Source organism: Epinephelus lanceolatus, chromosome 9, assembly GCF_041903045.1.
Source record: "Epinephelus lanceolatus isolate andai-2023 chromosome 9, ASM4190304v1, whole genome shotgun sequence".
Classification (NCBI taxonomy): Eukaryota; Metazoa; Chordata; class Actinopteri; order Perciformes; family Serranidae; genus Epinephelus; species Epinephelus lanceolatus.
In genome coordinates, this window is record NC_135742.1 from 3,793,944 (window position 1) to 3,854,891 (window position 60,948).

Genomic DNA, 60,948 nt, shown 5'->3' on the forward strand with positions numbered 1-60,948 from the left:
GTCTTTTTTTTTTAAACTATTCTTCAACCAATCTTATAAAACTGTAGAGATGTTGACTGAGACTGTTTAGAGACTTGAAAAAATGTTAACTTCTCCTGTTAGGACTAACTAATGTGTTTTGCCAACATAAAGCTTTCTTGAGTAATGTTGGATGGGTTGCTGGAGTGTGAACATCCCCAAAATCAAAATTGTCATGAATGGGATTGTTTTTAGGTTACTTGTAACTCCACAAGTCAGCTAATGATATGCCCTTAAGTAACACTATTAATTAGCTTGGCACGCTAACCATTGCAGCTTATTTTACAGCAGTTAAACATGCAATCAAGTTCATTTGTTGTTGGATTTTTGGATATAGAAAGGCTGGAAAAAGTGTTTGCACTGTGCTTAAACACAAGAAATACGGAGCTCAACCAAGACAGAGACCAACGTACTCTCATAGAACGGTTCACAGGATATCCTACGAATTTGCACCCCATGAATGACGTTACGTCCTTAAGGTACAGTTACATAATTTACGTAAAGTTAGGGGTAGGTTTAGGCAAGTAAAGTTACTGAGGTTAGGGTTAGGAAAAGAGACATGGTGAGGATGTACCTTAAAATAACTCAAAATTCACTCAAAGTTCACAGGGGTCTGAACATGCAACTCCAGGGTAAAATCCTGAGCGAAAGTCCGTTTGTTTTTTTCATCCACCACCCCAAGCTGCCATCTTACAAGTGCTCGGGACTGCTTCATTGTCTACTGCCGTCAGTGCATTGGTCACGTGATCGCAGCCTTTCAAAATGTGTGGGATATGTACGAAGTTGGGTGCATTGCTTTTCGTTGGAGAACATATATGAAATTTGTGAGAACAGCCTGAACAGACCTCTTTGTACAACCATATTAAGCTATGGTTGTACAATGGCTGTTTTTCAAGGGGTTTAGCAGACACAGTCAGACCTCCAACACAGTCCTCATTTATCACAAGGGAGCAAGAAAATGTAATAAGTGATGTAAAAATTATTTAATGGTAAAGGTTTTGCTTTTCACTCTCCTTTTTCCAGTTTTCGTTTTGCCCTATGACACAGTTATTTCAAATTTAGCCTAAAAAGCATTTGGAGTACATCTCTTGGTGACTGAAATGTCATTTGGTTTACACTTAAACATTGTTCCCTTCTGTGCCCTTTTTCTTTCTTTTATACAGTCCGGTCATTGAACCCAGATCTTGAGGACAAGGTTCCTAATATTACTGCGATAGAACCGACAGATCAACTTATTACTGGGATTCAGAACAACCTGAACCAGTCTTCCTCCAAGATTGATCAAACCAACCTGGAGTGGCAGACTTTTGACGGCACTATTCCCAAAGGAGCAGTTTCAATCTACAACGGATATGTTGGACGCACCGACTATGTTGCCAAATATAAGTGCGCCGCTGGCTTCTACAACCCTGACAAGGGTCCTTACTGCCTCTACCCCTGTGAAGGCAAAGAGTATCAAGCCTCCACATTTGAGATCCTGGTGAACAAAGACAACTTTGAGTTTCTGGAATGGAAGGATGGCTCCTACGGTTCAGTCCCTCAGAATTCAGTTAAGACCGGACCTGAAGACATATATGTTGCGAAGAACATGTATGGTCTCGGGAATGTAAATGTTAAACATAAGGTCTTCTTCCTTCCCTGGGAAGGTGATGAGTATTGGTACAGGACCTATCACCCTATCGAAGAAATTTCAAGTTGAGCAAAGGTGGGACCACAGCTTTTCCCTCACAGTGGGAGTCCGGGCTACCATCACTGCTGGAATCCCCCTAATTGGCTCTACAGAAATCGAGTTTAGTGCATCGACAACCTATCAGTTGACCAAGGGGACCACTTATGTGGAGGCAACCGACTACACTGTCTCTATTCAGCATACTGTCCCACCAAAGCACCAGAGCACTGTCAGAATGGTGGCATATAAGTACGGGGCAGCCATCCCTTACACGGCACGCATCTGCCGCACCTACAGAAACGGTGAGACCTCATGGACGTCCATCTCTGGGACCTATAAAAGCGTCCAAATTGGAAAGGTCTGTGGTGTGGTGGATCCCTGTGAACCTCTACCCTAAAGTCCCTGTCAATGAAAGAATAATAAAGAAGTCATATTGAGATGACTTCTTTATTCCGCAGTGGTGTTTGTGTGAGCGTTTGCTGTGGCCTCAGTTTTCACCATGAATTACTTTGAGTTGCCTTTAAGAATTAATCTTTTGATTTGGTCATCTCCAATTGTTACACTGTTAAACAAGAATCTACAGACCTGACCTGCACAACAAAAGTTGTAGTAACAAGTTGTTGACAAAAGTCTCGTCCTTTGCCATGGACCAAGTTCTGGTCTCTAATCAAACCATCTGGAACTCCACACAGCAAATTGAAGTCTGATATGCCTTCCCACTTTGACTCAAAAATGGATCTTAATTAAAGGAACTTAAATTCAGTTCACAAATCACAGTCCACACTTTGTGATCAAGCCCCAAAACTTGCTCTCTGCGTCAGCTCTAATATCAGATTTGCAAAAACGTGTCAGAACCCTGAAGAAAGAAAACTCCTGCGTGAAGGAAAAGGTTGAAGAAGAATTGAAGTCTGCCCTATAATCCTTGCTTCCTGCATGTTTCTGAACAAGCTGAGGGCCAGGATATTCTTGGTGTTACAAACCAGCTGATACCACTTTTTCTTGGTAAAGAGAACCTCCTAACTTTGGAAATCATCAAGCTGGCTCACCGTTCTGCCACTGCACGTTGACAGGATTATGTAGCCAGTCAAAGGCCAATCCTGTTCAACTTCATCAAGATCCAGAATAAAATGAGGATCCTTCAACCCTACTAAAATAAAAGGAACTCATCTTCAAAGGTGTGCGCGTTGACATGTTTCCAGATTTTCAGTGCAGGGTTACCTTAGAAACATCGACTGTTCGATCCCATAAAAAAGAAGCTCTGCAATATAAGTTACTGTGTACTCTACTCTGCCATGCTATAAGTTCTCTGCCCTGATAATGCTGAGGTATTTCCTCGTGACATGAAATCTCCATTATTCCACGGGTGATAAAACTTCTTTCTTCCTCTCTAAGTACTGTTTGTCTTGTTTCTATCATTAATTTGTTATGATGGTACGGCATACCTTCGATTTGCTGGAACCTGCATCAGACTTTTGGGAAGGAACTTTGTCACAACTGCGGCATGTTGTTAAACCAAGCCATGCCATGTTAATTCACTTTCTGTTTGCCGCAAATCATACCACAAAGCATCCACGGAGTGGATATAAAGATGGACAAAACGTCTCAACTTACCTCCACAATAGAAAAATGAAGCTAAAATCCTCCAGATATTATTATGCTGCTGACGTCATTTGGACCCAGAGTCTGCACAGTTGCGATCTCCGTGGTGTCGAGTTCCCGGCCATACACCCGTCTCAACATCCCAATTAGCAATCATGACCTCAGTCCCCTTTTTTTAACATCAAATAACCAATTAAAACCAAACTTCTTCGGAAAAATGAACACTTGAACAAATATCTGAGCGACAAGAACTACCTAAAATGTATTTGACATGTACTTTGATCTTTTAGTTTGACCCATGTTCCATCTGCTAACATGGAGGGGGCGGGGTTTATAAACAATACTGCAGCCAGCCATCAGGGGGCGATTGAGATGTTTTGGTTTTACTTGTGTTGTTCATCTTTATTTTACAGTATATGTATGTGATTGACAGATGATATCCTTGATTACATTTTAGAAGGCTTAGCCTATTTGATGGGAAGTGACTGATTATATATCTATATTTGTCTTTTTCCTCTTAATCTACATAATATTTCTGTCTTCATTGTGGTTTTTCGTACTATGGGCCTTTGGGTGATCATGACCTCTGAGGGCTAATTTTTACATGTGACACAGTATATATTATTACCAATTATTCAGAGTAATTTACATTTACCATGCCATCACACTGCATCCTGCTAAACCTATTTACTGAGCTCTGCTTTGCCTTTATGTTTTTGTTCAGTTAATTTGTTATAACATCTGTGTGCATACCTAATCACCTGTTGATGTACCAAAGTAAATATTTTGTTTCCTTATTGCTGCCTCTGTATAATTAACACTGCAAAAGGTCTACATGTTGTTCATGTGAATATAAAGAGCTTACCTTCTAAAACTGATCTCTTGGCGTATTTACAATAAACCCAGTGTAATTACACTTTCTGAGACATAACTGAAAATTAGTATCTCTGATAATGAAATTAACTCTTTGAGCTCTGCAGTACAACTGGTCAGCCAGTGCCTGCATTGCTATTTTTGCTTATTGTAATGCCATTACAGTATCTTCAAATGCTTCATACTAAAAATCTGTACAACTTATGCTAAAGGGTTAATGAATAAATGTTTCAACTTACGGTTTTTTATCAAAGATCAGTATATACAGAATTATGCAAATAGCATTTCCTACGGCCATGACGGAGAAATCCCTGGGGAAATTACTGCAAAATACTACATTTGCACCACATGTAAGGTGAGATAAAAGGTAATGCCATAATGATGGAAAACCTTGGCGTTCTGCTGCTGCTGCAAAAAAGAATGTTCTAGCTTTTATGGTTTTTATTTTAGATTGATTTATACACAGGATAAGGCAAATGATGCAACATTACCAGGAAATACCCGCGTAATTACAACAAAGTTTGCACAACATGTAAGGCAAGGCAACGTACGATCATGACTTGATGAGAGGGAAGACAGAAGCTAGATTTTTCCTGCAAAAAGAAAGCACTTTGGCTACTATGCCTTTTATATCTGTTAAAACCGCATCATGCAAACAACAGTCTAACACGTCCATCTGTGGGATGTACGTTTTTAAAGGATTAAATTCGGCAACTATGTTTTGTACAGAACTGAGAGGAGTGCTAGACAAGCAGTGGCTACTCTTTAAACCTGTCTTAAGAGACCTAACAGAACCCGGTGTATTTTGAATGTCTGTTGAAACATTTTTTCACAGAACCAAACAATTGGCTATGACATATAATTGTTATATTGACTTCAACAAAACTTGGCGAGATTGTTCATCTCTCATATATCAAAACCTGTTCAGTGTGTGTGTGTGTGTGTGTGTGAGTACTTGTACATGCTACACAGTGAGGACCAACAAACAAGTGAGGACATTTTGTCCGGTCCTCACTTTTTCAAAGGCCTGTTTGAGGGTTGAGACTTGGTTTAGAATTAGGTCTAGGGTTAGGTTAGGGACATGATATTGTGTGATCCCCATCAGGGACACAATATGCACTGGCACAGGCTGTCACTTGTACAAACGATGAAATTGAGGTAATGAGAAGCCTAGTGCATGATGTTACACTCTGACTGATGCCATAGAAAAATGGGGGGAACAAAGAAAAAGAAAACACAACAAGTGAACCAATCCACACACTAGATCAAATCGATCCAAAGCAAATGTGGGTGGGCCCCCGGGAAGAGGCCAAAAGGTCACTCCAGGTAGAGGATAACTCAAACCAATTAGGAGAAATCACTGGTAAAGGCTAGGCATGAGATATTCAAAGTGTAGCTACTATCACAAGGATGTCAGTTCATTCACCATGGTCAGGGTTGGACACCAATATATTTATATTTAGGTTGAGTATGGGTTTAATAATTGGTTAGGTTTATGTATGGGTTTAATAATTGGTTAGGTTTATGTACGGGTTTAATAACTGGTTAGGTTTAGGTATGGGTTTAATAATGGTTAAGGTTAGAATAACTAATTAGGCTGGGTTGTAGAAGAGGGTGTGGCCTCAGATTAGGTTCAGGCAAGAAGCCTGGAACAATAAAACGAGGTCACCCCAAGAGGGTTATATTTGAAAACAGCATTTATAAAGGGTTATAAAATTAATTCTTTCCACTTTGCACATCAGCAGCTGTGATAAAAATCAAGGAAAATAAACAACAACAATAATAATGATAAACATGCAAATCACGTTACTGACTCCAACCAGAGTTTTTTTTATATATATATATAAGTTGCCACTTAATTAAAAACAGGATAAACAGCAGGGGCGATTGCTCTGAGACAACAAGGGAGGCTGAACTTCCCCTAACATTTCATAGAAGAATGGTCAAATACGCACTATTGAATGTACATTACAATAAGAATTTACGTTGCATTAAACGTGCGCTAGGATGTGTTTAACATCACGACTATGATGTTCAAACGTCAGCTGTTTATCACCAGTTTTCAAACGCGACCTCCCTGTCATACATTCTCGTGTCAGCACAGTGGACGCGGAGCCTCCAAGCATTCCTATGAGACAGCGCTGAGCAGGTGTTTTTCATGCAGTAAAGCGAGACGGCACTGTTTGTTACCTGGGCCAGTGTTAAGGTGCTGCTCCTTTCAGGGAAACTTATTTTGAGAGAAAATCAGTTCTGGTGGTAGACACAGTTCAGGTGTTTAAACCCATGTGAAAATCTTTGAGGTGTGTTTTGCTGTGGTTCTATGGCATGAGTGTGGTTGAAAAACGGCTTCAATAATAATGATAAACATGACATCTATTGCACGTCTGTCCGTCCTGGAAGAGGGATCCCTCCTCAGTTGCTCTTCCTGAGGTTTCTACCGTTTTTTTTTTCCCCGTTAAAGGGGTTTTTTGGGGGAGTTTTTCCTTATCCGCTGTGAGGGTCATAAGGACAGAGGGATGTCGTATGCTGTAAAGCCCTGTGAGGCAAATTGTGATTTGTGATATTGGGCTTTATAAATAAAATTGATTGATTGATTGACTTGCACACAACTAAACAATCTCTGCACTAATCCAGACCGTTTGCAACACACGTCACATTGACATAGGCTCATTAACAAATAGGCTTTCAACAGAGCTACACCCAAACAGGCATCTCAAAGCAGAGTCCTGCACGGGTCCAGTTTTCAAGATCCGCCCCGACCCGACCCGGCGACATACAAACCTGCACCCGAACCGCAAACCCAAGCATCAGGCCAATTAGTACCGCAACCCGGTCCGACCCGTTGAAACACGACCTGCAGCCCGACCCGTAACCCGGATTTAAAGTAATCATTTTGGGTCATATTGGCTGAATATTGAACAGCATATCGCCACAGTTAAGGTGCCAGTAAGTAAACAACGACCTGAATGAAGCAGTTCTCACAATAAAAACCTGACTTCAGCTCCATCATCAACCCTCTGTGTTCTTCTCCCATGCGAGTGTAAAAGCACTCGTTTGTTACGTTTAATGCTTTTAAACTTTTAACCTATTTAAAGGAACTTTACATGTGTAATAATAGTCTTACTTTCTGTCCAGAGCGACATTCAGCAGTTTCGAGCCGTCACGTGTTTTTAGAATCCATCGAGGAGAGAAGTAATCCATCAGGGAAACACTTCAGAAACATTATAAAGTGATACTTGTACGTTTTATCCACTTATTTCTCAAATACCTAAATAATTATTTACTGTTCTGGAAGCGGCGCTTGTTAGACGGTGGCAGCCATGTTGATTCTGTCGTCCAATCACAAATTGTGTTATTAGATGGTGAAACGTGTGTAAACAGCTGAACCAATGACCATTGTGAAATAGCAGAGGCGATCCTCAGAGAGTAAATAATGACCAAGATAGTTATCTGTAGTTTACCAAACTAATAACTGATGTGTTTATCTAAAACCCGCGATCCAACCTGCATGTTATTTTTTCCACCCAGATCCGAACCCGGGAAAAAATGTTTTTTTAAAAACCACCCATACCCAATGGGTACCCGCGGGTACCCGACCCAGTGCAGGACTCTGTCTCAAAGTTCCCGCTTCTTTTCCTTGGTCTTTGTCCTGACCACACGGTCAGACAAACACCTCCCCCTGAAGCCAGCCTTGATTCAGCCATTTTGGTAGTTCTCTGTTGTCAGCCATTTTGTTTTGTAGGCCAAACGGCCCCTTGATTGCCACACCGGCCTTTGTCTTTCTCTTTTTATCTCTCGCGTGCACACATACACACACACACACACACACACACACACACACATATACACACCAAGCTTGTATATAGTTAGTTAGAATTTGTGTGTTTTGGTTTGCTAGTTTGTGAATAAATATAATTCTTTGGAATCATGTCTGCTGTCTGTTTAATGTTGCACAAGAGTGAATGAATAGTCAACCTCTGCTGCGTCAAGAACTCCAAAATCCTTCAGGCGTTACTGTTAATTTTGGTTGTTGTTATTAATTTAATTATTAATCAAAACTCCAAATTAATAGTTTAGCCTATTTGACTGATATCTTTAACTGGCTATCATTTTTCCCTTTACGGGAATGGTGCCCCACAAGGTGATTTAATGTTAATTAAGTCACATTATTTAACATGATTATTAATTATTAATAATAATTATTAATTATTTCCAATAGCCAATTAAATCCCAACATATTTGGTGCCTCTTGATGAGACCTAATATATTGATCCCAGCTAATTTGGTGCCGCTGTGTGAAGCCCGAATTTATGTTCCCAACAGTAATATATTACATTTTTAGAGTAACAAGCCCAACACTGCTTTGGTCATAACAGGAAGATATAATCTGCTTGAAATAATCATTTGTGTCTGGTATTATTTCCTCAACAAAAGATCTTGTTCAAAATTCAAGACATCTCCTCCTTCTCCTTCTCTATTATCACCAAATGTTTCCAACAATGCTGTAACCCATTGAAATCCCTAATTCTATGCACAGAATGGTGCATTTCATTTGGTCATAGTCAATGACATCTTCTCCCTTTTACCATGTCAGGTTGCTCTTACTTCTGGGGAAAACACCAGATGATATGTAAGAGCGAGAGGGAAGAAGTTAAGTGTTCACAAACGTTACTTTTCATTCAGCTATTTCATTAGAATGAAATGACATAACGTGAGTAAATGTAACATGAATATAACTTTAAGAAAATATTTATTGTGACAACATTTTTTCTTTTCAGAGTTTAAACTTATAGTCACAAGATGTCTCCAGCCTCAGCAGCTGTGACGTCACAAGACAAAGCTAATGTTAAACCAAGGTTTAAGGTGAGTTCCCTCTTCACCTCTGCACAGTGAAGCTGAAATGTTCAAATGAAATAACAATAACAAAAACGCACAACGTGCCACATTATTATTTTTTGAGTACAAAACAATTTATTAAGGAGCAAATCTTTAATCTTTTATATTTGTATTTTATTAACAGCATTACTTTTTCCAAAGTGGCTTAAAACGAGTGCACTCACATTCAACTAGCTAGATGTGATTTAAAAAAAAAAGTGAAAAGCATCAGACATACAGATATGTCCAACATCATGTGGAGCTTTGTGCATTTCATGAGCAAGGCTTGGAGTTTTCTAGAGGTTCACATCGGTCCACCTCGGTCCGGACTTCTCCAGTCTGAACGCCGTCATACAGCCCAGTGATGGATATTGTGCGGATCTCCCCGTTAGCGTATGTGCGTCTGAGTTGTGCCGTGAACGGGATTTGAACTCTGTACTTGTACTGCACCATGTTAACCACGCAGGAGTGGTTTGGCGGGGCTGTGATCTCCACAGAAACAGTATCAGTGATGGTATTGACCACTGTGTTCCCCCTGGAATACTGAAACGTAACCGCGGAGCTGAACTGAATACCTTCAGAGGCGATGAAGGGGATGCTGACATCAAAGGTCACTGTCACACCAACTTGGATAGAAAAGGTAAAGTCCCACCTGTGCTTCGTCTCATATGTCTTTGAGAGGGTATCTGTTTTCAGCACTGAGTGGCATTCGTAGTTGCTGATGGCTGATTTCTGCATGATCTCTGGAGGATAGTGGAAGATTTCCAGCTCATCAGTGCTATACCTGACATCATAAATCAGCTGGCTGATTATATTCTCATCAGTGGTCAGGACCTGGTAGTCGTGGTACCAATATTCATCATCCTTCCAGGGAAGATAGAAAACTTTATGTTTAGTATCAACCTTGCCAAGTCCATATTCGTTCATCCCTACATATATGTCCTCCCCAGGGCATGTTCTGACTGCATTCTGGGGCACTGAACCATATGAATCCCTCTTCCACTCCAGGACCTCAAACATGTTTTTGTTCACCAGGATCTCAAACGGGAAACCAGAAAGTGCTTTTTTTGTGTTGGCATAGTGGCAATAAGGACCCTTGCTGGGGGTATAAAAGCCAGCCTCACACTTGTATTTACAGACATAATCGATGCGATCAGTGTAATCATTGTAAATTGAAACTGAATTATTTGGGAGGGAGTTGTTCCAGGTCACCCACTCCAGGGTAGAGCCATAGTCAGATCCAAAGGAGGGTGACTGAGCCTGCTTTGTCTGCCTTGACGTAGCAACAGTCAGAAGAGGTCTCTTAGTGCTGATTTCAGCACTGCCATTCAGACGTGAGTTCTTGAAGGAGACTGGATAATGAAAAGAGAAAAGGCACAGGCAAGAACAATGTTTGCTTTAACACAAGACAGAGAAAAACAGAGTGAAACCAAAGCTCAAGTAAGGGATAAGACTGCTAGACATGAAGGCATTTATCTGATTGATGCTGCTCCGTTTGCTGTTCAGTCTGATTGTGTTCTTGGGGTTTCAATTGACTTTAATCAAGTCAAATCTCTCTCGTTAATGAATCTGCTCTAGCTCTCTCTGTTTTATTGTATTTTAACCACTGGTGTTAGTAAGTTCCTCTGTTGTGGACGAGGTTTGTGCAAGCTAGACCTACCTTCACTTACAGTAGGGTTATGGTGAACTAATTCGGAAAACCTTTGGTTCTGGTATTCATGCGGGTGCCACTTGACACGCTCCATCCACCCAAACACTGTTGCTGACCAAACATGCCCAGTCATGGCAGTGGCCCTCTCAACAGGACAATGCTCCATATCACACCACAGAAATGCTCAGGGATGGCCTGAGAAACGTGACAAAGAGCTCAAGGCGCCAACCTGGCCCCCAAATTCCCTAGATCCTAATCTATCAATCTGACTGAGGATTTGTGGGATGTGCTGGTACCCCAGAAGTGACCCTGACCAGTAGTTGGACCTTCTTGAATCAGACTTGGCTCTGACCTGTCGAGAAAAGGATGCAGGACCTCTGTGGGTGTCCTGTGGTGTCTGGCACCATGGAGATTGTGGCGGATCCTTTGAGTCCTGTGGGTTGCAAGGTGGGGTACCAGTATGTCCCACAGATGCTTGATCAAATTTGGAGGCCAGGTCGATGCCATGAGCTCTTGTCATGTTACTTGGGTCAATCCGTAACAGTTTTTGTGGTGTTGAATTGTGCGCTCTCCTGCTGAAGGGGGCCGCTGCTATTGGGAGGTGGTATTGCCATGAAAGGATATACTTGGTTTGGCAACAGTGTATGGGTGGGTGGTTCATGTCAGGTGTCATCTATATGATTGTCTGGGCCCAAGGTTTCCCAGCAGAACACTGTAACAAAATGATCAATGTTATTCACTTCAACCACCGTTGGTTTTTAAGTTGTGGCTGATCAGCCTATGTTCTGTATTTTAAGCAGAAACATATTTAGTTTGTGACTTAGATTAGGTAATAATAATGATGATAATAATAACTAGTCCATAGCCATTTAGAAGAAAAAAAACACCAACATTGGTCCACAGGGGGAGCCACAGCGATTGGTTGCATTTTAGCCATTTTGAAGCATTTTTCTGTTGTTATAGCGCCACCCAGTTGCCAATTAGAGTTAAATTTCTCCAGTCACCTTGAGGCGTCCTGTTCTACATATCTACCAAGTTTAGTAATAATCCATATGGCGGTTAGGCCTAGATAAGAAATGAGCTCTCTAGCGCCCCCATTTTGTTTGATGGGGTCAATAATGGAGGGGTCCCCTCAGATTATGTGTGGTCATATGCCTACAAAGTTGCGTGGTGATGGCTGAAACCCTTGAGATGTTATACACCTTTATGTGATGAGCCACGCCCTCCGCAATATTCATTGCCTTATAGAAGCTCAGTTTTAGTAAGTTTTCCAACTTTTGCCAAGAGGGAACTTTAGATATTGGTCCCTAGATTGTGTTCACCCAGTTTCATGCAGATCGCTCAAACTTCCTAGGAAGAGATCCATTTGAAGTGTTTTTCAAACAATTCAAAATGGCGGAAAATCTATATAAGCGGAAGTTATGGGTTCTTGAGGCAAATGTGTTCCTCATGAGGAGAGGCATCTCTGTGCAAAGTTTCATGTCTCTACGACATACGGGGCATGAGATATGTCCATTCAAAGTTTGACATTTCAATGGGTTGCTATAGCGCCCCCCTTTGGCCAATTGATGTAATATTGCTTCATTGGCATCCTCCCATGACCCTCTACCACTGTGCCAAATTTCACATGGATTGACCAAGTCAGTGAGGAGAAAAACATGGAACACACACACACACACAGAGTTTTCGTTATAGTAAGATAATAATAATTATTATTATAGACTTTTTATACAGGAATTTTCAAAACAAGTTACAAAATGCTTTATAGGGTAGAACCTGGATTAAAACATTTCCACAATGAGTCAAATAAAATCAGACAATTAAAATAATAAAATTAAAGCAATAAATCACCAACAATACATAGTGAATCTTTTAAAAAAAACAAGGGCAGAACTGCAGAACCAGCACTCTACAGGGTTTTTGGTCTCATAGTATTTGTTGTTCTATGAGCCATTTTATGATGAACATATCCCAAAATTTTTTTTGTTTTGTTTTACCATTTCCCAAATTCATAAAGCCAGTTTGTGTTTACCATTTCTCTGCTCAGTGTTGTCCCTGATGTCCAGAGGACCGGCTGAGGACAGAGCTGACAAGACCAGCAGCAGCAACACTGACAGCTTCATCTGGAGATTAAAACCACAGAACAAAATCACTGTTCGTTTATAAAACAGCTTTAAACCGACACAAGTTTGAAGACTTCAGCACCTCAGTGTTAACCCATCAAGACACCGAGTCCAGACTGTCTGCACATGATAGATTTGTTTTTGCAATTTTAATCCAATATTTATCAAATCAAATCAACTTTATTTATATGGCACTTTTCATACGACAGTAACACAAAGTGCCTCACAGAGGTTAAAAACAACAAAGATCCAAAACAGAAAACAAAAAGAAAAGAGAAAACCCAACCCTCCCACCCCACATGGAGATACATAAATATACACATACGCACACACACACACACACACACACACACACACACACACACACACACACACACTAGCTATCACTAAAGAGACATGGCCGAGCACCGAGACCTAAGGCAAGGAAAAAGCCACCTCTGGGGGCCATCCACACTGAGAGGGCCCACGGTCCACGGCCACAGGGAGCGCCGCCATAGAGACACCCCGACCTGGGCAGACATGAGGCTCCACCCCAAGGTGCAGTGCCCTTCAGCCACCCAGGTCAGAGCGGTCTCCCGACGGCACCCCCATCGGGAGACCAGGAACAACTCTCAGTGTGGTAGGCCCCCATGAGGAAACACTGGAGCTAAAAGCTGAGGAACTAAAACAGTAAGATAGGATAAAAGGTATAAAAAGAACCAAATAAACAAAAAGCTTTTTAGCTCATAAAACTGAGTTAGTAGCTAGGTAAGAATGATGCATAAAATGCATCAAAACTAAAACCTATAACTAAAATAACAAAAGATAAAGGTTAAGTGAGATAAGAATGTAAAAAGAGGAAGGGTAAGAACATAAAAAATGAATAAATAAATAAAATAGATAGATAAATCGGTTATAAAATGAATTTAAAATAGATAAATAAAGAGATCAGTGAAGAGTCTGATTAAAGAGATGAGTCTTGAGCCTCTTTTTAAAAACAACAATCAACAGTCTCTGCAGCTCTGACGCACAACAAAAAGTACTCACCATCGCAGTGTCCATCACTTGATGCACCTCCAGTCTCCTTCAGGTTTATATACTGTAGCTGCTTCATGTGCTGAGTCACAGAACAAACACTCAACACACTTTCACTTTGTCTTGGCTCTGATGTTGAAGAGTAAAAAGTAATCTGGTCCAGTGGTGTGAGAGTAGATGTTTTAGGATGGAAAATGACAGAGCAGTTCAGTTTCTATTATATCAGCCCTGCCTGGCCTCCTTGGCCAGAAGCATTATGTTTTTGGGATGTCCATCCATCCTTTTGTCCGTTTGATTCTCATGAACGCAATATCTTAAGAACACCTTGAGGGAATTTCTTCAAATTTGGCACAAATGTCCTGTTGGGCTTAACAAAGGTCAGCGTCACTAGGACCTCGTCTGTCATTCTTTTGAACGTGATATCTCAAGAACTTTATAAGGGAATCTTTTTTATCATTATAATTTGGCCCAAACGTCCACTTGGACTTAAGGATGTACTGATTAGAATTTGTTGGTCAAAGGTCACTGTGACCTTGCATCTGTCTCATCATCATATCTCAATATCTCAAGAACGCCTTGAGGGAATTTCTCCAACTTTGTCACAAACGTCCACCTGGACTCAAACATGAATGGATTAGAATTTGGTGGTCAAAGGTCACTGTGACCTCACAAAACATGCTTTCGGCCATAGTTCAAGAATCCATACCATCTCAAAAAATGTTTTGTAGCATAAAATGATGAAGTGATGACATTTTATTTCCAAAAGGTCAAAGGTCAACTTCACTGTGACATCATATCGCTCTGCAAAAACAATTCTCTGGCCATTATTCAGTGTCTTATCCAAGGAACATTTGGTCAGACACTGAATTGGTGACTCTAATCTTGGGTGTCCACCTTAAAAATGTGCTGATTTGTAGATCTTCTCTGCTGCTGGGGGAAAGATGTGTGTGAAGCATCCATGTTTTCATAGATATGAATGTAAACTGTAAGAGAAACGTGACTGGTGGGCAGAAGCATTCAACTGCTGGGCAGTAATTCTTGTCATATACTCCTGGGAAGTACTGAAAAACTGTTGATAATGTGTACAGGACTCTGCAGATTTGTATTCAGAATCTGTGTGTGCATGATCACATTTAAAAAATGTTGTTAATAGAGATCAGTAAATGTGTAGACAAATCTGTAAATGCATTTTTGCATTTGTTTTTTTGGCTGTATTTTTTATGTTTTACTCTACGTAGTTGTCACTTTATGTTCTTGTCCGTGCTCAGTGTTATAAAGGATTAAATCCAAATGTAAATAAGTTCTGTACTTCCCAGTAACCACAACCTATAAATAATAATGAATGGAAATATTGCCCGTTCTGTTTAATCACACGAGGTCAGGAAGAATAAACATTACAAAATGTTACCTTATCAAAGAAATAGGAGGAAGTAACAGGGATAAATACATTTAGAGCAGTGGGGCACCGCCTTTGGTAGTCAGATCATTGCATTTTGAAACCAGTTCACCCTCTTTATCAACAGGTGTGTTTAATCAGTCCTCAAACGTTTGTCTGACAGTGGCTTGTTTTCATCTGGTGGATGTCTGGTGAGACCATTTGAGGTAACAGGATTCACTTTGTCGGTCTAACTGGGATTTGATCGCTGTTAGATCCATCAGTGTTACACCATTAAAATTGTTGGGAGCTTTTAATGCAGTGTGCAGATCTTCTGTTTGATTCAATCTAAACTGTAACAAGACTGAAGGCGCTATTTAAATGATCTACAGCTCATGGTCTAAAGTGCATGGTGCAAGTATATTTAAGGCATGTCATGACTGCCCACAGCAATAATGTCAAGCTGTTTAAATATGCAGATGATGTGGCTCTGGTTGGTCTTCTCCTGGGAGAGAATGCCATGTATGAAGAGGTTTACTGTAGCCAGGCCACTGCTCTTCAGAACTAGTGTCAGGTGAGTAAACTGGAGATGAATGTGGCTGAAACAAATGAACTTCTAATTCAAACAAAACCGAATGGAACCAGTCATATCTGTATCCATATACCAACAGAAGCGTTCCTTAGCGTCCCCATGTCTGGTCCCCCCTCTGTTGGGGTACCTAGCACACAGATGTGGTACTAAAAGGTGGAGCTGTGAACACTGCAGTCTGATTGGTCAGTAGAGGACGGTCACTCTGCTCAGGGCTGAGTTGTGTCTGGTTTTGAGGCTCATGTAACCACTGTTCATACTGTGGAGAGTTTTATTAGTAAACTGTAACTATAAAATGAAAGGATGTTTTGCTGCCTCTCACAGCAGCTGGAGTCTGAGAAAAAATAACTTCATTCACTGGGCCGACTGCCGGCGACTTTTAAGGTGGAACGTTAACTTGTAATGTTACTCAATGCATGAGTTGATGACGTGAATCCATCAGCACACCTTAAATTTCACTGTGACAACTTTGACCATCACTTTAGTTTTTAATGTCTCTTTTGGATCACACACACACACACACACACACACACACACACACACACAAGCATATATACTGTATATTTATGTGTGTGTAATTTGTCCTGCTGGTGGTGTTAGAGGAAACATCAGGGAATCAGCTTAGTCATTTGAACTCATCCCCTGGAAATCATTTATATCTACACTGAACACAAATTTAAACACAACACTTTGTTCTTGCTCTCATTTCTTTTACAGGTTTAAGATCCAAGATTTATTAATGCACCCAGCAGATATATTTCTCTCAAATTTTGGTTACAAATTAGGCTTTAAAGTGAGCACTCCTTTCCAAAGATATCCCATCCACCTGACAGGTGTGGCATATCAACATGCTGATTAAACAGCATGATCACTACACAGGTGTGCCTTGAGGTGATGGCAATAAAAGGCCATTCTGAAATGTGCAGGTTTCAGTTCTGCTTACTGACACAGATTTTAACAAACAAACCAAAATGTGAGAGAAATCACTCTTTTGTCTGCATTGAAAAGGTCTTACATTTTTCACTTACACCTGTGAAAACATCAATGTCCGTTTTGTCAAAACAGTTTGAGGGAAGTGTTTATTCAACAGTAACAGTCATTATGGAGGCTGGTGTTGGATTTTATCAGTATTTTGTCCATCTCATTTATATCAATGAAGGTAAATAAAATTAAAAACACCCAGCCTCACTGATACTGACTCAAGATTCCCTGCATGGGTAAAAATATACATTTATCAATGGTCCTTATCATCATCTCATCATAACTTGGACAGACAGATGAAGCCTACACACAGATGGTTTATTTGTGGGATAGTAGTGAGTCTTATTATTGGCTGTCTTATCAGCTTATTTCTTTTATGAGGTTAATAATCAGTGATCTTTATTTTGTCTGACTTTGCTTTCATATGCTGCATTATGACCTTTGGGGTCAGGGTAAGTGTGGAGCTTGCAAAAACATCTTTAGCCATGCTAAAGGCGTACTGTTGCATCGCCTCTCAGGATAGCAGGATGGATTCAAAATGCTAGCAAAGAGCATGGCTACCAAGAGGCGAAGCTCAATAGAACGCCCCATAGCAACAGACTTGCCCATGGTTTCATCCTACCGCCGCCATTTTGGACTGTCAGCAGACCGCAGCAGACCCGCTTGCATACAAAAACACACAGACAAACTGAAGTATATGGCTATTAATTATGATTACAATGCTACTCACCTCGTGATAGCTTGGTCACAGCTGCTTTTTCACGTTTTTGTAAAGCAAAATATAGACTTTAAAAAAAACAAAATGAAGAAAAAAAAAAACTAGATGGCATCTCTACATATTACATCCACTTATGAGAACATTAATTTAATTACTCCTTCAAAATCACCCCATAAGCCAATCTACCAAAAAATAAAAAAAAATCAATATTTTAACTAGAAACACATTAATAGCGACGTCACATAGTCAGGAATAAATATTTATTTACAGTTTGTACAATAAGGGGACAGTAATAATAATAATAATAATAATATATAGGCTATTTTAATATGATATATTTTAATGCTAAAGCAGTAATCACTTCTGATATAAATGGTCCAAGAGGCCATATATGTATGTATATTATTAATACAGAGATGGGGACTTGAGTCATTGTGACTTGTGACTTGACTTGACAAAAAATAAAGACTTGAGACTTGACTCGGACTTGGAAGTTAAAGACTCCGGACCTGACTTGACTTGAGACACAATGACTTGAATGACTTGAGTGTTATTCACATCATGTTTTCAGTTAGAATATAAAATTAATAAAATAATTTAAAAAATATACAATATAAAATTACCTGGTAGGAGCGCAGGCTGAGAATGGCGTTGTCATGATTAGATCACTACCCTGTCAATCAGTCATGCCCTCTCTACGTACCTTACGTGTTTATTGGAGAAACAGGCCCTCTTATATCAGAGAGGCATCAACATGTCAGCGGAAGAAGTACCGAGAGTCATCGTCTTCGTCTTTTGGAATTACCATTATTACGACAAAAGACGAACAGCACAGTGCAAGACATGCGGCATAAACACGTCGGACAGCCAGACGACAACTTCAAACTTTGTTCGTCATTTGAAGAGCCATTCTGCCCAGTAAGTGCTTGTCAGTTAGCTAATATTATCTGGTTAGTCGGTAGTTAGCTAACTTTAGCTTGATGCGATACGGGGGTGGGGGGGTGGGTCGGTTTGGTGGAACTTGTTTTTTAATTTATTTGCTAACATTAACCCCAGAAAACGTGAGCGAACATTCCGACCGGTTCATCACAAGACCGGTCGGAATGGCCGCTGCCTTGTGTGTGTGTGTGTGTGTGTGTGTGTGTGTGTGTGCGCACGCACGTATGGGGGTCGTCCCTGCATAGTAAACATTGCAGCAATGAAGTCAATGTTTACTGACAGTTACTTATATCTTGTCTTTTCACTTTATTAAGATCAGATTCTGCAGGTAAAATTACAATAATAAGGTGACTTGACTTGACTTGACTTGACATAACCTGTGACTTGACTTGACTTGCCCAAGAAAAAATGACTTGGGACTTACTTGAGACTTGAAGGTTAAGACTTGAGACTTACTTGAGACTTGCACATGTGTGACTTGGTCCCATCTATATATAATATACTCTATCATTCCACTCTAGGAAAAAAGAAAAACATATCACAAATATGCACATTCAGAACAAATTATATATATATATATATATATATATATATATATATATATATATATATATATATATATATGTGTGTATGTATGTATGTATATGTATATATATGTATGTATGTGTGTGTGTGTATATATATATATATATATATATGTATGTATGTATATGTATATATATACAGTACTATGTACAGTATGTAAAAAGCTTATTGTTCTTTCATAGGGGACAGAAATAATAAAATAATAACATATATATTTTAATGATAAACTCTTTTTCATCCGTTGCTTTCTCTTCTAACATTTTATATTAAAAAAAGCATTATAACAAATAAAAGCTCATCCATGTGAATAAAAATAATGTGATTACTATAACTCCCGTTTCAGTGCATTGGCAAGTGCAGTTTTGTAAGTGTTATCTTCCCTCCAAAACTGGCATATTAAATTGATATTAAAATACTTTAAAACTTACACCTCAGGAGTTCCTACCTGTCGGGATCCTTCGGGAAACGGTGGAAGGCCAGGTGCAGGGTGTTCCACTGATAGTTATCGCAATTAATTGCACTACACTGTTTTCTTTTACTTTTTTCATCCTCTCTCCTTGACATCTTGCATGTTGTCTGGGCGCAACAGTCCAAGCTCAACAGTCTAAAATGGCGGCAGCGCTACCGCAGCCCCCCTAGTGGCTGTTGGCAAAAATTCAACGGAGCTTCGCCTCTTGGTATCCATGCTCTTTGATGCTAGTTAGGCTGTTGTGGCAGTATGATACCCTGTCGGACGCGTCAGTTTCAAACTGCCAGTAACGGCGTAATATAAGGAGCTGGCAAGTCCCTATAGAGTGGCTGGGAGGGGTCCATCAAATCCCTGACCTTCATCCAAGAGCCTGGTGTTTTTCAAAAATCGTTCTTCCCATTTTGTAGTTCGGACACAAAAACATGTGGAAAAAAGGTTTCAGGTTGAAAAATACCAAAGTCACTCTTTAACCAAGTCGTTTCACACCTTCCAATAAATCCTTAGCGGCCTGATGTACGTGTTGTGTATATAACGTGTTAATATACAAAATGAAACGTCGTAGCTTCAGAGGCAGTTTGCACGTGTGTAACAAAGTTCACACGTGCAAGAATGCACGCCAGACCAACTTAATTATTAAGCTTAATTTACCGTTATTGTCGAGTGACACGTGAGTTAATTTGAAGGCACAAATGCCAACTGAGGAAGCCAGGAGACAACAGCCCTGATTACAGATTGATTACTGCAGGTCTAATATACCTGTAACTTTCTGTTTTCTTTAATAGGTGAATCATTTACAGTCTTTACTGGACTATAATTTATAAAGGGAAAGGGCAACTTCTTTCTCTTCAGGAAGAGGAGAGGTTTGTTTACATGTAGATCATTTATGATCATATTGTTCAGCCCCTCTCTGAACATCTGAAAATTTGAAGAGCAACTTTTTTCTTTCATGAGTCATGCAACATTTTTCATGAGACATTTGTGGATTTCTTTCTTTTTTCCTCAGCCCTTTTATGCTTCCCATGAACACATTTAATGTGATGGAGAATAAGCAATCACAGGTGTTTTCTCTGTTTGTCTTTTTGCCCAGATATTCCACTGCTCAGTTATTTCAGTCAGAAACCTCTACTGCCAAACGTAAATGCAGTTTGGCAGCATTAAAAGGAACAGTCCAACATTTGGTCTGCTGTTTCCAGTTTGGTGATTTCATCTGTCCATCTTGTACAGAGCCATGTTGCACCGCCATGTTTCCACAATAGCCCAGAACGTACAAACCAAAGGCTCCAGAGAGGGATATTCACATTCGTCACACTGGTCCATTTGTTGTGGAGAGGTAGAGACCTCTGTGGATAATTCAGCTCCCGGTAAAAACCTCCTGAACAATAGACACTGAGGGAATTCTAACCAGGAGCTGGTTGCAATCTGCAATCCTCACCGCTACAGTAGATGCCACTAAATCCCCTTAAATCTTACACACTGTTCCTTTAAACAGTATATCAGATCTCTCGCTCTAACCTGTAATCTGGTTTCTTGTGTGTATGTCGCATAATCGCCAAAGAAAAGTTTATACGGCCAAGTTAAAGGGATAGTGCACCCAAAAATGAAAATTCAGCCATTATCTACTCACCTATATACTGATGGAGGCCCTGGTGAAGTTTTAGAGTCCTCACATCCCTTGTAGAGATCGGCGGGGGGAGCGGCTAGCACACCTAATGGCAGACAGCGCTCCAGACTAACGTCCAAGAACACAAAATTGAATCCACAAAATATCTCCATACTGCTCATCCGTAGTGATCCAAGTGTGCTGCAGCCCCGACATAAAAAGTTGTTTGGAAAAACGTCATTTGAACTCTGTTTTTAGCCTCACTGTAGCCTGTAGCTCTGACTGCTTTTCTGTGCTCCGCGTTTTTTCATTTTCATTTCTGGGTGCACTATCCCTTTAATCTTCAACAGAAACGAGACAGGAAACCATGTTTACCATTTACACAACAGTTCAAAATACAGGCTGCAATTTTTTTTTTCAGCATTTTCCTTTTTCCTCTGTGTTTGGTAACACCAAGACACGTTTGAACAAACGATAAGAGGAATAACTGTGAAAACAACATCCTTGATGAAGGAAAATTGGAGGAAAACTGGAAAATCCAACCTGAAAATGACAGTGACACTCAAGCACACACACACAAAAACACTTACAGATTTTCTCTCTCATCTTATTGGACCAGTTGTTGTTGTTGTTTGGTGGTAAAGTTCAGGGCTGTGTCAAAGTGAAACTGCGTGGTTTGTTTTATGCAGCTATATAAACCTGGATTCAGCAGGAGGTGATCAAAGTTAAGACGACTGTAACGGTGAGTACTTTCGCTGTACTTCTACCTCAGTGCATTTGATTTAGTATGTTTTCCATTTGGTTTAAAAAACTTTGAACATTTACATTGTTAAATATTATTTTAATGGCAGCAAGAAAATGTTTAACTCAATAATGCAACTTGAAGCTAATGTGAATGCATTCACTTTTTTACTTTATTGACTCGCCTCTATTTGTTTTTATCAGCTATTATTTTATTATTTACTTGTTTTGTTTTGTCATGTTTCATCCCTGCATCCACTTTTCCTAAATTTCCTAACTGTAGATGAGGAAGTTAAACCTGCTGACATTCAAGAAGCCTTGCTACATCATTTTATATCTCTGTAATCTTTCCTTAATGCCTATGTGCCTCCTTTTTCTTTTCAGTTTTGCTTCCTATGTACTTCTCCATAAGACATGCAACATGCTCAGCAGTTAAATTTCTCACCAGTGCTGGTTAAATGGCATGTGATAAACATATGGTAACCCACAGTGATTTTGTTTTGTGTTTTATCTCCAGATGAAGTCAGTGTTGTTGCTGCTGACCCTGCTGACTCTGTCCTCAGCCAGTTTTCTTGACACTGTGACCAGCGCAGCGTACATCAATGGTAATTATGGGTTATTAATTTTCTGTTGTTTATGTCTTCAAAAGTTATGTATTTTATTTGTTTGTTTGTAGACCAGTCGCCAAAAGAAAATGTTGGCATTGTATGTTTCTGCAAATCAAGGATATGTTACATTTGTATGCAACCTGTTGCCACGTTTCCAGCAACATTTGCAGGCTGTTCTCACAAATCTTTCATACGTTTTCCTAATGAAAAGCAATGCACCCAAATTCGTACATAGCCCACGTATTTTGAAATGCTGTGATCACCAGTGATGACCAATGCACTGACAGCAGTAAACAAGGAAGCCGTTCCAAGCACTTATAAGGATGCAGGGGGTGGATGGTTGACAGAAAGCCAGACTGTAACCAAGTGCTCTCCCCTGGACTCACATGTTGGGCTCAGTGTAAATTTTGAGTGATTTTAAGATATGTCCTCACCATGTTTCTTTCCTAAACCTAACCACAGTACGTTTTATTGCCTAAACCTAACCTCCGTGACTTTACTTTATTACATAACTTTACGTTAAGGACGTAACGTCATTTGTGGGGTGCTGCTAGTTTGTAGGATATCATACAAATCATTCTATGAGAATACAATGGTATTTGTGTGACCAAATGTGGGTATTTTAAGCCAAAACATCTTTTCCTAACCATAAGTGAGTGGTTTTTGTGCCTGGACATTAGCCAGACATTCACCATAGCAATGCTAAAGCGTGAAGAAATGTGAAGTTTCGCTGTATCCTAAAACTTAAAGTATTTGTAGTTTGGAGAAACGTACAATGTGAAAGAAATTTTGTTTGTGTTTGTCATGTCACCTAAAAGGCAAATTTTCATCATTCATTTGATCTAGCTTCAACAGGCTGCACTAGAGACACAGTTATGCTAGGACTCATTTATAACTCCCTTTACATAATAAAAATAGATACGTCTGTTTCAGATGTTGTAAACGTCACTGCCCTCATACTTCCATGTGTCCAATAAACCAGGTGACGATGAAGGAGGTCATAATGATGTAGAAAAGCACTTCTGATTCTTTTGATCAGTGGACCTTTACAGACTAAAGGGATATAAATAATCAAGGAATGGACACAGGACGGACGAATTATGGTCTTCTCTGGTGCTCATGGTTTCAACAAATTGACAACTGAATTGTGGAGCATCTAATGAAGCTGACAATGTGCAGCACTCGACAGTGCGAGCATTTCACTCGCATTTGCGACTAAAAATAGGTGTGTGCGAACTGTAAAAAATATTTAGGGGCACATGTGCGCATAAAAAAATCAGCCGAAGCAGCCTATATTTTTGTCAATAAAAAAATATGATAATCTGACCGCAAATGTTGGAGGAACTCCAGCAGCCTTCCCTCTTCCCTCTTCCCCGTGTGACATGGTTATGGGCGGTTTTCCAAGCCACTGTCCGCACAATGAATATAAGTCCCACTGTCGGCACAATGAATATAAGTCCCACTGTCGGCAGGGTGGAAATAAGTCAAAGTGTGGAGGAGACGGACCGGGAAAAGCGGTGGACCTCCGGGGAAGCCTGCTCCGTTCTCCCCGCAGTTAGGGACCGTTCTCCACGGTAGCGCTGCTGGGCAGGGTGGAAATAAGTCCTGCAGAGTTTCAGAGGACCTGGAGAATGTTTTAGGATAGTAATAACATTATATACGATAATCATATTGCAAAGATAATATATATATATAACATAATAACATTAAAGACAAAATTTAATTGCAATACTTGATGATTTTACCTTTCTGTGCATTTTGTATACAAATTCATTAAATAATTTTGCTTGTAAATGTCTATTTGCATCACGTTTATTACGGAAAACACATTATTTGATCAATTTACATTGTGCCCCTAAAGTTCTTTGTGCGCTCCTTACTTTTTCAACTTAGGAGCACATGTGCTCCTTGGGAAAAAAGTCAGCGTCAATCCCTGATGTGTGTAGCACAATCATATTCATGGTCTAAGCAGCTTAGCACTAGCTCAAGCGTGTAGCCAGAAACCTGGTGGCCTTTAAGAGGTTTTATTCATCCAGAGAACTTGAAAAAATGACCTGCTTTGCAGCCTCATTGGCAACCAGACCCGGTGAGCGTAGCCACACTGGATAGTAAAAAGCATTCAGTGTTTAATGGTAGTTAAAGTGTCTTGAGTTGAGTCGTAATAATAGATATGTTGCACAAGATTGTACACTGTAAAACACATGGGAGTTTGCCAGAATCCAAGTTGAAGGACAAATGATAAGACGGAAAAAACATCATAAAAACACAACAAAGAAATGAATAACAAGACTGATCAAGTTACAGTTGGCAAGACAAGACTGTAAGATTACAAGATGGCGGCAGAAAAGAGTTACTGTTTCTGTGTCCTTTTTTTTTCCACACACAGACTCATTACTGGATCCGGAGCTAGGAGAAAGGATTCCTGAAATCAGCGCCAATGACTCGATGCTAACAGATGAAGCCTTTCTCTTTCCTCCCCCTGAGCTCGAGAACAGGCAAAGTCAGCCTCAGCCCTTCAGAATCGGCAACCTGGAATGGCAGACCTGGCGTGGCTTTCTTCCAAATGGAGCTGTTTCAATATACAATAGTTATACCCGCCGCTACGACTACGTCTGCAAATACAAGTGTGAGGCCGGTTTCTACAACCCCAAAATGGGTCCTTACTGCAACTACCCCTTCTCGAGACGAGCACACCGTTCTGCTCCATTTGAGATCCTTGTTAACAGGGATAACATTGAGTTTCTGGAGTGGAAGGCTAGTTCTTTTGGTAAACTGCCCCAGAATTCAGTTGGGACCTGCTCTCGGGGGGGCATTTATGTCGGAAAGAACAAGTTTGGGCTTGGGAAGGTGCATCCTAAATCCAAGGCCTTCTTCCTTCCCTGGAAACGTAAAGCGTATTGGTACAAGAGGAGGTACCAGGTCCTGACCGTCAGTAGCGGCATAGTCAGTGAGCATATCTCTGATGTCAGGTACAAGACTGATAGAGCCAAAGTCTTCCAGTATGCCCCAGAGACCATGCGTCTGTCTGCCATCTCCAACAGGGCATGCCGTAATGTTGTGAAAACAGTCATGCTTTCAGAGAAAAGCCAGACAGAGCACAGTTGGGAAACCAGTTTTACCTTCACTGTCGGTGTCACAAGTTCCATCAAGACCCGCATCCCCTTTCGCAGAGACGGAGAATTTGGGTTTAGTGCTGAGACAACATTCCAGACCTCAAAGGGGAAGTCTGTCACCAAGGAAAACACTCACTCTGTGTCTGTGGAGTTTGATGTTCCACCCAACCACTACTGCAGAACCCGTATGGTGGGATATAAGTACAAAGCAGACATCCCATACACAGCCCAACTGACACGCAAATACCGCAACGGGCAAACCCGCTGGACCACCATCACTGGGACTTACCACGGTGTCCAAATGGGAGAAGTCTGGGCCGAAGTGGACCGCTGTCCACCTGTACCCAACGCCAGCCCTTGTCACTGAAAGTGTGTCTGTCTCAAGGCTATTCAAAGATGGCAGGTACGCAGTCTGGTTATGACACGTGTGTAATGTAACCGGAGCTGCGATGTTTAAAAGCAGATGGCGCTAGAAATAAAGCCTGACAGAACTTTATGGGTAAACTCAATTGGATAGTGGACATTTTCATATAAAAAGCATTTGTTTATGATCTTTTATTGAAGACATTTCATTGTAATTTTCACTCATGTCTTTATTTTTGGCATAAAATTTATTCCAACTCAAGGCCGACTGCAGATATCTCCGTGAAACAAATCAGTCATCCCCATGTTCCATGACAGTGCGCCATCCATCCACTAGATGTCCTCAGACTTTCCTCCACTTCCCCTCTACCTGACTGCCCCACTCATCTACACACCTGCTCCCAGACATGTTTTCTACACAAAATGATGTCTGTTTTTTCAGACTTTCTTCTAATCTTTGTCATTTTTACTTGTTGGATTCCATATTGCAGCCACTTTTAAGTGGTCAAGAATACATTGCTTTGTTTTAAAGGGTTGGATTGGGAACCACTGGAAATGCAGCATGAGATCATTGAGCACGAGCCATACTTACTTACATACTAGAGTAGTTCAAAGTTCTTTGTAAATTGGACCCTTATTGAATACTGCTTTTGTTGTGGTCTGTCACTCTCTCCACTGTTTATCAGTGCTATCATTAACGGCTTAAAATTCATGTACTGTAAAACTGCTGCCAGATCCTGGATGACAAAATCATTTATTTTACTGTGTATTAAAACATTTCAAATATGTATTGGTTTAAGTGTTCAAAAGATCAGTTTATTCTGTGTTTTTATGATTCAGTGTGCCTCAATAAATGTTGTCAGACAAAACTAATTCATTTTAATTTTCTTCCATTAGTTTCTGTTTTGACTCACCAACTATTAGATGGATTACTGAAAATTATCATCATTATCATGTTAGAAATTCTGTCTGCCGAAGAAATAGTCCCCAGAGGAAGTTCAGAGACACATCCCCCATTAACATGCCAACATACTGAGTCCAGTGAAATGAGCCTGGAGCTGAGCTGAGACATCCAGAAGGTGGCAGTGACAGATCACTAACTGCTCAACCCACAGTGTAACTGGCCCACCAGTCCACAGCTCATTCTCCCATACAGCAGTGCAGAAATGATCGAACATGATCGTAGATTTCACACATCACGTAACCAAAGCTTCACGCAGATCATAAACTTGTGGTATTTGTGTATCGTGTAATCCTCGTGGATCGCATGATGGGTGTTAGTATCATAATTTACTTAACCCAATGAAATGAGTAAATTGGCTTGATTTTTTTACATGGGAAGACGGCAATGAGCAATGAAAAAGAAATGCAAGAAATTAGTAACAAAAAAAAAAGTGAAAGAGAGAGAGAGAAAATGATAATTTTGTAAAATCATTTTTAAATGTAATTATGATAAAAACATAGTTTTCCCTATTTGTTTTTCCCCAGGTTTATTTTTATATTTTTCAAAATCTTTTTATTTGTTTTTTGCAATTTGTGGGTCCAAGTTGACCAAGTTGCTCTTTGCCTTTTTTCCCCATGTTTTTGAAAGAAAACGTCTGAAAACAGCACAAGAAAAGTGATGTCACTCCACAAAAAAAAAAAAAAAACCAACAACAAAATACTAAGTAGTTGTGGATTATTTTGGAAAGACAGTGTTTTGGAAGACGACAATTATTGAGCATTTTGTAATAAATTATTGTTGACTGTAAAATAAATCTCCACTGACTGCAGTAACGTTTGATGTGCTGTAGCCGTGCTCTGTGCCATCATTTTGTTTTTACTGTATGTTAGTTTGTGCTCCACACCATATTATCATGGTCTTGATTCACATAAATAAATGAAAAGAAAAGAAATGAAATGAAACCACAGGATACCCAAAATGCTTTTTGTATTCCTTTAAGGTCTGGGTCGATGTTAAGAGCATGATGATGAAGATGATGGTGAAGAAGAGGTAGCACACTTAGGTTTACATGGGTGATTTAAAGATTACTGTGTTTGTGAAGAGATTTGGATTTCATAAGGTTTATTAGATGTCAGTCAGAGGGACAGATGACTTTTGACAAGCACTGTAATGAATGCCTGATAGACTAAAGGTCACTGATACAGTATGATCGTTTGGAGGACAGAGCTAACTGATAAGTTATCGCCTTATCAGTGTGTTTTTCTTTACTCGTTAATAATCCCAAATCTTATCCGGCAATCATTTCATAATGTGTCGTGAGATGAGCACGAACACAACAGCACGCTTGTTGTAAATGATAGAGAAAAGTGCAAATAGACGTCTTCAGATTTGTCTGTCTTCACCTTTATTTTGTTAAAGTCCAGATGAAATGAGAAGAATGCCTTTTAAACCCTTTGAGATCATGTCCGCAGACATTTTGTGCACTTATTTAACATGATGCAAGAAAAGAAAATGGTATTCTAATATCAAAATCCAATCATCACAAAATATGCAGCACTTTCTCATCCTTGTCAAATATTGACATGTTTGCAATGGGGGATGTAATCGATTCTTAGATGCACTGTGATGCAGATGTAAACAATTCGTCTTCGATTCACAAATGTCAATAATCAGTTATCTAAATGTTTAGTAATAATGTGATGTTGACGGAACTCAACTGTAAGATCAGTGCAGTCAGTACAGTCTACAGCGTGGACATGCTAGAGTTTACTTGTAGTTCATCTTTACAAAAGGCAGCAGTTGAAAGCATGTTTTAATTATATACCTACATAATTATATTTTAGGGACAAACATTAAGTATATTGTGAATACTTAAACACGTCACCACCCAGACACTGGGCCAGCAATCAGCAGTAACTTTAACAAATGAGAGCAGCTGACCAACTTAACCAACTTAAAACACCTCTGTGAAGAGGAATATAACTCTGCTCAGTCCATTTGTCCTTGAAAACGCTTTCAGGTGCAGCAGAGAAGCTGCTCCCCACTGCTGGAAACATTAAAACAACTCAGCGGAGCACGTTATGTTGTTATTGGCATACAGGCAGGAGACTGTAAGGTGCTTTCAAATTAAGTTATCAATGAATGCAGTTACTTTTACAATAAAAAGGCTGTAAACCATTATCATTCAACAGTATGCAAATTCCATACTGTTTCTAGGGAAATATTACAGTATGTGAACACTTGCCACTACAGCAGCATAAATATCCCACAATGGGTTAGCATGAGCAACCACAGATGGATGCAATCCGACTGGTTTGAGAGCTCAGGTATGGAAGCATTTTGGCTGTAAGGCTAAATAGGAAAGGAGCTGGACAAGATTCAGATAGCGTGCAAGTAAATTCATCTGTAAATTTAATCAAGCAGTCACACAGTAAGAAAATAAATCATGCCTAAATCTTAAGTTTTGATGCATCGTTATAAAGGGTCCATGTCATTGGTCCGACAGCCCATTGGTCCGACGGTCTGCGGTGCTTAACGGCTCCCGGCGGGCGTATTTCTGCCTTGATGGTGCGCCGCGACCGGCTCTGGGTCAGCTGGGAAAGGCTTGAGGCGGAGCAGGCTCACAGCTTATGTGTTTGTCACTTTGTTTTTCATTTTAACCCACACCATGATCTTTTCCTGACCCTAACCAAGTGGTTTTTGTGCCTAAACCTAACCAGACCTTAACCACAGGGCATCATGATGATTTCGGAACGGACTTCGGAACAATGGGTTTAATATGGTCGGAACAATGGGCTGTTGGACCAATGGGCAGTTCCCGTTATAAATCGATAACATCCTAAGGGTGCCTGTGTGTGTCGGTGTCTGCTGCCAAAGTCCACTGTCCAGGCATCAATATTTGAGTTGGGTTGACAATGGGCTGAAATGTGACGTGTGCTTACGGGAACTAGCACCAACCAACTTCAACCCATAATATCATCACATAACTTTTGGCAAACTAGCTAGCTAATTAGCTAGCTAGCAACAACATGGTTTGCTACTGTGTCTTCCTTTCCTTGAAATGCCATGGGATGTAGTAACTATGACAGCTCCAGATTATGTGCAAGGCATTTTACAGTGGATTGCTTCAGCGGCTAATGTTGCAGGAAGCAGCTGATGGGCTTCATCTGTCTCTCCTTGCCAGGTACTACTATGCCATCAATATCAACAACGAGCTTCACTATTGTATGCTGTACATATTGTATGCTGTTGCTGTTTTTAAAGTATCAAGCAGTCACACAGTGAAAATAATGCATCAATATTATTTTATCATTGAATCGTAGCCCTCTGAGTCTAGCATGGTAACATACCTTTAGTGCCAAGTTTCCCGCTTCTCTGTGCAAATGAGTGTGAGAAGGTCAGTGCTGACAGCCACACACGGTTACAGTGACATTATCACCATCTTCAGAGGGTTGGTGCCACTTAGGTGTAAAACTGATGCTGATGTTTTATCAGTGGCCACAATCCATTCTTTGTGAATTCTCCCCTCAGCATCACCATTTTCCAAAAGTCTGTTACTGTTTACTTCGGATCGGCTAACAAAACAGGTTAAGTTTTTGTTTCACACATAGGAAGAGGCTGTTTTCGTAGTACAAAACATTTTTAACATTAAAAAATCCCAAACCTCCACTAATGTGTAACAGTTATACAAATTACTGTTACAGCTAAACGTGTCACTCCTTCATTTTAAATTTGAATTTAACATATTTTCATGGCCACAGAAACAAATATCCTTACATTTAGATTTCTCCCTCCACGGCTACGCTGACGACATCCAACCATTCTTTTTATTTTTTCATCTGAAACTTTAACACGTTCTCATCCCAACTCGTGAAATATTGTCGTTTGGTCAGTGGACTTTCACGTCTACATATGACGTGCTTGGTGTCCTCCTGCTGTGCCCCTGTTGAAGCTCCAGGAAACTGCATCAGTTTACAATTTACACCTGTTACATGCATTGTAAGTCTGCTTGGACTGAAGCGTCCACAGCATTAGATAATCATTAGTAACAGTAATTGTCTACTGATAGAAATCATGACTACATCTACCAAAGTTTCATTGTCATAACTGGCCAGAGTTCAGTCCACTAAATATAACAGAAATCCATTAATACACTTTTGCAGAGAAAGGAGCAGACAAGCTAACAGGGATGAAAAATTGCATTTTTAGGGAAACTGAATCTCATCTTATTCTGAGAGAGACACTGACAGCTGCTCACAAACCCACTGCACCGCTTTGTGTTTATTGGTCAATGTCTGTCAGAGTGAAAGTGCACAGTGTGCTTTATGGTTCAGCCATAAACCAGCACATATAAACCTGGAGGTGACCGACTGTATGGGTCTCAGCGGGGAGCGACTGTAAGGGTGAGTGCTGTTCAGTCTCTTTTCACCTTCAGTCAGACTCAGGACAATCATTGATTATCACAGTCAATTTGTATAAATTGGTTATAGTGCTATTCTTATGACAGTATAAAGTATATAAACTTATAAAGTATAAACTTTTGGCGTACCACTATTGTCTAGTATTGTGTAGTTTGACACTGATGTGTGCTGATGTGTTGTAACAGGATATAGGTTGTAGATAAAATGTGTTATGGTGAAAAACAAGAGATCATACGGGCGGCTTTTGAAGGGTGAAATATTCTGATCAGAACTTATTTCACATGTTGAGTTTGCCTGAAAACATTTTGTATTTCATTTCCAGATGAAGCTGTCAGTGTTGTTGCTGCCGGCCCTGCTGGCTCTGTGCTCAGCCAGTTTGCAGGACATCGTGAAGAAGAGCGCACTGCACAGAAAAGGTCCATATTTCATGTATTTTCATATTTTTATGATTCAAACCAATAGCCTAAAGATATTAGCCTTGTGTTACAGCTGCAGTGTAAGCCAGAGGAATACAGAGATGTCACTTTCTCCCACTCTCTCATTTGTTCTTTTTAACAAGTCCAAGATTTAGAAACTGTCTGAAACCCACCACTATGGAATGCCATTTATGTCAATATTAAATACATAAATAAATAAATGTGCCAGTGAAATAAGCGACAATGAAAAAAATCCTAAAATCAATAAAGGACAAAATCAATATTTACATAAACGTAAATAAAAAAAAAAGATGAGTCAATATAGTTCAATAAATATTAAATAAAAAGGTTTTTATTTCTAAAAAGGGACACTTCCCAAAGCAGTACTTCTATTTATTTCAGGGAACTTTTATTTTCAAACACCACATTTATTTCCATCTCTTTAAATAACATGAAACACTTGATGGGGTGTTAATGGAAGTCAAGATTCCATTATATCTGCAGCATGTTTCATCTCAAATGCAGGAATATTGATTGTAATAAAAGGTAAAACATGTGCTTTTTTTAAAAAAATATTTCGACAGGGTTTTTTAATTGGAGGACATTCCCACATAAAGCTAAACACTGCAGGTTCTGTGCTTCATTTTGATGTATAATTTGGGGGAGTTTAAAAGAAATCCAGCTGCCACACCTGGCTTTGATTCGCATCCCCCGAGCAAGACCTCGCCTTCTCCTCAGTAGTGATAGCCAACCAGATCCGCTGCCTGCTGAGGCAACTTCAGAATCTTGGATCACTTTTTAATATTTTGTGGTAAATAAAATGAGAAGTCAGTAAAATCAGAGTCCTATGATACCAACAGGATGGGCACCTTCTTGTGGCCATCTGAAGACACAGGCATGTCAGTCATGGTCCCACCCCAAATAATAATAACTTAGAATAAATATCTGTAATGCGATGGTGACAGATACTTATTGGTGTGGGATCGATGGTGTGGGACACATCACAAAAATTAAAGGAACAGATGCTCATCTGTGGCCCAACACTGATCGACAGCCAAACGTCACCTTGGTGTGTCAGGGCCTTTATACTCAGTTCAGACCAAAGATTCGGATAGGGTATTCAGATTTGGGTACACCCATAGTGTATACCTAACCATGCAGGCTAAATCATTTCTGAGGCAGATGTTTTTCCAGACAGTCTGGTCTCTGGTGTTGAGTCCTCTGACTCTTGCTAAGCTCATATCAGTTTCCTTAATCCTTAATAAAATAGCATTGGACAATGCATCCTCATATAACAGTTCATACATTGCACGAATTAGCGCCCCATAAATGTTACGTACTTAACTTTAAGGGACAGAGGTAAGGTTGACGCAAGTAAAGTGACTGTGGTTAGGTTCAGGAAAAGAAGCATGGTGAGGTCATACCCTAAAATGACTCAAAGTTCACATGGTTCCAAACATCTCCTGGGAAAAGTCCTTTGTTTCGTGACCGATCCACGATCTCATCCTCGGACTTTACATAGCTGCTTCTTTCTTTATTCCCGTCAGCGCATTGGTCACATGATCACAGCCTTCCCTGGTTTATACATGAATTACTGGCTCATAATTACGTAGGATATGTACAAATTTTGGTACATTAATTTTCATAGGAAAACCTATGAACAGTGCACAAGATGAGTCTGCATTGCATGAAAAGTGCCTTGTGGGTAAACTTTCTGTCTCTTTCACACAGCTTCCCTGCTGAACCCAGAGCTGGAGGGTCTGGTGCCTGAACCAACTGGTAAGAACGTGGTGTCAGGTCCTCTGACTCCTGCCGACCTGGAGCAGCAGCAGGATCTACCCTCCTCCTACATGTTCGCTGATAACGTTAACCTGGAGTGGCTGACCTGGGATGGCGCTTTGCCCAATGGCGCTGTTGCAATCTACAACGGCTACACAGAGCGCACTGACTATGTCTGCAAGTACAAGTGTGAGGCCGGTTTCTACAACCCCAGCCTGGGCCCTTACTGCCGCTACCCTTACGGAGACAGAGAGTACTACGCCCCTGAGTTTGAGATCCTCTCCAACAAAGATAACTTTGAGTTCTTGGAGTGGAAGGAAGGTTCCTACGGCTCAGTGCCCCAGCATTCAGTCAGAACCTGCCCAGGTGTTGGCATCTATGTTGGAAAGAACAAGTACGGTCTTGGGAAGGTTGTTCCTCAGTTTGAAGCCTTCTTCCTTCCGTGGGAGGGCGATGAGTACTGGTACAAGAGTTACCAGGTTCTGACCATCAACAGGGATGCCTACACCCAGCACATCACCGATGTCAAGTACGCCATTGATGATGTCGCCATCTTCCAGTATCCTCCAGAGACCATGCGCATCTCTGGGGTCACCAACAACGAGTGCCAGACAGTGGTGAAGACAGTCACCATCTCAAAGACCTCAGAGGTGGAGACCACCTGGAACATCGGCCGGGCCACCATGCTGGGCATCACTGGCAGCATCACAGCTAAAATCCCCCTCATTGGCTCCGGGGGCATTGAGCTGAGTGGTGAGAAGACGCTGCAGTTCTCCAGAGGAACCACCGTGGTGGAGGCGCTCAGCCACTCGGTGTCCGTGGAGCTCACCGTCCCCCCGAACCACACCTGCAGAGTCCGTATGGAGGGACGCAAGATCAAAGCTGACATCCCTTACACAGCTCGCCTCAGCCGCACCTACCGCAACGGAGAGACCCAATGGACGTCCATCGCTGGGACATACGACGGAGTCCAGATCGGAGAAGTCCGGGCCGTGGTGGACCGCTGTGAACCTGTACCTGACGCCCAGCCCTGCCCCTGAAAGACTCATGAGAACACACCACAATATATTATTTACACAACATCTGATGTTTGTGATTTTGAAAGCAAATGATGTGTCACAATAAAGATAACGCCATGCACACACTGTGCGGTAAATAGAAATTATTGTTTGTGTCAGCTGGTTTCTAAAATAAAACTTAACATGACGCAAACACATTTCAGAATAAAATCATTAAGCACACAAACATTTTCCTCACTTCCATTCTCTTCACAATAAGAATGATGAAATGTTATCAAATATTGTTTGACATTCACAACACACAACATATGCAAACATCAGACCAGTACAGTATCGTACATTTACTCTGTGCTGAATTTAAGTACAGTTTTAACTTGAGCACTTCTAGTTTGGAACACAACTTTTTCTAAACTACAGTTCAGAGGAGGAAAAAATATTTTTGATTACAGGGATAAAATAAAAATATAAGGAAAGGGCAGATATAGAGAGTAAAAAGTAAATTATATCATAGTAATAAAGTGGGGTGAATAAATAAGAAATTAGGGTTGGGTTATGACTTAAAATACAAATGTCATTATTCAGTTTTACCTCATTTATTAATGAATAATCTATATTTGGAATAAGTCTGTAGGTATTTTTATGCACTTCTTTGTGTACTCTGCTTGTATACTCTCACGTGGAAGACATATCCTCGCAAAGCCAACGTGCAGTTGTGCATTTACTCACCAAAAAGTTTTTATAAACCAAAAGAATATTCTGCAAGTTTGACTGTCTACAGCCTTCAGGGATTGCTCAAACTGTTGCACACTTTGGATTCATTTGCAATGAAACCTCCAAAACATTTATGAGAGGAAAAATGACCAAGAAAAAAAACATGTTAATAGTTTATAAATTGTTTTCCACTGTTTCTGTTGGATTTGGAAAATATGTATTCATAATTTTGCTTTGGTATTCTTTCCAAGAGTGAGCATAACTGATAATGGCATAATATAAATAGTAGTGAAATAACTTCTTCTGTCTTTCAGAGACTGTAGCAAGCAGAGTTTTAAAGTTGGTGTCATATGAAACAAGATGACCTGAGGAATCCATTGGTTCCAATCATATCAGACTGGCTCAGGAAGGTTCAGTAAAAGTTAGGCTAAATTTTGGCTAGAGAAAAACTGGAATGGTCATTTTCACAGGTCACACCCTTGACTGTTCACCAAAAGATATCTGAATGAAAGTGGGTTCCGTGAGTGCCCATGAGTCTCCCCTTTACAGACGTGCCTACTTTATGCTAGTCACGTGTGGTTTGGGCAAAAACTGTGCAGTCTTTCTCATGCAGTATGAATTTTTTGCCTGATGCATCTGAACATTTCTGCACACTGGAGTCACTAAACATTGCTTAAACAAACAATTGCTTAAATTGGGTATGACTGGTAGATGAGACTCTTAGAGATTCAATGAGCTCATATAGCTTCATCTATGATTGTTTTAGCCCCCACAGTAGCCATTTCACTGTCACTGTATTAAAACATTTTTTTAACCTCACTGTATAAAATGACCTATTGTAACCTCTAGGATAATCACGGCCTAATGAAACTTTACAACCACAGATTAGAGACCGTGATCATTCAGAGGATTTATGGCCTTCATAGGTGTGTTAACATTGATCTCCCAATGCTTGAAGATTTTGATACCACAGCATTGATTTTTCTGTGGTGTTCCTCAAGGCCTTGGTGTCTTAAAGGGAAATTTCGGTTTATTTCACCCTGTCTCCTATCGTCCTAAATTTGTTTCAAGTGACTAGTGACATAAAAATAATAGTTAGCATGTTAGCCGTTAGCCGAGATACAGCCGGGGCGCATAGTAGCGTCAGACCTGTTAAAACGTAAGTGAACGGGCAACCTTCAAGTGCAAAGTTAGTCCACTAAACAAGCTTTTTTTCCACAAAGACCGCCTCATATCGTTAGGATAAATGTCAGAGAACATATAGAAAACAACATGTAAACGTGTTGTCTTACCTTACCGGTGTGCTGCCATGTTTGTTTACCATTTAGCTCTGCTTTCCAAAGCGCGGTAGTGGTTTTAATCCATCCATTTTCATCCATTTATCTGGGGTCAGGTCACGGAGGCAACAGGCCAAGCAAAGCACCCCAGACATCCCTCTCCCCAGCAACAATTTCCAGCTCCTCCTGGGGCACCCCAAGGCGTTCCCAGGCCAGATGAGATATGTAATCCCTCCAACGTGTTCTGGGTCTGCCCCAGGGCCTCCTACCAGTTGAAAACCTCTAACAGGAGGCGCCCAGGAGGATCCTGATCAGATGCCCAAACCACCTCAACTGATCCCTTTCAACATGAAGGTGCAGCGGCTCTACTCCATGCTCCCTCCAGATGTCTGAGCTCCTCATCTTGTCTCTAAAGGCCCTGACACACCAAGCCGACGGTCGGCTGTCAACCAAAGTCGGGCCGTCGGTGAGCGTCTTTTGCCCTAGTTTTTGCAGTGTGTCACGCACCGTCGGCCCTTCGGCGTCTGCGGCTTTTCGGCCGATTGAGCATGTTGAATCGGCGGCGGAGCTTGTCGGAGAGAGAGATCACTCTGATTGGCTGTTCAGGTTTTATTCCCTCGCCTCTGTAGCGAGTGAATCTGCCTGTAGTGAAACCGGGGCTAACCGGTGCTTCCTCCTCAGGCTCCACTTCACTCAGCTGCCCCACAGACCCGCTGCTTCTTCACACTTTAACCTGAATAAGAGCTAGCTGGGCGGAGCGGCTAGTGGAGCGTTAGCTGCAGCATGACTGGAGGGAAGCACAGCCAGTTAGCCTCCGCTAGTCTCTGAGCTAGCCCCGGCTCTCCGTTTGGATCCAACCGGAGCACCGAGCCCTGGTTTGTTATTCAGGTTAAAGTGGGAAGAAGCAGCGGGTTTATCGGGCAGCTGAGTGAAGTGGAGCCTGCGGAGGAAACACCGGGACCGTCTGGATGTAATAGTCCGTGGAGGTGCTGCGGTGCTCGGCTGCACAGATAGGAAACCCCTCGGCTGACAGGATGTACCACTCTGTCACTCCGCTCTCTCTCACACAGGCGCAGAACGTACGTGCTACTTGGCCGTCGGATGTAGTCCGTGTAGTGTGTTCAAATGCAACTGACACAGGGCAACGTGAGGCAACGTAGACGATGCAACAGTTGGCTTTCGTCGCCGCTAGTTCTTTGATGTCGGTTTGGTGTGTCCGCACCTTAAGGCTGAGCCCAGACACCTCATGAAGGAAGCTAGTATCTGCAAACTAATTCTTTCGGTCACTTCCTAAACCTCATGAACATATGTGAGCTTTGGGACGTAGATGGACCGGTAAATCGAACACTTCGCCTTCCAGCTCACCTCCCTGTTCACCATGACAGTCCAGCGCTGCGCCCGCATCACTGCAGACACTGCGCCAAACCACCGATCCATCTCATGCTCCATTTTACCTTTATTCATGAACAAGACCCCGAGATACTTGAACTCTTGAGCTCTCTCCAAACCCAGGTGGTTTTAATAACAAAGGGGAATATTGTTTTCTTTCAGCTTCACATTCGGCTTTGACACTGAAAACAGTCAATAATTCTTTGACACAAATTAAGACTTTCCTCTGTCAGACATTTCTGCCTTGTCTCACGTGTCCAATCAGCCTCCGCTGTGTGAAAATGATGTTCAGAGACAGTAACCTATATAAACTTGATCAGACTGAATCACTGCTGGCCTCACTCACTGTGCAGCTGATCTGAATAACATATAATTCTCTCATTGCATGAATACCAAGGCAGTGACAGTGCAGTTTTGTCAGTGTAAATGACCTTTACGCAGCCTTGTTTCACACAGAGCCTTCTGTCAGACTTAAATAAATAAATAGATAATAACTTTCTGTTTCAAGGACACACACAGATGGCCATGACATCAGTGATTCTCAATGATAGGGCTGTGCGTGCAGAACAATGTCCGTGTTGAGCGGCTTCTCCTCTGTTTTAATCTTGGCAGCCGGCGACATTACGTAACAAGGGCCTTCTTAATCAGTGACCTACTATTACAGGGGATCTAATCACCGTGTTCCCAGCCTGAGCTTATCTAAACATACAGTATCTTGTCATCAATGGAGAAAGAGCGCCACAGCACTTTGGACATCATGCAATCGTCTATCACCCAGGAGATACGGGACATTAAATCCAGGCAAATTTATTTATGAAGCACTTTTAACAGTGTCATCAAAGAGTAAATTCACAGCAGGAGGAGGGAGGAGTGCTGTTTTCGCAGCACGGATCAATAAAGAATCCTGTTATCATCATCATCAGCACGAATACTCTCTTTACACACTTGGACAGAGCTGCAGGTAGATGTTTTCTAGCCAAGGACGAAGTAGGTCACTTACCTAAATATCTGTAGCTGGTTCTGGCTCTGCAGGAAACCAAGACAACCGGCCATCACACACACAAAAACAGTAAAACAATAATCTAGATACCCACTAATCGATTTTTTTATGTTCAGTTAACCTACCTTGTATAAATAAAGGTAAAAGACATCACACATGGCCGACAGATTGGCAGGTAGAACCCAAAAACTGTATAAATTAATGGACGTAGCCACCGTGGCCTCACCTTTCGTGGACTCCCATTCTGAAGCCTCAAGTCTGGCATTTTGGCAGTCACCATCTTGGATTTTTGGAGCCAGAAGTGACCATATATGGACAACAGGGCTGAGCTAACCCTAGCGCTAGCTGCTACCCTGGTTAGCACAGTGCATTTACAGCTATGGTTAACTGTGATAACACTAATGCGAATTTCCGTTAGCGAAAAACAGACTTAAAGCCATTAAAACAAAATGTACTTACAGATAAACTGAACATCCAGTTCCTTAGAGCACTGGTTCCCAACCTGGGGGTCCTGACCCCAACTAGTGGCTGCCAAATCTTCACTGGGGTCACAAGGTGGCCCTGACACACCAAGTCGACAGGTGGCCGTCGACCAAAGTCGGGCCGTCGGTGAGCGTCTGTCGCCCTAGTTTTTGTCGGCACTTTGGCTTTGGTGGCTTTTCGGCCGATTGCGCACGTTGAATCGGCGGCAGAGCTTGTCGGTGAGAGAGATCACTCTGATTGGCTGTTTAGGTTTTATTTCCTCGCCCCTGTAGCGAGTGAATCTGCCTGTAGTGAAACCGTGGCTAACCGGTGCTTCCTCCTCAGGCTCCACTTCACTCAGCTGCCCCACAGACCCGCTGCTTCTTCACACTTTAACCTGAATAACAAACCAGAGCTAGCTGGGAGCGGCTAGCGGAGCGGCTAGCGGAGCGTTAGCCGCAGCATGACCGGAGGGAAGCACAGCCAGTTAGCCTCCGTTAGTCTCTGAGCTAGCCCCGGCTCTCCGTTTGGATCCAACCGGAGCACCGAGCCCTGGTTTGTTATTCAGGTTAAAGTGGGAAGAAGCAGCGGGTTTATCGGGCAGCTGAGTGAAGTGGAGCCTGAGGAGGAAACACCGGGACCGTCTGGATGTAATAGTCCGTGGAGGTGCTGCGGTGCTCGGCTGCACAGATAGGAAACCCCTCGGCTGACAGGATGTACCACTCTCTCACTCCCCTCTCTCTCACGCAGGCGCAGAACGTACGTGCTACTTGGCCGTCGGATGTAGTCCGTGTAGTGTGTTCAAATGCAACTGACACAGGGCGACGTGAGGCGACGTAGACGACGCAGCAGTTGGCTTTCGTCGCCGCTAGTTCTTTGATGTCGGTTTGGTGTGTCCACACCTTTAGAAGAAGAACCTGGGCCTTAGTGAAATTATTCATTTTATTATTCAACATTCAAGAATATCTTGAATATCTTAAAGACCTAAACACAGTTCACAGAGCCTTCATTTGCTGTTAAACAACCTCCTCCTGCATTAGAAAAGAAACAGTTGGAACAAACAAGAGTTAGCAGAACAACAGTCAAATGTAAGGAAAAAAACTGAAATTGTCAAAACAAGAAGCCAATTAAGTATGTGTGATTGCTAAATAAAAAAAACATAATACAGACACTGAATAGTTACTAAAAATATCAGGAAAACTCATCTCTGATGTAAAATTCCAACCCCGTCTCACTCTGAAGCGAATACCAACGCTTGGTCAGTGACTTCCAGCATCAGACATCGAGTCCTTCCATGTCAGCATGATACGCGGCGGTATCTGTTATTCTGTAATGGTGCCCGGGGGCATCAGGGGAAAATGCAGCTGGGCAACAATGTAAATTAAGGGGGCAAAAGTCCAAGTGGGGCAGATGGGATGAGTCCAACAGCCACCGACTTTCACCCGGCAGTCTGTGTTTGCTTCTTATATGAATGTTAAGCCAAACTCTGTTCTTTCATCTTTAACCCAACAGTGCGCATGTGTTTGCTAAATGTAAACATGTGCGTTTGTTGTTGAAGAAAAACATTTCAGTTTGTGGTGCTGTACCAACGTAGTGCTTTTATTTTGAAAGAGACTGTATGCAAACTGTACATTTCCTGTGAAAACTGAAGTGTATTTTGAAAACAGACAATGCATGTAACAGGCTGAAGTTGACACGGCGTCCCAGAACGTCAACAACCAACACACCCAGGGTACCTTGGACGTCATATCTCAACGCGGAAAGTCCACGACCAAACGTGGACATGTGACGAGGTCGGAGTGAGAATGTGTTGTCTGTGTTAGCTTCATTTTTCAGCACTGGAGGTTGCTGCTTGTAGGAACCTGGAGTCTGACTTCTCAGTTTGGTGCCTTGAAATTAACAGTTCCCAGTACAATCCAGTAGGGTTGTGTTAAAATTGGTTCAGAAGGGAAATAACGATTAAATTATAAGAGTAGGTGTACTAGCCAGCCTACAAATACTGTACAGGCCTACCAAAAAAATATGTATATATGTATATAACTGTATGTATTAAACACATCTAAAAGTTCCAGTTAAGCCGCGCCCTGTAGGTGTCTAATGACATCATAAATTAGGGACACTTACAAGAATGAGGTCATGAAGGTCACTGTTTTGAATCCAGCATGCAAGGAAATCTTGTCTCCTTCTCACTGTTCCATCAGTGTCCTTGAGCAAGGCATCAAACCTGTCATTAACACTAGTGGACAGTCGTTGTACTGGTCAGCTCCCAGTGAGAAGACATGTAACTGGAGTAAAATAAAATGTTGCTCAAGAAAACCCAATCTCCCTGCCTCCCTTATACGAGTGTTAACTGGTGAGTTGTGAATATTCAGTGTCAGAACCTTTAGATATTTTCTGCTCTGCGTCTCTGCCTTCACACTGACCCATCAGACTGAGCAGCAGGAGAGCGTAAACTTCGGGTCAACGGGCGAGAAGCTGCTGCAGGTCCCTCTCCGGTTTATTGCAGGCAATAAGTCTGCAGGGAGGTTTTAAAACTCAGCACATGCTGCAGGCAGCGTCACTGCAGGAGGAACCTGTCAAGGTAAAAAACGCTTCTCTATATCTGAATGAATTCACAACACATCATTTCACTGTCTGATTTCTTTCTACAGCGTATGAAACTTATTAACAATCAGAATCAACCATCTGAAATTAGCTCGAAACTTCCTGTTGTGACATTTGCACTACTTTTGATTTATTTATTTTATTTATCTTAGAAAAAAATCATTAAGGTTTCACTTAAAAATGAAACATAAAGGGGCATCCAATTCATAATAATGCTACCCTAATTATACATCTATTCAATACACAGAACTTGTAAATGATCTTAACTGTGTTGCTTTCCACTAATGTCTTTTAATGTTTTGCATTTTGATTACTGTGATCATCCTGATTTTAACAATATTCCCGATGAAATATACGCAAAATAAGAGGCTATGTCTCAGCTGTAAATGTAGATTGTTGGAAATATAACTTGATTTATCATTTAAAAAGTGTTTTCAACGTGCTAATAAAACCATACAGTCAAAGGTTTTACAGTCTTTACATCTATGATCACAAAAACTTCTCTTTAAAGGAGTGTTGTGTCTTTTTTTTTTTTTTAACTTTTATTGACCTCTATAGACAGCCAGGAGCAATTGCAACATCAACAGAATTCTGCTGTGAATAAATATGGCACATCACAACAACAAAATCACATTTTCACAAGAGTGCACGCTTTTCATATAATGCATTAATTAAATCTAAGAAATATGTTTTTTATCAGGACTACCTATAAAAAACTTAAAGGTTTTTTTAACCTGGACAGCAGCGAAACAGGCTGCAATGTAACGACTCGGGGCATTTGTGCACCATCAATTTACAATTTTAATTTTTGTTGATATAAGTGTCTGCCAACATTATGGAAAGGATCCCTACAGAGATAGACCTTTTGTTAAAGAGTGAGACCCTTTTTGTGTAACCAGAATCAGCCCCAAAATCGCTATCGTCAAATCTACCAGACCCCATTTAAAAAAAAACTGTGATTTTAATGTATGTAGGTGCAGCATATTTTCACATCTGACTTGGTGAATTAAGGGTTTATTTCTGCCAAACCAGAGTTTGTGACTGTTGGAACAGTGGAAAGGTGAACCAAGACGGCTTTTGTTAGCTGTATTTTGTTTCTGTTGACTTTGAATGAAGTGTGTTTTATGATGATAGAATTATTGTTTATTTAATGGAGTCTGGTGCATTTGGCGAAAGCAATTTCAAGGCTGTTTCTGGTTAAACAAAAAGGATCTAACTCTGTTAACAAAAAGATCAATCATTGTTCCGATAGCCCAAAATTGTAAAGCCTGCTGTTGCCCATTTCTGCGACAGCTCGTTATCCAAAGCTACACATTCCCTGCAGCTGGTCAACCCTCTTGCCAGTACATTGTACGTTTCTGAAAACCCTGAATATGTCACATATGTACATTATTTTGCAGATATATAGAAACATTATGTTTCACAACACTGTGGTCAAAGTGTGGTTAGGTTTAGGCACAAACACCACTTGGTTGTGGTTAAGAAAAGATAATGTTCTGGCTTAAAACACCCAGGCCTGGCAGCAAAAAATCTGCTGAAAAAACACCCAGGGCCGATGGCTCAAAAGACGTGCACTTGATGTTTTTCCAATACAACTTGGCTCCTTTGTTATTTGTTTTCACCTTATTGTCACTGGCTGAGGACGTGACCACATTCAACCCTCACCCAGCGTTTATACTTTGGTACATTTCCTGAGTTTTGCTTTATTTGCTTCAGACTGAATTCCCAGTGATGCTGACATGCTGGTTGTGTTTTCTCCCATGTGTCCAGATGAGGTGGTGTGTCGCTGTTGTCCTGGCAGTGCTGCAGCTCTGCAGCCCGGCGCTGCAGTCTGACCCGCTGCTCTACATCTCCCAGCTGCAGGACGGACAACAGCAACCCAGCAGTGAGTCACATCAGAATACTACAGTTTCATCTGGTCTAGAGCCTTCCAAAACATACTATCTACCATTTCACAAAAGTGTCCTGTCTTATGGAATAAGAGTTAGCATGAATTAAATGATACACGATATATTTACAAAGACAACCTACAAGCCAACTTGTGTCTGTGGCTGACAAAAATACCTGGGTTTATGATATACTTGTATTTATTTACATGTTGCATATCTTGAATTCCCTCAATCTGTCAGTTGTGAAAATTTGAAAATTCACATTACACGTCTACAAGAAGCAATTAGAGGTCCAGAATGTAGGATTTAAGAAGGATATATTGACAGAAATGGAATACAAGTAGTAGTAGAATCATCTGTTTTTCGTTACCGTAAACTGAGCTGTTTATGTGTAAGTAGGGAGTGGCTCGTGGTCTATGGAGATTGCCATGTTGCACCGTTTCTACAGTAGCCCACGATGAGCAGCGTTGTTAAAAAACACTGATTATTTTACATGAAACTGCTTCATTCAGTTTTTTTGTATCAGTTCAAATCACCTGGAGTCTCATTTATAAAACAATACATAGGATCCATACTAAAAATGTACATATGGACGCCAAAAATATTTGACAGTGTCTCTTCCTCTGGTCTGAGGAAGAGACCTCTGTGGACAATTTGGTTTCTGCTTAAAACCTCGTGAATGTTTGGATCTTAAACTATCAGAGAAAGTTTTAAGAGGTTTATTCAGTGTTTTTACTGGTTTAACTCATCAGGTCCATTTGATTTGGAGAGGAAGAGACCTCTGTGGATAACACTGAAGGAATTCTAACCAGGAGACGTTTCAGCTGGTTGCAATCTGCAATCCCCACTACTAGATGTCACTAAATCTCCTTAAATTGCACACACTGTTCCTTTAAGTGCACGCAAGTGGTGGCAGTATGTCAGCATTTGAAAATTCTGAAGTTCTCAAGGAAGATATTCTGGTGATATTCTAGCCAACTCTCATTCCGAAGTACTGCCTCTTTGTCAGTGATTTCGGCGTCAGACATCAATGCCAAAAGCCACCTTTTGGGCGGCTGGACGGCACCTGTCACGGCAGTATGATACTACCTGTAATGACATAAGGAGCTGGAAAGTCCCGATAGGGTGGGTAGGAGGAGCGGTGTATGGGTGCAACAAACCCTGGACTTTCATCCTGGAGCCCTGTGTTTGCTTCTCGAATTAATGTAGTGCAAAACCGCTATGTTGTTCTCTAAACATAACCTTGTGCTTTTGTTAACGTCTCGGCATTGGTTATGGCATCCTGGAACATGAACAGGAGATGCTGAAGGATACCTAGCACATATAGACGAGAGAGGTAACTGCAAAGCGGCGGTACGTGACGACTTTGGAATAAGAATGGGTTGGATATGCTAATAAGGCCCTAGTCTGCCCCCTAGTGGCTGAACTTTAACATGCAAAGTATGCAGGCAAGTGCATACATAATGTTGCCCTTGATTAAGATTCTGTGAAATGATTTACATTGTTTTGATCCTGCACTCTTTAAATGTTCAGAGTCAATATTCTCTCTCCTGTTCTGTTTTCCAGAACCATGGCTTAACCCCACGCTGCAAGATGTTGTCCCTTCCCGTGAAGTCAGCCAACCTCCTCAAATCAGAGACATCCCAGAAACTGAGACGACCTCACACTCCTTCCCCATGTTTGGTGAACACACCAACCTCAAATGGGTCACGTGGAATGGCTCCCTCCCAAATGGTGCCGTCGCCATCTTCAACGGCTACACGGAACGCACTGACTACGTGTGCAAAGTCAACTGTGAGGCCGGCTTCTACACTCCCAGCAAAGGGAACTTCTGCCAGTACCCGTACGCAGACAGCGAGTATGCATCCTCCAAGTTTGAAGTGCTGGTCAACGTGGACCACTTTGAGTTCCTTCAGTGGGTTGAAGATTCATACGGGTCAGTCCCCAGTTACGCCATCAAAACCTGCCCTAACAGGGACATCTATGTGGGGAAAAACAAGTACGGTCTTGGCAAAGTGGTGACCCAACACGAGGCCTTCTTCCTTCCCTGGGAGGGTGATGAGTACTGGTACAAGAGTTACCAGGTTCTCGCTATCAACAGAGACAGCTACAGCCAGCACATCTCTCACGTAGAGTACGCCATCGACCAGATGGAGCTGTTCCACCATCCTCCGGAGGCCCTGCAGCTCGCCAAAGTCACCAACCTGGAGTGCAAAAGTGTGGAGAAGACGGTGAAACTGGAGAAGACTAGTACAGTGGAGAAGCACTGGGACATCGGAAGAGAAACCCGCAACGGCTCCATCTCCACCATGAAGGCCAAAGTGCCCATCCTTGGCCCGGGGACGGTGGACTTCACCAAGGAGTATACGGTGACCTTCTCAGAGGGAACAACCATGGTGGAGTCCATCAGCCACTCTGTCTCTGTGGAGCTGCTGGTCCCACCCAACCACTCCTGCGCCGTGAGGATGGACGGCAGGAAGATGATGGCGGACATCCCCTTCACTGGCAGGCTGAGCAGGACCAACCACAACGGAGACACCCACTGGACGTACATCACGGGCATCTACGACGGCGTGAGTGTCGGTGAGATCAACGCTGTGGTGGAGAGATGTCAGCCGGTGACTGATGCAGTTCCCTGCCCCTCGACTCAAGAATGAGGATCAGTCTGTTGGACTCACAGCTCAAAAGACAAAAAAATAAATGTTTCCAAATAAAATAAAATTAAAAATGTCATGGCCTTTTTTGTCTTGCTTTAACTGAGATATTGTAGTGCAGTTACTGTCACCGACTGGACCCTTGAAACTTTTAGATTAGTTCTTCACTTACCACTCGTCCAGTTACAAGACTGCAGTGTTTTTAAATCCCTTTAAGTACTTTAAGTGACAGATAACTATTACATGGGAAAGTAAATACCATATGTTTAGCATATATTTGGTCAGGCTGCCACCAATGCTGCAGCCCCTCAGGTAGTCATATGCTGTGTTCACACAATGTGCGACAACTCAACAGCATGACCAGCTGCATTATTGATGAATCCCAAATGAAATGTTACTCAGGCTCTCGTAGTGACGTCATCACAGGCTTATGTGTGTCTGCAATTTACCACAAAGCACCTCAACTGAACGTCATCTAAAGTTTGTATTTGGTAGAAAGAACTGACTTATGCTTATGATCAGAGTCAGAGCCTCATTTCAACATCACATTTTGCTGTCCCGTTGCATTCCCATGTGCACTACAGAAAAGCGTCGGGCATCAGTTTGTAGCTACATGTATGCGGCTTCCATTGAAAATGAATTGTAGCCTGTTGCCACGTGGCAGTTCAACCTGGTCTCACTCCCAAATTGTCGAATACCGGAGTTTGGGCAGTGCCTTCTGGCGTCAGACACCAACGAAAAAAGCTGTCCTTTTACGTCGGCATGATACGCAGCAAGTCGCTGTTATTGTGTAACAGCACCCTGCGGCGTCAGAGGGGAATGCAGTGTGACAAAAAGGGAAGTTAAGGGGGTGAAAGTCTGAGTAGGGCGGGTGGAAAGGGTGGTGGATGATCCAACAACCACTGGCTTTCACCTGGGAGGCCGGTGTTCACTTAAGTCAAACCCTGTTCTTTTTTCCTAAACCCAACCATGTGCATGTGTTGGCTAAACATAACCACGTGTATCTGTTGTTAAAGAAAAATAAAAAGTCAGTTCACGTGACTTTTTTTTTTCCACTCTTGTCATGCATGCTGGTTAGTTCATGCAATCGGTTTGTTCTTGGCCAAATTTTAAACTGACAGAATTATTCTTGCTGTGATACATGATGTAATTTTGGAGATTGTTAAAGAAAATTGTATGTTTCCTTTAAAAAATCTGCGATAAAATAAATACAAAACACAACCTATAGATTTATATGCCCCTCTCCTGAGCCACAACAGAAAACTTAAGTCTCTCTCAAGTGCTTGAAATTGATTTGAAATGCCTCTCCCTTTTCGCACCACCTCTCACCCTTCATAAATAACGAACAGGCCCTTTGGACTCGAAAATCAGAGTTAAGGACTTGGGACTTGAGTGGGAACTTTTCAGACTTGATTTGGGACTTGAGTGCAAAGACTTGAACACTGTTATTTGCGAAACAGTGACTTGTTCCCACCTGTTTGTTTTGCTGAATGCTGTGAATGAAATAAAGTGTAGTTCCCGGTCACTACACTAGATGGTGCTGTAGCCCAACAGAGAGGGAGAAGCCTGTTCAGTCGTGTTGTCTTTGTAACACTCATTGACTGTGTCAGAGAGACATGACAGGACCACTAGCTAATGCAACCATACATGAGACATGAGGATAATTTAATACATTAATAAGTGTTTAATCTAACAGGTGTTGCGTGTCAGCCATGCCGGTGCCATCAACGTATGTTGACGTTGTTCCTAAGTGTGTTTAAGCTGTCGTGAGTTAGCCACCAAGGTACAGTAAGCTAACCTTAGCAAGCTAACAGTAGCTAAGCTAACAGTACAAGTCAAAGTTACCTTCACAGAGTTGTGACAGAATTACGACGTAAAAACCTCTGAGTTGTTTCTAATATAACGTTGCCAATAAGTTAAAGGCCAATACAAATACATATTGTTAAGTTATATTTTCATATGTAGCGAACCTCATTGAAAAATCAGTCCAGTGACACAGTGAACATACAGTGTACTCTCATTGGAAATGTTTTGTCATCAGGATAAAAACCTCTGAAATTTGACTTAATGACAAAAGCAAAAAGCCTTTTTTTATAAGCCGAATGAAAGAAGTCGCCATTTTAAGTAGAGTTTGTCGTTATCTGTCACTCTTTTTCAAGAAGCTGTTGAACTTTGTCACAATGCGACGACTTTTAACAAGAGTCATAAACCGAGTTTTGCTGAGTGAGCCTTTCACACCAGCGATGGGCATTGAAGCAGAAATACACACAGAAGGCCGACGAAGGCTGGTAAGTATTTAACCTCACATCATCTACAGTTTGTCTATTACACTTTAACTACATGGATATTGGTATAACTTTGACTACCATAGATTTATTAAGAATAATCGCCGGTCTGTCATGCAGGATTGATAAATCCCACCAGGGCCCGTTAAAAAATCTGACAATATAATGCTGTTTTGCTATTGGACAAAGTGTGCATCCCATAATAAAAGTTTGAATACACTTTCTGGATCAGTCTAAGCCACTTAATAATTCGGCATAAGTTTCATTCAAATTAAGTGCAGAGGTCTGTGTTTAATATTAATTAAATAACGTGCTGTGCTGCTTCAGCCATGCTGTTATTACCAGGCAAGTCTGCCTTAAATTGATAGATTTCAGAATGGAATTTGGTTTGTTTGACTGAGTGGTTTAGTGACATTTTGCCAGTGATCACTCTGTTTGACCAATGAGTGTAGCCATAACTGTGAGGACACTCGTGTGGCATTTCTGTTTTTAGTACTTTGGCATGTGACCTTCACTGTGTTAACGTCTCTTTGCCTTTTCACTGAGTCCTGCTCATGTTAAAAAATAAATAAAAGCTCAGTGTGTAGAGGCAGAACACAATGTTAGCAGTGTGTCAGCAGCCATAGACTCTAATACAATGCACTCTATAGTATTTCTGTTAACAGAGCTGTTGATGCTGCCAGTGGATCAGTACCATCAGTACAAGGCCGCGGCTGAATATTTGTGTTCTGTGTGTTTATGTCAGCCTCCTCAGCTGACTCAAAACCCTCTCTGGCTTTTTCTTGGGGAGAATCGACACTGTAGAAGCAATAACCCATTTGTCAATCTTTAGTGTGTCTTTATGAGCTCTATGGCACAAAGAGAATAATATCAGGCTTTGAAAACACACAAGACTTTAAATTAGAAAGAGATTAAATTCATGATGGGTTTTGGTTCCTTCATGAGATTTGTTGATGATAAGAAAAATATAAAAGTAGATGTATTTATGTAGCACAATTCAAACGCTTAAGGCAATTTCAAAGTGCCATACATGTATTTTACAAAGACTTTAAAACGTAAGGTTAAATGAGAAGATAAAAAGAAATTAAAAACAAAATCAAGGATGATAAATTTGTAAATAAAAACAGAATAAACATTTCGTAGGAGAATATTGGTGTTTAAAGCCAGCTCTTAAAGGCTGTCAGAGTCGGGGTACACCACAGATTGTTCTTTATTTATCAGAGCTGGGGTGTTATTTTGTTTGTTTGTTTTTTTACCCTCCCAAAAGCTACAAATATTTTTTCTTTAGCCTCTTTAAGTGACTGGTGATGGTTTATTTTGGGCCAAAAATGTTTTGTATTTCTTTGTCACACATGGTTTGCCCAAAGACAATTTGAAAATTTAATGATAATGTCTGTTTTTATAGTTTCTATTATCATTTTTAAAGCCTCCCTGAGCTGCTGGCAAAAAATGCATGACCCTTCCTCCTCCATATTTTAGTTATTAGATTTTTTTTTTTTTTTTTTTTTTTTTTTAAAGCCACAGTTTTTCACTTTTATTGTGCATGCTGGTGAGTTCGTGCAAACGGTTTATTCTTGGCCAAGTTTTAAATAAGACATGTAGGATAAAGTGATGAAACATCACTTTTTTAACCTCAGATTTTGTGATTTTTTTTTTTGTTTTTTATTTTATTCTTATTTTTTTTCCTGATGGAAGTGTTCGTTGCGCACACATTTTTTCTTTAAGAATTAGTGACAAAATAGATTAAAAATAACAAAGAAACTGGTTTGCCTCTCTCCTAAGCCAAAATTTAAAAAAAAAAAAAAAACAGAAGTCCCTTAAGGAATTATTTGACATGCCTCCGTCCTTTTTGCACCACCTGCCCCACTTCATAAATAACAAACAGTCCCTCTCACAGGGAATATCACCAACCATTTTCTCTAATATGTGATAGTTTGACTCTAAGACAATGCTTTAATGTATGTCTGAAGATCTTCTCTCTATGTCTATTCTTATTTTTTGTCCATGTCAAATCAAAACATAAACTAACATTAAAAAGCTGTTTCACTACACAACAGGTGGTTTGCAGTGTTGCAGCTGTTTGTATTTATGTGTTTGTGCGTGTGTTTGTCAGGTGGTGGGGCTGGGTAACCCGGGGATGGAGGGTACCAGACACAGCATCGGCATGGCGGTGCTTGGTGCACTCGCCGCCCGGCTCGGCGTGGCTGACCGTTGGCGCGGCGACAAGCACGTGTCCGGTGAGGTCATCGTGTCAGAGGTACAGCAAACACATGTGGTGCTGCTCCGTCCCAGGCTGCTGATGAACATCAACGGGGTATCAGTGGCCAAAGCAGGTGAGGTCACCGCCTCTCTGCGTGTGTCAGTTAGTGTTATGTAATATGTAAAAATGTTTGTGTGTTTATTTGTTTGTCTTTATAAACCGAGGTGAGCTCAGAAAACAAGCTCTGCTTTCAGATCCTGAACTCTGATTGTTCTCTTTATGTCCTCTGCAGCTCTGTCACTAATTGGTTTTGTTACAAGTGGCCTGTAAACAAATCTGATTTTCATTCTCTCTCTGTTTGTTTCTCGAGAGCTGTTGTTTGTTTTTAATGAACATGCTGCTAGCCCAGCACCTGATAATGTCTGCTCACCTATTTTCTCTAGTAACTTAATCTGTACTCAACCACTTTCGGATCCAGACAGTCAATATCTGCAAAGGTCTCCTCCTCTCCAAAACAATCGAATGCTGTGATTTAAACCGGTAAAAACACTGAGTAAAGCAGTTTTTATGTTACAAACTGGTGTTTCTGCGACGCTGTTTGGATCATCGAACATGGGCTGCTAATCTCTGCTCACCTTTTTTTCTCTGAAAACTTAAGATCCAGGCGTTTTAGAGGTTTTTACCGGGAGCTGAATTATCCACAGAGGTCTCTTCCTCTGAAAACACAAACAGACCAGGTGATTTAAACCAGTAGAAACACTGGATAAAGAAGTTTCACGTTAACCCTCATAGTGGAGGGGTTGCTAACTATGGTGACGGATGTGAAAACACGAATGGCCCCGTCTAGAGCCAGTGTGTGGTTTGTCCCTTCTGGGCTACTGTAGAAACATGACAGTGCAAGATGGCGATCTCCATAAACGAGGGCCCACTCCCTGTGTAGATATAAACAGATCACTTTAAGTTAAGGAAAACATAATGAGTTTTATTTACACTAGAGAAAACTTACTTATTATGTTTTATTCCATGTCTGCTAATATATCCCTCTCAATCCAACACACTGGATCGCTAAGGACTTGTTTTGTGGTATCTTTTTGTGGCTGTTGCTCACTAAAAAGAAAATATTTGGCTTTGGCTGTTTGAGAAACTTACTTGAATTAAGGAAAATTTTGATAGTTAGGCTCTGTATAAAAGTAAGAACAAAACAAATTCCTGGGCAGTTAATATTTAGATATTTTCTCTAGTTAAGGAATGAAACTGATTCGCCATTGAATGTTTGATCCAAAGTGTTTGTCCTCCTCCAGCTGGTAAATATGGCATCAAGCCTGAAGACGTCCTGCTGGTCCACGACGACCTGGACAAACCTCTGGGGAAAATCGCCCTCAAACATGGAGGAAGTGCCAGGTTGGTGTCATTCAGCATGTTCTCCAGATGTCAGGTTGGCTCTGATACAGCAGTTTGAGGGTCTGGAGAAGAAGTAAATGTTAATCTAAAGATTTCAATTGAATAACTTTTTTTATTTACCACTCTGTAAGCTGGTGCATCTCGTTCCCTCTAAGAAATAATAACCCAAATATATTTTTATGGCTCCGCTCTGGTGACAGCCTTGGCCAGATGTTTGGGGGTTTTCTGTCCCATTCTTGTGAATGCAATATCTCAAAAAGGCCTTGAGAGAATTTCCATAAATTTTGCGCAAACGTCCACCTGAACTCAAGGATGAAGTGAGTGAATTTTGTCATAGGTCAAAGGTGAACGTCACTTTGATCTGGTCCGTCTCATTCTCATGAATGTGATATCTCAAGAACCTCTTAAGGGAATTCCTTCAAATTTGGCACAAACGTTTCTTGGACTCAACCATGAACTGATTAGACTTTGGTGGTCAAAGGTCACTGTGACCCTGCGTCCTCCTTGTTCTTGTGAATGCAATATCTCAAGCCCTCAAATGTGGCACAAATGTCCACTTAAACTCAAGGATGAACTGATTAAATTTTGATGGCCAAAGGTCAAGGTCACTGTGACGTGGTCCGTCTCATTCTCATGAATGCGATATCTCAAGAACACCTCAAGGGAATTCCTTCAAATTTGGTACAAATGTTTACTTGGACTGATTAGCCATGAACCATGAACTGATTACAATTTGGTAGTCAAAGGTCACTGTGACCCTGCGTCCTTCTCGTTCTTGTGAATGCAATATCTAAATCCCTCAAATGTGTCACAAACATCCACTTAAAGCCCAACTAGCAGCAATGAAAGCTGATCATTGTGTCGTCTCACATTGTCTGTGTCTCGGCCAAAAGCTTGTGCAGGAACACGCCGCAAAGACTACAGCCGACCACCAACAGCACGTCAGTCTGCACCTGCGTGACAGGAAGTAACTCCACACCAGCAGACACCGGTAGTCAGTATTCGTCATTCAAACAAAGAAACCAGAAAACCATCTTGACGCACGTTAGCCATTTAGAATATAACAAAACAATCCAGTGTTGAAAGAGCAACACATATTTACTGTGCACCAATAAAACATGAAAAAAACAAAATGTTTCTGCTGAAGAGGTCAACCTGCTGTCGCTAACTAGGGCGACAGGCGCTTACCGACGGCCAAACATTGGCCGACGCCTGACTGTCAGCTTGGTGTGTCAGGGCCTTTAGACTCTTTGATGAACTGATTAGATTTTGGTGGTCAAAGGTCAAGGTCGCTATGAGTTTTCACCTGTCCATTCTTGTAAACGAGATAGCTTGATCCCTCAGATTTGGCACAAACGTCCATTTGAACTCAAGGATGAAGTGATTAGAATTTAACGGTCAAAGGTCACTGTGACCTTTGGCCATAACTCAAGGATTTATACGCAGATTATATTAACAACAGGATTAGAAAAATAAGGAAATGATGGGATGCTTAACATAATATTTTATGGAAAAGTCCACCTTTGTTTTCACACTGTAAGAATGCAAAAATAATTTCAACCCCAAATTGTTCTTGTTCACAGAGGTCATAATGGAGTCCGCTCCTGTGTGGACTGTCTTCAGACGGATGTAAGTGACACAGCACAACTGTTCGTAACACTGCAGCTTTGAATTGTTGGAGTATATTAAACTATTTGAAGTTTGTCTTTAATTTTTTTATTTGTGTTTTTATGTAAGAAATGTCCATCTGCTGATATAACTGACGGTGACAGCTCAGGCATGTTTGAGCTCACTGTGTCACAGTTACTTTAAAGACTTATTTCCATAGTGGTAAGATTAAATAGATCTAAACTTACCTTGAAGAATTTTTTTTACAACATGCTCAGTATAGTATCAAATAACTTTTATATGTGTATACGTACATAGGAAAATGTAATACACAACCACAATAGAACCACAATAGAATACAGTTTGAAAGAAATATAAATATACATAGAACAAAGGGGGCTACAAATTACAAATGCAGAACACAGATTTGGCAAAACTTTCTAAAGAAACTTAAGCTGTGATTTTTGCTGAAATGTTGCTGTTGTAACATTTAAAATTGTTAAAAGACAAATAGCAAAGACAGTTATTGTCCTCAGGTGATGCCCAGACTTCGGGTCGGGATCGGCCGGCCGACGGGGAAATCCTCTGTGGAGCAGCACGTTCTGGGCCGGTTCTCCTCCGAGGAGAAGAAGGTTCTGGACTCTGTTCTGGTCCAGAGCGTGGACCTCCTCCTCCACCAGCTCTCCAAGCAACACTCCCAACAGGACTCCCAGTCCCCCTCCTCACCAGCAGGAGGCAGGCGAGCAGCACAGCAGAGGAAGGAGATGGAGCGCTCGGCCTCTCCAGCTGAGAGCTCCGCTGCTGCTCAGAGCTGAAACTCAAAAACATGAACCTGCACAGAGAGATCTTTACTCAGGCTGTTTATTCTCTGGTGTGAGTTAAAGGAGATTAATGTTCCTGCAGAGCATGAGAATGACTCCAAACGACTGTCTTGATTCTCCTTGAAACTGTGCAACATACAGAAAGTTCAAAATGAATGAATGCCATGAACTTCTCTAAAAACAGAGCTGCAGCTAATTCTCTGCATTGAGTTTTACCACAGAGGAGGTTGTTTTCACTCATATTTGTCTGATTGTTGGTCGAAACACCGCAAAGTAAAATGTGGTGCAGCGCTCACCCTCAGGCAGAACATTTAACAGCAGGATATTTAACATTGCAAGATGAAACATTTTGTGATTTTCTGATTGAATTCTGTACATGGATGTTACAGTAATCCCATGGTTGTCTGTCACTGTGTGTGTTGTGAAGCACACAGACGCAGATTAAACATCTCTATGCATTTATTTGGATTAAAATTACAGATTAAGAGCACTGCACCCTTTGTGGAGGTATGCAGAGGAGCGTGACTGATGCAGCTTTTTCTGCAAATTCATTATACATCTGAAAGTGTCAGGAATCTACAAAACAAAAACTAGAAAAATTGTAAAGTAGGGTTACCATCATAGACTGAAAATAAAGGTAATAGCGTTCAGTTCGGTTTAAAGTTTCAGATTTCACCATCTTGGTTTGTTGAAGCCAAATTGATCATATTTGTGCGAGAGGCTGGAGCTGTGTTGGAGCGAGGGCTGGACTGGACTGAGACGCTGAGGACACTATCAGCAGGCAGCCTGTCACTTAAAGCGAACCACCTTAAATAATGTGTAACTCAAAGCCTTCATGAATGTGAACAGGAGAAAGGGAGAAATTAGCTGTAGAGGTCAAAACTGTTTTTTGAACCAGGCTGTAAACATGTTTATTTCTGTATCAGTGGACATTTCAACATGGGGGTCCGTAGGGATTTACTGTGTTTTGGAGCCAGCCTCAAGTGGCCGTTCAAAAGACTGCAGCTTTTGGCACTTCTGCGTTGGCTTCATTCTTCAGCCCCAGAGGTCGCCTCTTGGTTACAATAAAGAGGTCTGCATGTATTTATGTATTTGAACATGCAGCTTGAAGGAGCAGTGTGTAGGATTCAGAGGATTTAATCAACACAGTCTTGCTCCAAAGTCACCAGAATCCAGCGCTTGGTCAGTGACTTCCACCATCAAACAGTAATGGAAGGACGGCTTTTTTCATCTGTGTCTAACAGCAAGAACGAAAGTTATGGCGGTGAAAGTCCGACCAGGGCAGATGGGAGGGGTGGTGAATGGGTTCAACAACCACTGACTTTCAGTGTACCCTTCCCGTGTGATAGTAAAGCCAAATCCTGTTCTTTTTTCCTAAACCCAACACAGTGTGTGTTGAAAGAAAAAAAGGTCAATTTGCAGTGTTGTACCAACGTAGTGCTTTTATTTTGAAAGAGACTGTCTGCAAACTGTACATTTCCTGTGAAAACAGAAGTGTATTTTGAAAACAGACAATGCATGTAACAGGCTGAAGTTGACACGGCGTCCCAGAACGTCAACAACCAACACACCCAGGGTACCTTGGACGTCATACGTGGACGTGGTCAGTGACCAAACATCAATATGTGACGAGGCTGAATTGAGACTGTGTTGAATCCGTGGTGTCAATCGGTGGGAATTGCTGCACCCAGCTGAAACTTTTCCCGGTTAGAATTCCATCACTGTTCATTGTTCAGGAGGTTTTAACCAGGAGCCGAACTATCCACAGAGGTCTCTTCCTCTCCAAAGCAAACAGAATAAAAACACTGAATAAAACTGTTTCATGCAACAAATCACTGTTTCTCCTACACTGTTCGTGACAGAGGAGCTGCTAATTACAGTGGCCAATGCAAAAACTTGAATGGCAGTATTTAAAGTCTGTGGTTTGTCTGTTTTGGCCTACTGTAGAAATATGGCGGACTCTGTAGACGAGGTAGTCTCTTACACAGACGCCGATGACATCAGCACGCTGGTTGACTGTCATCTGTGGACATTCCCACAGGAAAGTTGTAATAGAAATAGCGCTGGCTCCCAGCGGCAGTGATGTGATTGGATCCAAATCCGTGTACTTCCGTACTTCCTCGACCAACGGCTGATTAGCTTTGCCTTACACCCCCCTACACCGGAATTGCTGTTCCCTGAATTGTTGTCCGTAGTACAACACAAAATATCCGGTGCTTATTTTTCGATGACAGGAATGACTCCGAACAAAGTTTCTTTGGTGTAGTCGCCTGAGCCATGACTGACCACATTATGAATCTACATCACAGTACTACGCACTGGTAACCTGGTCTCTGTGTTCTGGTCCGTCTCTGTTACATGTAACACACGTGCTATGGCAACACCGTCACATGGTCTGGATATCCCCGCCCATTTCTATTACAAAACGAAAGATGAATGTCCGTCGGCTCCCATTCTGAAGTAAGGGAGGGTGGTCACGCGAGACTATAGACGAGGACCTGCTCCCTATGTAGATACCTCTCATTCTGAGGTAAAACACAATGATTCATGTTTCCAGGTGATGATACACTGAAGAAAACATACTGATTATATACAATTTCTGCCAGTATATCCCTCTTAAATCCTACACACTGGACCTTTGCAAACAAATCTGTGCGTAAGACATACTGTGTTACTTATTTTCCCATATACTCTGATGGAGGAGCATCTTATACAGTACAAACAGTTTTCATGTCTAAGGATCCAGTTTTGACTGCAGCTGCACTCGCTGCAACAGTATCAGGCCACAACATGAGGTACTGAAACTGCAGCTTGCTAGAGACAGGTTTTCTAAAGTAGAGAATGAACTCAGCAAAGATCCATTTTGGATCTAAATATCAGATTTTTTTAAATAAGAAATTGAACACAGTTAAAGGATAACTTCGGTATTTCTCAACCTGGGCCCTATTTCCCCATGTGTATGTGTGCGTATGATTCATAGGTACAACTTGTTTTAAAATTGGTTCAGTATTGAGGGAGGCGGATGCAGCCGGCAGCCGAAACAAGCTAAAACGGTAACGGGGGCAAATGCGTCCTGTATAAGTTTAAGTGCTTTTTTTCGCCACTGACGGGTTCAGATCGCCAGTGCTATCTCCGTAAATAGCATACTAAGAGTTTCCCTTACCCTTCACCTCTGTGAAGCTGTGTGTGACGTCATCTTGCGAGAGCTTTGCTTGTTGCCGGAAGAAAACAGTGGAGCCATGCTGAGCGCCGCTCAGAGTGGCGCAGGTTGTCCCGGAGTACAGCTGAGAGTTTTACTGCATCGATTGAAAACAATGGTTTGTGTTTGTGCTTATCCGAATTGCAAGAACAGGATGTCGCGCAACACCCCGTACAGCTTTCACAGGCTGCCTTTGTCGGACGACGAGATGCTGAAGTTGTGGCTAGTTGTGCTACAAATGGATGCTAACACTCCTGTCCAGACACTGCGCCTTGCAGACCATCGGGTCTGCAGTGCTCACTTCTCCCAAGATGACTACTGCCAGCCGAAGAAGAGAAGACATCCAATCCCGAAACACCTCTTCCTTAAGAAAACGGCTGTCCCACGAGTAGAGAGAGCTACAGACACAGTGGAGCAAAGCTCGTGACATCACACAGCCCAGAGGTAAGGGAAAGGCTAGTATGCTATTTACAGAGATAGCACTGGCGATCTGAACCGGTCAGTGGCGAAAAAAAGAACTTTTAATGCGCAAACATATACAGGACGCATTTGCCCCCGTTACCGTTTTAGCTTGTTTCGGCTGCCGGTTGCATCCACCTCCCTCAATACTGAACCAATTTTAGAACGAGTTGTACCTATGAATCATACGCACACATACACATGGGGAAATAGGGCCCAGGTTGAAAAATACAGAAGTTATCCTTTAACTGTGTTCAATTTCTTATTTAAAAAAATCTGATATTTCGATCCAAAATGGATCTTTGCTGAGTTCATTCTCTACTTTAGAAAACCTGTCTCTAGCAAGCTGCAGTTTCAGTACCTCATGTTGTGGCCTGATACTGTTGCAGTGAGTGCAGCTGCAGTCAAAACTGGATCCTTAGACATGAAAACTGTTTGTACTGTATAAGATGCTCCTCCTGAATGTAAGGACTGTAAATGTTTTATTTGGTACCAGCATAAAAGAAGATGACCCAAACATCAGCATCCTGTCTAGTTTGTGTTTTTGTGTGGAGGCATTTTAAGTTAATGGACTCCCAAGTGCTGCAGTTGTAACAAGTCGAGAGTTAAGAACTGACCTGGAAGAAAACAAAAAGCTCTTTTCTCAAGGCTCAATTTCTCCTCTTTTGTATGTAGAAGTGACAGCGAGTCTCCTCACGCTGCCGTCACCACAACATACGGTTCCTCTCACATTCTGCTCTCTTCCGTCTTGTCCTGCCTGATGTGGCTCTTTTGGCTAAAAACATATTGATTTCCCCTTTCCGATTGTCACACTAATTACACTCTTCATCAATTAGGTGTCTTTAATGAGTTGCATCCAGTCAAGAGGCGCAGTGCGTTCTCACACTGCAGAGAATGCCGGAGGAGGGAGGGGTTCAGCGGGGGAGGTGGCGGACAAAAAAAGCCAGAAAAGAGCATATAAAACAGCGGAAAGAGGCCGACGAGCTGCTGAATGAGGGAAATCAATACAAAGGAGGCCAGTAGATTGCGATGGAGGGCTGAAGAAGAAAGGCAGGCGAGAAACAAAAGGGGCCAAACATTGTTTAGACCCGGTTTGTTTGAGGCCTTCTGTCCTGCTGTAGCTCAGAGTCACAATAGCTGCAGGGACACACTTGTGGACATGAGGAGGAGGAAGGGGGGGTGCTCAAAGGAAACTTCTTCACTCCATGACACCCCTCCACCACACACACACTGAACACCCCTCACCCTCCTAAAGCCCCCCGTCTTTCTCTGCTGTGACCCCGTTGAGCCACCCTTCGCCTCCATCAGGCCACTTTCCCAGCCCCTCCATGCTGGTCAGCTTTAGGAGGCTTCACCAGCGGCTTCAATAACTTTTCTTCTGCAGGGGTCAGAGGTCAGCAGTGGGGCCGGACACCTGGGTCTTTAGAAGAGAGACCCTAAATTTATTCAGGAATGGGACCTCCAACCTTCCCCCAGTGCTCCACGGCCGACGTAGCTGGGCTAACGTGGGCCCGGTGGGGGGTCTTCCCACAGATGTGCTAATTCTGCAGAAACACAAAACAAGCCCGGTGACTCCACTGATACTGAGGAAGCTGATTAACAAGAGTGTGTACGTACACACATGTACACTCTTAAAGCTTTAATCAATATATTTTAGCTGAACTGCTCCAGTGATATCAGTCGGTCCAGTTCTTTGGTCGAGACAGAAATATCTCAACATGTGCTGGGTGGACTGACGTGAGATTTCAGACATTCATGATCCTCACTGACTGAATCCTCCTGACTTTTATGATCATGAGCAGCAGGAGCTCAGTCCATGGGGACCTGGCTTAGGAACTGGAGCGCTGCTGGTTCAAGTCCCCGAATGGATCAAGTACAGAAGTACAGCCTTAAAGGGATAGTGCACCCAAAAATGAAAATTCAGCCATTATCTACTCACCCATATGCCGATGGAGGCCATGGTGAATTTTTAGAGTCCTCACATCCCTTGCGGAGATCCAAGGGGAGAGGAGGTAGCAACACAACTCCACCTAATGGAGGCTGACGGCGCCCCAGATTCAAACGTCCAAAAACACATAATTGAAACCACAAAATATCTCCATACTGCTCGTCCGTAGTGATCCAAGTGTCCTGAAGCCCCGACATAAAAAGTTGTTTGGAAAAACGTCATTTGAACTCTGTTTTTAGCCTCATTGTAGCCTGTAGCTCTGACTGCCTCTCTGGGCACCGCGAAAGCACGCGAACACACATGAAGGCGGTGCCCATGTCTCGCACAAGCGCACACACGTGAGCACAGTGCACAGAGAGGCAGTCAGAGCTACAGGCTACAATGAGGCTAAAAACAGAGTTCAAATGAGGTTTTTCCAAACAACTTTTTATTCAGGACACTTGGATCACTACGGACGAGCAGTATGGAGATATTTTGTGGTTTCAATTATGTGTTTTTGGACGTTTGAATCTGGGGCGCCAAAGCAGCGGTATTTGTCGACTTCAGAAAGAGGACAAGCT

At 41.7% G+C, this 60,948-nt stretch overlaps 5 protein-coding genes and 1 pseudogene across 8 annotated transcripts in view; 5 read left to right on the forward strand and 1 right to left on the reverse strand.

The window, feature by feature from the left end:
- LOC117253205 (natterin-3-like) overlaps nucleotides 1-4,160 on the forward strand; it is a 7,613-nt pseudogene extending 3,453 nt beyond the window's left edge. Inside the window, exon 3 of the transcript XR_013492105.1 lies at nucleotides 1,182-4,160. The product of XR_013492105.1 is annotated as a natterin-3-like (transcript). The remainder of the gene's footprint in view (nucleotides 1-1,181) is intronic.
- Nucleotides 4,161-8,815: 4,655 nt separating this feature from the next.
- LOC117252549 (natterin-3-like) lies at nucleotides 8,816-13,099 on the reverse strand. Its single transcript, XM_078171085.1, has 2 exons — nucleotides 12,718-13,099; nucleotides 8,816-10,386 (listed from the first exon to the last, which is right to left on the reverse strand). Exons 1-2 carry the CDS (start codon nucleotides 12,806-12,808, stop codon nucleotides 9,308-9,310), a joined length of 1,170 nt encoding a protein of 389 aa, XP_078027211.1. The 5' UTR covers nucleotides 12,809-13,099; the 3' UTR covers nucleotides 8,816-9,307.
- An 8,653-nt stretch (nucleotides 13,100-21,752) lies between these two features.
- LOC117253049 (natterin-3-like) lies at nucleotides 21,753-26,776 on the forward strand. Its single transcript, XM_033620385.2, has 3 exons — nucleotides 21,753-21,820; nucleotides 22,337-22,424; nucleotides 24,814-26,776. Exons 2-3 carry the CDS (start codon nucleotides 22,337-22,339, stop codon nucleotides 25,905-25,907), a joined length of 1,182 nt encoding a protein of 393 aa, XP_033476276.1. The 5' UTR covers nucleotides 21,753-21,820; the 3' UTR covers nucleotides 25,908-26,776.
- Nucleotides 26,777-31,184: 4,408 nt separating this feature from the next.
- LOC117252343 (natterin-3-like) lies at nucleotides 31,185-34,624 on the forward strand. Its single transcript, XM_033619150.2, has 3 exons — nucleotides 31,185-31,249; nucleotides 31,590-31,683; nucleotides 33,415-34,624. Exons 2-3 carry the CDS (start codon nucleotides 31,590-31,592, stop codon nucleotides 34,500-34,502), a joined length of 1,182 nt encoding a protein of 393 aa, XP_033475041.1. The 5' UTR covers nucleotides 31,185-31,249; the 3' UTR covers nucleotides 34,503-34,624.
- A 7,131-nt stretch (nucleotides 34,625-41,755) lies between these two features.
- Nucleotides 41,756-46,544, forward strand: LOC117252363 (natterin-3-like). The gene is made up of 3 exons (XM_033619179.2): nucleotides 41,756-41,901; nucleotides 43,695-43,809; nucleotides 45,380-46,544. Exons 1-3 carry the CDS (start codon nucleotides 41,863-41,865, stop codon nucleotides 46,468-46,470), a joined length of 1,245 nt encoding a protein of 414 aa, XP_033475070.2. The 5' UTR covers nucleotides 41,756-41,862; the 3' UTR covers nucleotides 46,471-46,544.
- A 1,501-nt stretch (nucleotides 46,545-48,045) lies between these two features.
- ptrh1 (peptidyl-tRNA hydrolase 1 homolog) lies at nucleotides 48,046-56,614 on the forward strand. Of its 3 annotated transcripts, none has more exons than XM_033618806.2 (6): nucleotides 48,047-48,250; nucleotides 48,627-48,755; nucleotides 50,866-51,085; nucleotides 52,254-52,353; nucleotides 53,937-53,982; nucleotides 54,498-56,614. In XM_033618806.2, the coding sequence occupies exons 2-6, from the start codon at nucleotides 48,648-48,650 to the stop codon at nucleotides 54,774-54,776; spliced, it is 753 nt and encodes a 250-aa protein (XP_033474697.1). In that variant the 5' UTR covers nucleotides 48,047-48,250; nucleotides 48,627-48,647; the 3' UTR covers nucleotides 54,777-56,614. The 3 variants fall into 3 exon arrangements, with proteins under 3 accessions (XP_033474695.1, XP_033474697.1, XP_033474696.1); XM_033618805.2 differs by having other exon boundaries at nucleotides 48,630-48,755; XM_033618804.2 differs by having other exon boundaries at nucleotides 48,046-48,755.
- Nucleotides 56,615-60,948: the final 4,334 nt, after the last annotated feature.

Coding starts and splice junctions, on each gene's coding strand:
- LOC117252343 (XM_033619150.2), top strand. CDS start 31,590: ATGAAGCTGTCAGTGTTGTTGCTGCCGGCCCTGCTGGCTCTGTGCTCA. Junction 31,684..33,414: donor GAGCGCACTGCACAGAAAAG/GTCCATATTTCA, acceptor TCTTTCACACAG/CTTCCCTGCTGAACCCAGAG.
- ptrh1 (XM_033618804.2), top strand. CDS start 48,570: ATGAAAGAAGTCGCCATTTTAAGTAGAGTTTGTCGTTATCTGTCACTC. Junction 51,086..52,253: donor GGTATCAGTGGCCAAAGCAG/GTGAGGTCACCG, acceptor GTCCTCCTCCAG/CTGGTAAATATGGCATCAAG. Junction 52,354..53,936: donor AAACATGGAGGAAGTGCCAG/GTTGGTGTCATT, acceptor TCTTGTTCACAG/AGGTCATAATGGAGTCCGCT.
- LOC117252549 (XM_078171085.1), bottom strand. CDS start 12,808: ATGAAGCTGTCAGTGTTGCTGCTGCTGGTCTTGTCAGCTCTGTCCTCA. Junction 10,387..12,717: donor CAACACTGAGCAGAGAAATG/GTAAACACAAAC, acceptor TTCATTATCCAG/TCTCCTTCAAGAACTCACGT.
- LOC117253049 (XM_033620385.2), top strand. CDS start 22,337: ATGAAGTCAGTGTTGTTGCTGCTGACCCTGCTGACTCTGTCCTCAGCC. Junction 22,425..24,813: donor CAGCGCAGCGTACATCAATG/GTAATTATGGGT, acceptor TTCCACACACAG/ACTCATTACTGGATCCGGAG.
- LOC117252363 (XM_033619179.2), top strand. CDS start 41,863: ATGCTGCAGGCAGCGTCACTGCAGGAGGAACCTGTCAAG. Junction 41,902..43,694: donor TGCAGGAGGAACCTGTCAAG/GTAAAAAACGCT, acceptor CCATGTGTCCAG/ATGAGGTGGTGTGTCGCTGT. Junction 43,810..45,379: donor CGGACAACAGCAACCCAGCA/GTGAGTCACATC, acceptor TCTGTTTTCCAG/AACCATGGCTTAACCCCACG.